We start from the raw sequence: 70,299 nt of genomic DNA on the forward strand, positions 1-70,299 counted from the left end.
ATATTTATCACAGAGATCAAAATTAATAGTATTAAAAAGTTTCATGGTAAATAAACAATTATAGGGGAAGATGAAAGGTTTGATACCATAAAAGAGCATATAAATGAATTGTTAAAATGTACGGTAATAAATAAACAGAGAAGGAAAAAAGTTTAGGTTGATACACACTCTATTGCTTTTGTTTAATGGTATCAAGAAAGTCATTAAACAAAAAAAAACAAAAGGGGATAGTTGAGCAACCGCCTTCTTGCTCTTCCCCTGCTGTGCATTTCCAATCTATGTCATAACATTGTTCCTGGAAAGAAAGATCACATTTTCTTGTAAGTATTCTACATTTATATCCAATCCAAAATGGATTAATAAGTCGCGAAAATGAGCATTTAAAATGATGCCCCATCTATTTTTAAACCCAAAAATTAGCCCATAAATTATTTAAACTGTTACATAAACTCTTTTTTGACTTAAAAAACCGATAACATTTGGTTTGGTTTGGTGTTGAAAACAAAAAAAACCAAAAATTTAAAAATTGTACTAATAATATATATATATATAGGCATATACAATTTAAACTAAACGTTAAACATCCCAAAACATGTATAATATGTGTATATTTAGTAAGAAATATCCCAAAAATTTCGAGGCGATTTTTGTATATAATATGTATCATTTGTGTATAAAAAAATATGAATGGATAATTATGTTACCATCTATCTCTAATGTATAGAAATTCTGTATAAAAGATGAAACACTAAGGTATGTATCATTTTTGTGTGTAATATGTATCATTTGAGTATATTTTGTGTATTATAGATATAAAAAATTGTATCATTTTTTGTATCTAATATGTATCATTTTTATATAGAAAGTGTATATATAAGTCAACATGTGTATGTAAATGTATATATTAGTCTTGTATAGAATATATATCATATGTATATAAATCGGTCTTGTAATGTAGCGTAGAAACCGTATCATTGTGGTATATAATATGTATCACTAGTATATGAACAAAAAAATCATATCATTATTGTATAATATGTGTATAATAAATGTATAATTTTGTAATTTATGTATAATAAATGTATGATTGAAAGATATGTATGTATCATATATTAAAGTGTATAATTAATTCCAAAGATATATATATAAATTGCATCGTTCTTGTATATAAAGTGTATTCTAACTTGCAAAGTATATACAAAAAATTCTCAGATATAAAGTGTATATATATTTCAAAATATATGTATATCGTATCATTCTTGTATATACTAAGCTAAATATACACATTACATATATTACACATATTTTGAGATATTTCTTACTAAATATACACATATTATACATGTTTTGGAATACTTAACATTTTTTTTTTAATTGCCACTAAAAAGCCTAAATGGGTTAGATTTATTTTGTTAAGAAAGTTCTTTTTTTTATTTTTTCGACTCGATCTGTAATTAATTGGCCATTTTTTGGCATTAATAATTTTTGGGGAACCAAGCCAAAAAAGGATCATATATTGATTATTTCCACTATGCGACACACATTCGTTCCTTTTCCCTTCTTTATTTATAGGGCATTTCAGTTTTGAATAGATGGAAACAGTTGTTTAGTTGATATTGAATTTTAGGCATTTACACATTAAATTGGATTGTACATAAAAGAATAAGAGGGGAAAAGGCCAAAAAACAAAAAAAAGGTAGTTAAAAGATGAATATGAATATGAATTTGAACTCTCACCTGAATATATTCGCATTATTATCCGAATTCTCACCTAAACGTTCGAATCCCACATTATAATTCTCTTATCTATATATATTTATTATATGGTGGACGCACACATCACTCCATCAGAAAATTAACGAGGAAGTCCATTGCTTTTACTAATAAATTTAATACAATGTGTATCATTACAATAATTATAAGGGAAGTAATGGCATATCTATTTAAGTGGGTAGTCTTTTATTATATGTGTATTTAACCTTTAATATTTTATTTTATTTAGTAAAATAGAGAATGAAGAGAAAAAGGTCAAAAAAATGGAAAAATAAATAAATTATATATAGACTAAGACATTTAACATGGTTATTAAAACCTCGTTAAATTTATGAAATGACCATATTTTTCTAATACAAATGCAAGCAACAAACAAACAAAAAAAATCAATGATAAAGAAACCTCAAATTTTAGGCCCGTTCCCGTCATCATGAGACCTACCAGTTGTAAAGATAATATCGGCAGTTTCTTTTGTTTTGTTAAAAATTACAAAAATGTTATTTTCCATTTATTTCAATCTTTTATATAATTTTTGAAAACTCCCATGTGATTTTCTAAATATTACATTTTAAATCCTCATACAATTAATGCTTTAAAGTTTTCATACGTGAGTACACTTCTTCACAACAATATTCTCCAATATAATTAAATACATATTTATTTTGTTCCCTAAATAAGTTATAATTTCGTGATTTTATAACTCTCATATTTTAACGTGTCCAAAAATGAAAATGGAGAAACCATAGCGTCTCGTATTTTTTCCTAAACAAACTACATACAGTTTGTTGGGGAAAAAAAAATGCTCTATCAGCCCGTAAGATGTTTTATACTCCATAAAGTAATTTAGCTCAACCTCTTATCCTTGGTTTTGTAAGGGACTCTAGAATCTAAAATTCCCCTAAATCTAAAATTCCTTAAAGATAAAAACTAAGAAAGTTAAATAATATCTTAACGATTTATGTAATGTATTGTTTAGGTTTCGAAACAGAATGTACGTTTGAATTGTTTTTCAAAATCTTCAATTAATTTTATACTTATAAAGGAAAAAATGATTGTAGAAAAAGGAAAGGGAAGGAAGTAACCAAAAAGTAATACTCCTAATTATAAAGTTAAATAATAATAAAAAATTAAAAAAAGCAGTAACACTGCCGCAAGTTCAGACGTCAACGACGGCTTTGAATTGTTTACATTTTTTTCTTTCTTTCTTGTGCAAGTCTTACTTTTTAACGTCCAAGTCTTCAAGGGATCCCAAAAAAATCTGCATCCAATACTATTCTACCTTATTGGTCTCCCAACTGATTTAATTAAAGATTCATTTTCACTGCCCCCAAATTAATTTTCTTCCACTGTCACCTCTTCCTTTAATTTTTCTCCCAGCATCCCTTCATTTAATCTCTTCTAAGGTGCAAAAAGAAACCATCAAGTAGAATGATGAAAGAAAAAGAAAACCTTAAAAGCATGTGTCTCTAGCATGGTTGGAGTACTGACTCCCAAATTTTGAAGGTGATAGATCCTTCCCCATAGAATACAATTTCTGAATTGGTAATTTATCGAGAGTAATACCAGTTTTTAAATTTGTAGGGTCTCCAGTTGGTTGAGGTCTTCAATAGTGCTATCTGCATTGCATTGTAACGTCACCTTCAGGACTAGCAGTTGAGTGTCTTGTTGTGTGTGTGTTTTTTCCTAGCGAGACTCATACCTGGAATGGGTTCATTGACAACCGCCAATATATTGGAAGGAGAGCGAATGTTTTCAGTGAGGGAAACGAACTGATTTCATATACAGGAAGTGATGTATTTCTTCCTTTTATTTTCAATAATTCACAAATTATTGTGACTCTTCGGTTTGTAGTCCGCCAACCTTTGCGACTCTTCGGCTTGTAACTAGTGGGAATGCTGTTATTTCAGGAGTTTTAAAATCTAAAGTTTTAAAATCTAAGGAAAAAAAATGAGAGAATCCCAAAAATTGGAGAAAATTGATAAATCTATTTCCTGATCAATGAGAGATGCCACGTGGCAGGTCTAGTGCCTTGCTTTATATTATTATATAGATTTGATGATATAGGTTATACTGACAGAAAATAATAAATTTCTCTTGGTTTACTAAATGGACAAGTAAAATAGGAAACTTATTTTTAATATAAGAGATTGGTAAAGAGGAATTGAGGGAATAATTAATTCAACGTCTCAACTCTCACTCATCTCATGCTCCCGAGAAAATGTGATATTCAACTACGTACCTCGAAGCCGTGAGATTCCCCAATCTAGTATTGTCCAATTCTCCAACCTAACGGCCTTTAATGGACTCAATGTATGTAAATTATCGAATAGTGCGCTCGACAAATTAGGCTAGATGATCCATTTTCACGATTTTAGGAAAAGCAGAAGTCAACTTTAAAAGTCAACACTTGGTCTACCCAGTCAAGTTCTGAAGCAAATTATAAATTTGAATTACCCATAAGCTCACGATTCCAAATTTATAATGAGATTCTCATTTGAAGTTCATTTAATTGTTCAAAAACATCGATTTACTACATTGAGTCCTCAGGGCTCAAGTTCATGATTTTTCATACAAATATAGTATCTTAGGATGTAATAATCCAAGTAAATCATGTAAATAAAAACTCAATGATGATTAGGGACCTTCCCTCAATCAACAATGATGATTTTCGTCCAAAGATACCACTCTCGTAGCTCCCAAGTCCCAAAGTGTGAAAAATAGCTGGGAAATAAAGTTTTGAGTTTCCAACTTGTCTAAAACAATTCCGAGCCCTTGAATATCAATCCGTACAAGCCTCAAATGACTATATCAAACATTTGTAATATAATTCACAACATATGAAGTTGAACACCGATGGTCAAAGTTAAGGGCCGAGATGGTACCATACTGCACCAACTAAGATTCAAATTTGTAAGGCATACCTACCACACATCCAGCGTGATATATTCTACTTTTGCCGTTGAGAGTCTCTAAGAACCCGAGTCTCCTGAACATTATAACAATTTCCTTTAAATTATACAAAGACAAGCTAAAATAAACATAAAATTCATCATAACATATCCTCCCTTCGTTCACTTTACTTATAGTCAGTTTAAAAAAAAAAAAAGTGGCTTATAAGTTAGGCCACCCCTTTTTTTTTTTGAACTTATTCTAAGACCTTTTTTAGCTTTATGCCGCTTTGCCAAACACCTAAAATCAAAAAACAAATTATTGATTTACCGCTTTATAAGCTGATTTGACCACTTATAAGCCAATCCAAACGGGCTCTTATTCATTTTTTTATTTTGCACGCTTCTTAAGAATTAATAAATGAAGTATGAATAATATCCATATTAATTGGTGCATAGTTTCAATAATATACTTGAAAGACGGTTTGGAAATGAGTAATTAAATTAAGGGTAAAACAAGATTTTTTTTTTTCTTTCTCTTGATATGCTAAAGCAGACAAGTAAAAATAAATATGTATTATTATAAGTAAAAATGAACGGAGGGAACACGTACGTATATAAATATCATGAATAAAAATGTATTATTATAAGTAAAAATGAACGGAGGGAGTACGTACGTATATAAATATCATGATCCCGAGCAACTGCCACGCCCCGAACCATGGCTCGGGCGTAACACGACACTCGGTGCACCGACCGCGTGTGACCGAGCGAATCACATTTGGCCGAATCATCATGAGGCATACATGAGCGGAAACATAGCATGAACGTGATGAGCCTTTATAAAACATGCGATGTCATAATAATTTAATGAAGTACTTGTTTAAATCATAAATGCGGAAATATCATGAGTTGAGCCAAAGATGGCTAAACACCTTGCATGTCTAACATAACTAAACTGACTAGTCTATGAAACCTCTAATCGTGAATCTGACCGGAAAACATACTCATCGGGACAAGGCCCCCAAAGATACCTTTAGTTGCAAAACTAATTAAATAATGACAATGTCTAAACCCCGAATGATGGGGCTCACCAATATGTCGGTACGTGCGCATCCTGCGAAGCGCAGGCGTCGTCCTGTCAGAACTGCACCGCATCGTGAAACGCTCTCCCGGTAATAAAAGTGGACGTCGCACATTTGAATGTACTTGGTATGTAAAGCAACCGAAAGAATTAACATGGGACATGGAATAACATGATAAGAACCGAAACCGAAAACACGGACATGAGTACGAGTACGAGTACATGTATATATAACATAAGTAAAACATGATAAGTGGGGAGAGCATTTCATAAACCGACATGTAATATCACCACGGGTACGTGGAGTTGGTCCCGCCGTGACCACAGAGCCCCTCATACCTTGAGTATAAGATGGTATCGTGCGATGGATCCATTCGGTGTAAAATTAAGGTATCGTCTAACCGGGCGGAGCGATCCTTGTCCTACGGTGGCTACGTAGTTTCGGGCTATCCGAGCCTTCTCGGTAATTCGTGCAACTCCCAAAACATGAACATAATATAGTTGGCTAAGCCCATGATTTTCATGAATCAACTTGTACTTGTCTTGTAATCATGATTTCACGAAATAACTTGTAAACATGATTTCATGAAATAACTTGTAAACATGGTTTCATAAAATAACTTGTATTTAGCATGTATGTATCTTGAGTCATGGTATGAACATAGTTATAAAATACAATTGCATGAAAACTTGTAGACATATAGGATATTCATGAAATAAACATTTTTATTCAAAAACATGCATGCAAGAACCCATGGAACACAAGATATGGGTTTTTCATAGATTACGGACAGATTCTCAATAATCATAATGAGTATCAAGAACACAAATATAGAATAATAGCAATTCAAACATAATATAGTCATAGACATGGACCTAGGGTTATCATGAGCATAGTATAGAATAGAAACTCTAGTTTTGTAAAGTTTCATACTTTATGGATTAGGAGGCGTGGGGAAGAATAATGATATTCCCACACGTAGATAGTAACTCTACATACCTTAGTCGCTCCAAAACTTGAATTAAAGACTTGAGCTTTGAAGAAGATTTCCAAAACCTTGAATTCTTGAACCTTTTAAGAATGATGAGTTCTTGCTTAATGATCAGGAACGTATGTTGGAATTGACTTGGATTGCATGGAATAGGCTTACCTTAAAGTTTCTTGAAGGTTGGGAGAGAAGAGCTTCGTCCTTAGGGCTTGAGAGACTTCTTTGGGTTCTTTACCTCGAAAAATTGGTTTAAAACGAAGTGGGAATGAATATAACGAAATTTGGCTCTTAAAACGTCGTGGTCGGTGCGCGATCGCGCATAAGCTGGAGATTACGCGCGGGTGATCGCGCAGCGAAGGCACTCGCCTCCGGGTGCGCGATCGCGCACCTGAAGTGTACTTCGCGCAGAGTAAAACGGGTATAACTTCTAGCACAGAGCTCGGTTGAGCTCCATAATATATGGTTGGAAAGGTATTTCAAAGGCCTACAACTTTCATGTTTTGAGTTTTCTTAAATTCCTAACGTCACTACCGAAAACTGCCATAAGTACATGTTGTTTCGAGACTTAGACGAATTTAGAAGGCCTTAAGAACTTCACTTTTTGGTTTGACTTCAAAACGATTGTTTATTGCCCGAATGGATTCATATAGCTAAAATATGATCTTTATACTAGTTTCATACGTTCACATCTAACTCGGATTTACGGGATGTTACCGATATGGTTTAGTATGAAAGTACGAGGTGTTACAAAAGCATCCGTAAGGGGGGACGTGTTTTAAGAAAGTAGTAAGAATAAAACATCAAGAATGTACACTTCCAACAATGTTTTAAGATTTGAGTCACCAAACTATCTGGAGTTGGAGAAATTATATCAACGAAAAAATTTACACTTATTTCAGGTTGTTGAACCGTTTTTCAACATGCTATTTATTTCATCTTATTGTCTAGACTAATCCAGGAAGAGTCTAGTTATTGAATTGCAAATTAACATGTTCCTTGCACTTCTTTTTTCTTTTTCATCATATAAAATTCTGTATAAAAACACTATGGATTCGGATATCCCCGTGTCATACCATTTATTAGTGTACCTCGGTGAGATATCAGTTACCCACTAATAGACTCAAAGTGCATAAAATGCCCACAAATTCCTATGAGGTCATATTGCACAATAAAAAGTCGGCAAAAATAATTCCCAAAATAATTTTTATTTTTGAAATTCGAGACTGAAGTCGGCAATTCTTTTCAACCATACCTTAAAGTTAAAGTAGTGGTTTTTTATACTGCTCAATTCACAACAAAACATTTATTGAATAGGAATAGCTCCGTAAATTATATTTTGTATTTATTATTTTAATGAGCGTGAAAAGAGAGCGACAGGAAAAATAGGACGGAGGAGTACTTAATTATTTCTTACTTCCTCTGACTCAATTTATGTGGCACCTTTCGCATTTTGAGAGTCAAACATGTTTTTTTTATAGCAATTTTTTCATAGGTATTTTAAGTATCTTAAGTTGTTAATTATTGTGTCTTATAACTTTTAACGTAATTTTCAAATATTAACTTTTGTCTTGATAAAACTTAAAAATTCTATATTGGAACTTCCAGACCAATAGTACTAGACCAAGCATAGCTCCCCTTATATCTAACCATCAATCGCCGCAGAAAAACACCAAACCATACAGATGCAACATTTCACATTTCTCGATAAGACACGAATTAGTTCTTGCTCACCGCAGTCAAATCTCATACACAAACATTACTCCCTTTACACTACTATTTTGCATATTTTGTCAGATTCATGTTATGGGATCATTTGTTTAGACTTAAGTTTTGTTGTGAATAGTGATGAACGAATCCTATAATGTAAGGATTATTTTTAGACTTTTAGTCGAATGATCTTTTGTTCAACTGATGAATGATTAGTTTGATAGCATCCCAATTTATGTGATATAGTTTGACTAGACACGGAATTTAAGAATCAAAGGAAGACTTATGAAACTTGTGTTCTAAAACAAGTAATAGATATTTGTGTGATTGTAAGTCATTTCACCAAGGGTAAAAGGGTAATTTATATAAATTATTTATATATATATAAATTATCATTCTTTTGAGATACTAAAAAAATGTGTATACATAAATTGAGTACAAATTAAAAAGAAAGTCAGCATATAAATTGAGACATGAAAGATATTATACACGACGTAGTATTCAAAGTTCCTGGAAGTAACCCAAGTTAAGTAAGCGGGCTATTTGCAGTTGTAGTCCTTGACAATTTTCGGTACTATGACCGTAGGTCAAAAATATCCTTCTACTATGGGAAAAGGATCATATATGCCCTCGGTTATAGTTTTGGTTCATATTTGCCCTCAACGTGACAATAATGTTGCAGAAATACCCCTTCTCTGTTAAGGTGCTCCAACATGGCAAACATCAATCCACATGGCCTGATATTTCACTGATGTGGACGCCACCTCACTGTCCCAACCCCATTTTACCCCTCCCACACGTCTTCTTCCACACAATTCCACCTCCCCCTTCATCCAACCAGCACCACCACTATCACCACCTCCTCATTCAAAACTTGATTCTCACATTTGGTCCCTGTTTTGGGGTACCCTCAGGCCTCACTGTCAATAATTTTTATTTATGTGTCGTTCAAAATACTCAGCTAAATTTGGAATGATAACACACTTTTTCTCTTTCTTCCTTTCTTACACGTACAATAGTCATGTTGTTTATCTTATTGCAGGGAAAAGTTGGATCAAGTCCATGATTCTGAGAGCACTACTGTATACTTTAATTTCCGTTTTTGTGCTATGGAATTGATTTCATTCTGAACACAATTGCCATATTTTATGGGTCTCTAGCAGTTATTCCCTTTGGCAAAATGGTAGCTGTCTTCGTCATCTGGGTATTCATTAATTTCCTTCTCCTTTGTCTTCGTCGTCTTCGTCATTTGGGCATTTATTTCCTTCCCCTGCCGTTCTCTTCTGGGTATAGTTGTTGGAAGAAATTGGAGAGGTGCTCCAAACAGTCCGTGCTATGTCACGACCGTTCCTCCCCCTATACCTGTGAATGGGGAAGTGGCGGTGTGGAAGAAGTGTGGGAGGGGTAAAATGGGGTTGGGACAGTGAGGTGGCGTCCACATCAGTGAAATATCAGGCCATGTGGATTGATGTTTGCCATGTTGGAGCACCTTAACGGAGAAGGGGTATTTCTGCACCATTATTGTAACGTTGAGGGCAAATATGAACCAAAACTATAACCGAGGGCATATATGATCCTTTTCCCATAGTAGAAGGGTATTTTTGACCCTTCTCCGTTGTGATAATTGCATTAATATTGCTGATTTCACTTCCAAGAGAACTCCCATCTCATTCCCTTCGGCAACTGGTCCTTGTCGCCCAAAGTCTTAAGCTCCACGACACGACTAGCTCAAATGAAGAATTCACGAAGCATTGCTCTGCCATCCTTACCGGCCCTGCCCCTCCCAGGTTGTCAGGTAGGTCCAGTATTTCCTCTCGGTCCAGGAAATTTGCTCCATTCCTTCTCTAGGGCTATGTGCGCCCGATTGGAGGTCCGGGACATTTTTCATATTGGCTAGTCTCCCTTTCTAATATAATGACCGTTGAGGAGAGGTCCTCTTCGATCGATTCGAAGCTTTGTGTTACACCGGTTGTACACGTTGTTCAAGTGTTAAATATAATGTTAGTTAAGTTGGTGTGAATAAGAAATGGGAAAAAGATTAATGGAAGGAAAATTAAATTTAGTATAGAAAGTTTTGAATCACGGGTATATGAAAAAATGGAGAGTTATGTGATTATATTGGAAAAGACTTCTTCTATCTATTAAAGAGTTTGAAGAGGGATAATTCACATTTTATTTGGTCAAATGATTTGATTGATAATCTTTTTAGACCAAATTTATTTAAATTCAATTTTCCATTTCTGATATTATTTTTCAATTTTCATTTCTGCCGAAAATATTAATTTATAATTAAATTTCGCGGAATAAAATAAACTCTCAACGTTCTTATTTTTCATAAAAGGCAAGGCCTTTCCTTGCATTTTCGAACAATCACCATACCTGTTCTGAACAGGTATTTCCGCAGAACAGTGGCTATATAAACAGGGGCAATGCCTCATTTTCTGTACTGAAAATTTTTTTTTCGATATACAGCGTTAGTACACTCTGCATAATCTTACAACACAAACAAAATTGAATCAAGTGTGATTTTTTACCGTTCTTGAGTTCGACAAAGTCGTAAAAGTTTGAGGTACCGCTACATCTACGACAGGTATATCTGTTTTATCCTGAGAGGAAGTAATCCATAAACTCGGGTACAGTGAGGGGATTAAATTTCTTAAGGACACACAGTGAATTCTGTGGTCTCAGATATTTACAGTCCTTGTATTTTTTTTTAATTTCGTAATTTTTTTCTGGTTTTCTGGTTTTTTGATTTACTGAACACAGTATACTAACACAAAGTAGTGGGAGGGAACTCCCTTAAACTTTCTTTGAGCTTTTGTGTTGCTTCTGAACTCTCAGTATTACGGTTATCATGGAAGGCCGTTGCTTCCAAGCTATCTGGAACTCTAGGTAGCAACATCTTATCCCGTTGAAATCTGTCCACAAACTCGTGGATCAATTTCTTCGGTGCCAGTTTGATAACAAAAATGTCTTTCATTGGTTTCTCCACTTGTTGTGCCCCGATGTATGCCTTCATGAAGGCATCGACCAATGCCGCGAATGAACCCATGGAATTGCATGGTAGGAGTCTATACGAGGATAGTGTCTCTCCAAACCTTTTGACCAGCACAAACTCTATTTCCTCTCGGGGAAGCTCATTTCCCTTTAACCCTGTGATGTATGTCATGATGTGATCTCAGGAATCTGTAGTACCATCGTATTTGGACAATTCGAGCATCTTAAATTTCGTTTGGATCAGTGAGGGCGCCGCACTTGGTTTATAGGGTTGCTGTGAATACATCTGCATGTCAATAGCTTTAATGACCAGAGGGGCTCGGGGAATATGATAGATCCGGTTATCATGTTCGTCCAAATGTTTCATTATCCACTCTATCGTGACAAGAGGTGAAGTAGTAGCGGTTGTTTTGTATACTATACCCGGGATTACCGCTCCAACACCCGAGTTTCCTACCTGAGTTCCTAAGACCGTCCGCTACACTAGAACTTCTTTGTGCAGGGTTTTGTACGCCTACGACCGGTCCTTGGTTGCGAGAACGATCTCATATATATAGCCATAAAGGATATCATGCTATCCCCTATATGTAGCCATAAAAGACGTCATGCTATCTAGTTTTGTGTTCATAACCTATTTTCAGGCTGAGAACTCTGTCATTAATCATTGGCAATGCATTTCCTTTACCATTTTTTGCGCGACTTAGTCGAGGTGTATCAGTAGGATATCAGTGTTCAATTGGAACAAGATTAGTTAAATGTCAAATGGAATATCCTTGATAAGTTTAAAGTACTACGTGTTAAGCTTTATTGTTTATGCAACATAATGATAATAAATAAATAAATAAATTAAATAGATAATAAATAAGAGAAACCTATTTTTTTTTTAAATATAAGTAGAATTCCATTAATTAAAGGTGTAGTCCTGATAATACTTTTTTCTTCATTTAATCCACCTTTTGGCAGCAAGGCTGAGGGATAGAGGCTGATCTAAGATTTATAGTCAATGGGTTCCTACGAAGGCCTTAAATTAATAGAAAATAATAACTGATTTCATAGTCAAACTTTTATACATATTTAGTAGATTTCTCATTTTATGTAAGCCACCTTCTGATTGGGAGAGGCCGAGATAGATCCAAAATTAAAAATTTATGAATTCCTACAATGACATCATATTAATATACAATAACTATTTGGTTAATATTCAAATTTTTATAGATAGTTAATAGGCTTAATGCATATGTGGCCCCCTAAACTTGTCCCCCCTTTTTTTAGCACCTCAACTAATTGTTATTTCTATTAAACCCCTGAACTCGTCCTCAAGTGTGTCTATCAAGCCCCATAAATCTAATTTTTATTAGAAGCAGAAATTAAATTGGGAAATAAAGGTGGAATAGTAATTTAGACATGTGGTAAGTTATTCTTTATGTCATGCATGTGTCGGTTCTAATTGGTTCTGCTCTTCTGCTGCCAACTTAATTAGGAGCTACTCTTTGTTGCCTTCTTAATTGCTGCTAATCTTAGCTAAAAGATGAAATAATTAAATTATAATATATATTAGCATGTTGTTATATTGAGATGGAATACTAATCGACTTCTCGTTAATTAGATTAAAATGTATTTTTTTTGCTACTATATATTATTTCTTGTACTTCGAGTATCTTATTTATCTGTGGTAGGTGCTGCTTCTTTTTCTCAGATTACTTTATCATGACTTTTTTGCTTTTGTTAGTTTCATTTTTATATTGCTTTGAACTGTTTGTGCTTATCTGACCTTTTTTCGTCATGTCTTCTCTTGAGCCGAGAGTCTTTTGGAAACAACCTCTTTATCTTCCGAGTTAGGGGTAAGGTCTGTGTACACTTTACTTTCCCTAAACTAAGGTCTGCGTACACTTTACTCTCCCTAGACCTCACATTGTGGAATTTCACTGGGTATGTTGTTGTTGTAATATAAATTTTAAATACGGCTTTACAATCAAACTTGCTTTTACAAATTCTACTTGCACCACTTAGCACCACTCATAACCAATGTATATATGCTTTAAATACTTAGATGCTATTAATATAAGAGTTAGACTCGATTATTGAGAGGTAATTAGAATTTTTTAACGTTGTAGCTAATATTTAATCGTTAGAAGTTTTGCTTATAATCTAATTCATACACATGGGTCTCAATAAGTTGTAAAACCTCAATCATGTTCCAACTAATATTAATGTGTAGGAGATATTATATTTTAAGTGATTAATTTATTCACGTAATAGATGTTTAACACGCATAAACGTTAAATTTGAGCCGAAACTGTACAATATGAACACTTTATCATGTTCAGGTACTTAATTAAAACATACCATAATCCGAATACCTAAATAAAACATATTTGACAAGTTTAAAAGGCTATCAATATATTCCGCCTATTTACAAAAAGTCATTAGAAGTTTTCCCAAAAGTAAAAAGAAAAAGATATTTAAAAAGAAAAGAAATTGGGCTTGTACCCGACCCGATACACCACACGGAAAACGTGCCTTGGTGTATTCCAGTTTTACTGAACAACATCATACACACACCCCTACTGCTGTGGTATAATATATAGAACACACTTTGGTGCAAACAATCAAACATGGCGTCCTTTGGCGACAACGAGGAGTTGCAATCGGCAAACATATTCATACCGAAGGAGTGGTCTGATGCAGCCGACACAGTAGCTTATGATTCTACCACTTCTCCGGCCCCTGTTGCCCTTGTTTGCGGTCCTAAAAATAGCGGCAAGACCACTTTCTCTCGTCTCCTCGTCAATGTTCTTCTTCACAGGTAGTCTCTCTTTTTCATTTTCTCAAACACATGGTAGTCATAATAGTAAAGTTAACATTTGAGCTAACAACCTTTTATTTTTTATATATAGTATGTTTATGTTTACTGAATTGATGGAATCTTGCTATGTATTATATTTTGACTGAATGGATGAATTTTTTTCCTTATTCTTGCAAGTTTCAAATTTGAGAATGTACTTCTTGGAATTGGTCCTCTCAATTTTCTGCTTTCTTATTTCCTTAGCTTTTTCATAAATGAAAAAAAGACCCTGCTTTGTTGTTTCATTGTTATTGTAAAAGGTTGTTTATGGTTTAAAAAGAAAGTTCAGATCAATTTGAAAACAAAAGAGAGTTCAAAGTTCTTCTTCAGAGGTTTCTCTTATTCATTTTCTCAAACATATGGCGGTCAACTAGTAAAGTTAGCACTTGAGCTAACAGCCTGTTATTTTTATTACTGTGTATGTTTACTGAATTGATGGAATCGTGCTATGTATTGTATCTTGCCCGAATGATGATTTTTTTTTTCTTTTTTTGCAAGTTTGAAATTTGTGAATGTACTTGCTGGAATTGTTGCCTCATTTGAATAACAGTCCCAATTTTCTGCTTTCTTGGTTCGTTAGTTTTTCATAAATAAAAAAAGAATCTGCTTTTTTATTTCATGGTTACCTTAAAAAGGCTGTTTACTTGTTTATGGTTTAAAAAGAATGTCCTATTACTTGTAAAAAGATGGCGATCAGAAGAAATAACTCTCGTGGTCTAGAATAAAGAAGAGAATCCTTGGGGGCATCAAATTCAAGGATTGCACGTCCTGTTCTAGATTTAGCATGTTTAATTTAGGAATAATTGATAGGCTAACAGAAACAAGACAACTAGGGATTCATAGGAAATTTCAAATCTATTTGGAAGCTACTTATAGGATGAAGCAAATGAGTTCGGCATCATGAATTTTGTACCCCACATTGATTATCCTTGAGAGGCTCTGTGTCCTTTTTGTCTGAATTGAATAATGAGCAACAACCCATCTTCTCTGTATTATTGATACTTGTGGACGATCACATTTTTCTGTTATTACCGTTGGCTGTTCATGAGAGGCTCTGTGTCCTTTTTGTTTGAATTTGATAAGTATAACATGTTGATCATAGTAGGTTTTGAGAACTTTGAGTACAGAAGCACAAGTTCAGATAATAAACTGTCTTTGGCTTTTCAGATACAAGAAAGTCGCTTATTTGGATACAGATGTTGGGCAGACAGAGTTTACTCCACCTGGTTTGTTATCCCTTACTACAATTGACAAAATAACTTCAGGTACACCAATTATTCCTGAACTGTTAGATGTTTGTGTTTGGCTTCTCCAGTGATGCTTTTATTCACTTTCATCTCTTGTCTTGTCTTGTCTTTCTGCATCAGATCTGTCAATTCCATGCCTAAAAACTCCTGAGAGGTATAATTGTTGTCTTGGAAAAGCAAAGTTTTGTGCCATTTATTCACTTCTGTTGTTACTTCTTTAACTAGCAAAAGGCATGCTTAAAATTTGTGTACTCCTTACGCTCTCTGTTCTTGGAAGAGTTTAGAACCCTTCTTCCCCTCTCCAGTATCGCCATCTTTGTCCTGCTGCAGGAAAAAATAGGAAGAGTGATATGATATACTCATTTATTATTTTTAACCATGATCAATACACAACAACAACAACATACCCGGTTGAATCCCACAATATGGGGTCTGGGAGGGTAAAGTGTACGCAGACCTTACCCCCACCTTGGAAGGTAGGGAGGCTGTTTCCGAAAGACCCTCGGCTCAAAAGAAAACAAGGAAAAACAAGGGAAAAGAGTCAGATACGGACAAGCAAATCAAAGCAATGCGAAAATGAGAAATAGCAAGAAAGCAACGAAGTCATGATAAAACAAAGAAAGATAGACAAGACCCAACACATAGAAGCAGGATAAAAATACTCCTAATACGAGAAAGGAAACCTCGCGGAGCCCCACTAGCCCTCTACCCTGATACTCGTCCTCCACCCCCTCCTATCACTGGTCATGTCCTCGGTAAGCTGAAGTAGCGCCATGTTCTACCGAATCACCTCTCCCCAGGCCTTCTTTGGCCTACCCCTCCCTCTCTTCAGGCCTACCACTGCCATCCTCTCACACCTCCTCACTGGCGCATCTCCGCTGCACATGACCGAACCACCTCAACCTCCCTTCCCGCATCTTATCCACCACAGGGGCCACACCCACCTTATCCGAATCACTTCATTCCGAATCCTATCTCTCCTGATATGCCCACACATCCATCTCAGCATCCGCATCTCAGCTACCTTCATCTTCTGGACATGAGCTTTCTTAAGTGGCCAGCATTCCGTCCCATACAACATAGCCGGTCTAACCACCGCTTTGTAGAACTTTTCCTTTAGAATAGGCGGCACCTTCTTATCGCACAACACCCCCGATGCGAGCTTCCATTTCATCCATCCCGCTCCAATACGATGTGTGACATCGTCGTCAATCTCGCCAGTCCCTTGGATGATCAACCCCAGGTACTTGAAACTTTCTTTCTTCGGGATGACCTGAGTATCCAGCTGCACGTCCTCATCCTCTACTTGACTCCCATCATTGAACTTGCATTCTAAGAACTAACATATTTAATTTTCGTTTCGTGTAAAGAGGACAAATTTGAATGGAGAATGGCCGTCTGGACTCCAATAGCAAACATACCTAGCATTTGAGATCGTGTGCCATAGGTTTAGTGTTATCCAGGTCTTGCTTGAAGAGAGAGATGCCTTATTAGTTTGTTGCATGAGACTGGAAAAGTTACTTCCTTCTGTCTTTGGGAGGTCTGTAAGCTAAGTTGTGCATAAGCTGTGTAATTGAAATATATGACACCTGAATGAAAGAAATTTCATCCTCTTTTGTTAATAAGACCAAAATTTGCTTTATTTTGATTTTGATTTTGACTCCAAATATTCTTTCTCAGATGCTTCTTTTTTGGTGACATATCCTCAAAGAGAGATCCCAAAACATATTTGGCTTATATTTTTGCCTTGTATGATCACTACCGGAGAACGTACTTGTTGAGCAATGGCTCAAGTCCCGGAAATGCTGGGGTACCCCTTGTCATTAACACAACAGGCTGGGTGAAAGGCAAGCTATTTTTTTTTAACTTGCTTTCGATTTAATTTAGGCTAGTGTGATCCGTTTTTTCATCGATCTGGTCACAATTTTCATGATCAACCGTGATTCTGCTTTTCTTGTCTTATAGGTATTGGCTATGACATTCTTGTGGATATTATCAAATACATCTCTCCTACCCATGTTGTTAAGATTTGCATATCAGCTGTGAACAAAAATCTTCCAGCTGGTGCATTTTGGTTGGATGATGGTAATGGTGCTGTTGCAACTTTAATTGAGGTCAACTCTGCTCGTCAGGACTCTTTTAACAGATCGTATGAGTTTATCTTTTCTCTCTTTTTAGTTCTTACATCAGACAATTGAAGTTATGTTTCTTGTACATTGAAAATAATTCTCTTGACAGAGAGAGAGAGGGAGAGAAAAGAAAAACACACCACATCTCAGTTCATATTCCTTTGACAAATTTCAGAATTTTTTCTTAATTGGTGGAGTTGTTTCTGCTCCTTCAACAATTTATATCCCCCTTGTTTCTTAGTCCTCTCATGTGTTTTTCCAGGGTTCTTGTACAGAAGGATGCACGTCTTTTGCGTGATCTACGTGTTATGGCCTATTTCCGACAATGCTTTCCAAGTGATATGAAAATCTCAACAATCAAAGAACTCTCACGAGCACTAGCTGCCCACCCTCCATACGAGATTCCTATATCAAGTATCAAAATTAAACACCTTCATTGTGAGGTAGGTTTAGCAATGGTGAATGACCTGCTCTAGATGCAATGCTTTGTTACTTTGATGGCGGCCAAGAGCATTGTCATCCATATCTACTTCCTCCTCCTATATATTCATAATTCATTTAGTTAAGTATTATTCCAGTCTTATTCAAACAAGGACGTCTAGATATTTCTGTCATGTTCTAATTGGTTCTATATCTGTATGCCAGGTTCCGAAGAGTGAGGTTTTCTACAGTTTGAATGCAACTATTGTTGGCTTGGCAGTTGATTCTGAAAATTTTCCTGACTGCATGGGCTTGGGTAAGTTATGGCAAAAAGATTCCCACACTCGTGTTGTAATGTTGCCTTTTTTTTTTAATCTAGAAGTCTTCAGTGTTTAGTTCCGCTTCTTTTGAATGGACAATTAGTTGTTTTTTTTCGTCTAGGAAGTCTTCATTGTTTCGAATGGTCACATTGTTTATATATTTGAAATCTTAAATGTTTAGCTAGAAATAGGGTAGTTGAAGAACCATGAGAGCTAGAAGCATGAATATGGTGCGAATGACCTAGTTTTAAAATGAATGAAGTTAGTAAATAGTACTGTGTACTATTGCATCACTTAACAGTGATCTTGCTTGTTGGATCCGTTTCTGCAAGATTAAATATGGTCACTTGTATGTGATGATGCAGAAGTTTGTGTTATTGTTACTGATTGTCCGCATTGAACTTTATTTCACACTACTAACTCTGCCGCCTTTATTAGCTAGAGGAATCTTGCGATGCCCAACCATAGAACTAGATCTAGACATGTCTGTTTACTGTTAATGGCAATGTCTTATGTTTCTAATAAGCGTAAACATGATGTTGTTATTGGATTTCACTTTCCTCTCATTGTTTCCTTTCTCTCCCTGCGTTAAAATGATTCAGGAATAGTGCGTGCCATTGACACTTTCAAGCATGTACTCTATGTAATTACCCCTGTTCCAAAAAGCAGTCTGCAGAAGGTGGATCTTCTATTGCAGGGCTTTATCGAAATTCCTACTTGTTTGTTGCAGGTAATTGTCATTCCCCGTCGTTCCTTGTTTTATTCTTTTTCTGTTCTTTGCTACATTACTTGTTTATTTGTATGCTTATGTTGTTTAAGAAGAATTAGAGCACAAGAAATATGGTGTAAAGGACACATTTTAAATCAAAAGGTGTTACAGAAATAATTGGATGGTTGTGTATAGTTTGCAAGGTAAATACATCTACTGATGAACCTCTACATACATGATTTGCTTGGGGCTAATGATGTTGAAGAAAGCATTTTAAAAATGAAGAGGACAACTTCTGGGGGATTGTGTTACTCAAAATAACTTCTTTTTTCATTTTTACTTCTCAAATTTTTGTTGACTTGCATTCCTGGTGTAACTCTTTCAACTCGTGCATGACTAGAGAAAGAATGAGAGTTGCGATTGTCTCATAAATTTGAACAGCTTTTCTAATGCAAATTACTGGTTCTCCTTAGGTACAAGGCTGCATCTCACCTTACATGTCCGCTGATGTATTGCCTTCAGCTTAGGCAGGCCTATCTGGATAACTTCACTTTATCTTGTACAGCTTAGTAGAAGTCATTCGTGAAGGTTGATTATGCTAAGTTATATCTACTTCTTCGACAATCACCTTAGTTAGAAGGTAGATTCAAGAAACTTATGAACTGTCGGCCTTATAATTTGCTACTTGCTTTGTAAAAGGTTGTTGACTTTAGGGTGACCATTGTATCTCTGTTGGGCAGCAAACTTTCTATATATGCATAATTTAGTCTGTTGGAGTCATCTTGTTATTTTGGAATTTCTGGTCACTCTTAGCATTGGTTGCTCTACCATTTATGATGTGTTGTCGCACGATCACTGTGCTTGACTGGCATTCTCCTGATGAAAGCTCTGGGGAGTTGGAGAAGCTTGTCGAAAGTCTGATTTTGGCTCAGAAGCCAAGATTGGAACTAGAGCAATAGGGCTCCTATCAAGGCGTTAACATGAATCTAATGTTTTGAAGGAGTATTTCATCCCCTCATATAAAAGAGAGGAAATGAAAACGAAAAAAAAGATTCTAGTAACTTTACCAGTTTCAAAAAAAAAGAAAAAAAAAAAGAAAAAAAGAAAAAAAAGGATTCTAGTAATTGAGGCTTTAGGAACCAAATATATGTCTGAGTGGAAAACCAAGTAATGCATGAGAGGATTAGGAACCATTTTATGCTAACTTCGCATCTTCTGCTGTGCTCGTTCAATTACGTCTAAGTTATATTATCTGCTAAACAAGTATGTGTGTACAACTGCTGTCAGTGAAATTCCTGTTGTAGCATCTTCTGAAACAAGTCTGAAATAGATGGTTTAAGGGGGTGGATATCTTACAAATATATAACCTCGTATATACATTTACATTTAACAAAACTATTTCTTCGTTTCTCATTGGAATCCTCCTGTGAGTGGATAATGCCTTTTGCTGGATTATTTCAAAGTTGTCTGATTCCAAGCCAATTTCATCTGCAAGTAGCAGTATTAATCACTACCTGTCTATCAAGTGTTCTCATATTGAGCCATATACCTTTTCAACCACAGCTTAGATATTATATTTTTAGGAGAAAAATGCTTTAAAATAGGAGGATCATAGGTCAATAAGAACCCAAGCTAAGTTAATGGTACTTGTTTATAAGGAGATGATCCTTTAAAAAATACTTTAAACTCAGCACTTACATTTAATTCTCATCAGGATAGTAGAAGTTTACACTTTACAGCAATCAATTTCTTTGGAATCATTATTCGGTCCATTGCAGAATGATATAACACATTCCAATACGTCTTCACTTGAAATTGATTTTTTTTCTTCCAAATTTTGGGAAGACGTTGGCGTATACTGCCAGTGTATTCACTTCTTTGACAATCTAAACTCCAAAATAACTTCTAGTGCTAGTTTTCTTTTCAACTGATACCAAATTTTGGGTTAAATATCCAAAGTGGATCAGTGAATATAATACTAGCATGGAGTATAATATTACCTGAAGGACCTCAAGGCTCTAGGCAATGGGAAGTAAAGCTCCGAGGAAATGCCAAAGCAGCCTTCAGGGCTCCTTCCAAGACTGTACATCCTAATGTGGAAGAACACGAGAGACGGAAAAGAAAAAAGAGAACTGCAAAAAACACTTGTTACATAACTGATTTTGTAGCTTTCGAACACTCATCTATAGAAAATTCACACACACATATACTATGTAACTTCCTAATTCTTCTCATTTCGCCGCTTTAAAGAAGTTCTACCTGTGGATATCAACTAAGAAGAGAAATCACTTGGGAAGAATCACCTTTTTGGACAAAAGTCATGCATTTGCTGCCCCTGTTGCTGTATCAGAGTGTCTAAGCTCCCGCAGATGTTGAGCTATCTCAGTCAAGAGTTTGGTTCCTTCTCCACCCCTCTGTAATGTCATGGCTGCGTGTTTTAAGAAGCCACTTTCTGCTTCGACAGCTCTCAGTCTCTCTCTAATTAGAGACACTTCTCTTGTAAGAGTAACCTTATTGTCATTTCCTAAAAACATTAACAATATTTAGTATCCGTAGTCTGACTTTCAACAAGAATCAAAAGAAAAAGAAAGGCTGATAATATGTACCTCTGTCTTGAATCACATTTGATTCTAATGCATGAGATTCAACATCAGGAGGTATTTTAATCTTCTTCTCAAGGTTTGTTAACAGACCCTGTAGATAAGATCTCTCGTTCTCAAAATCAAGGTTTGATTCATCTACATTTCCCTCATTGTATTCCTCATGACGTTCAATATGGAACTCGTTTACTCCATTCTGATCTACTTCACGAGGGCTGCCACAGTCGGATATATCATTGAAGGATGATGCAGACTGAGATCTCAACTCTTGATAATCATCATCTGCATCAACTTCACATACCTCGCTACCGACTTTCTTGATGACTCCATATCTCTCCCTGTAGGTATCAAGTTCAGCCTCCAAAACTTTTATCTCTTCCTCTCTCTTCAAAACCAAGTCTTTCATGACTTGCAAGGCCTCTTGGTCATATTCTGCCTGCTCTTCCATCATTCTCTGATACTGCAAGGCTTCCATTTGGACAGCCGCCTTCTCTGCTTGCAAACGCGTGATCATGGCCATGGCGTTGTTTGCTGCAACAGCAGAAGCACTTCTTTCTTCATCTAATTCCATGTACAGTGCCATGAGAGACTTGCGGTCCAAACGGACCTGCCTCTTCAAGCTATGCACGATCTCATCATCTGCTTCGTTCGCTGCACTCGTGTCATTAGCATCTGAAGTGAATTCACTCTTATCACCACCCAATTTTCTGGGCCTATAAGGCCATTTAGGACTGGCTTGAGCTGAGTCTGACAATGGGATCCCAAAGAACTTGTTTCTTGCAGAACTTGGGGTTTTGCAAGATTCATCATGTATGTCCTCGGGATCTGGTAGCAGCGGGACAGTAGCAGCTTTAATATCCTCTCTACCTGCTACACATTGGAAATATTAGCTGATTCTAACGCCTTAGTTTCAACTTCTCGTCAGAAGAATGACAAAATGCACCAGCTAATAGAAAAGCATGCCTTATACTCTAATAGGGGACGTAGAGTTTTTAAGTGAGGGCAAGCACAACTATATATATATATATATATATATATATATATATATATATATATATATTATCTTAGCTGTCAGCAAAGTAGGTCTGCCGTAAAGCCTACCGGTCAGTAAGTCCTTAAGAATGAGAGAGCCGACTAAAAGGGGTATTCCATAACCAAATCTTGTAACATCAAAGACAGATAATGGGCAAAAATTGTAACTACTCCCCCCGCTCTCACCCCCCAAATAATATTATAACTATCCGTTCAACAATAAGAGTCTCATATGTGCTACCAATGAATGGGGTTTTGAGTCGTAATGATAATTGCAAGGATTTAAGTTATATACACTGATAGTTGATAGAAGTTAAAACTCTAATTATAAAAGTTGTAGAATTTAGATAAAAGAGCTTTTCTCTTTCTTTTTTTTTTTGGATTTTTTTTTCTTTTCACCACAACACTGATAGTAAAGAAAACATGAAGCCAAAGAAATAGTCAAGACAAATAGGTACCTGCATTCTGGTGGCCTTCATCATCTGGAAGATCTGAGTCATTATCAGAGATAAACTTGAGCTTAGTGTACTGAATATGAGGCAATTCCATATTGCCCGATTCCTCGTTTTTCCACGTTAAGGGAGATCGAGGAGATGGTGCAGGCGCTTGAGAACAAAGATTTCCATTCATAGAAGAGTTCCGCGAATATTTAGTCTTCATTTTCAGAGGCTCCCCACAACAAGAGCACCTCAGGATGACGACACTTCCAGTTTTGATGACCTCTTCTTCATTCTTCACTGATTTTACGGACATTCTCTGATCATCATCCACAAAGCAATCAATATCCTTGTGTAAAATCCCAACTAATGACTTGTACTTATCACAATCAGCATCTTTCTCCGTTGCAAAAGAGAGAAGGCAGCCCTCACACATGTTCCTAATATCAGAAAGCTTCTTGTGGACATGACAATACGCGAGGGAAGAGATGTCCTTCTTGTGGCCTTCACAAATGGAATCGTTGTAATAGAAACTGGAGTTCCGTTTAATGAAAATGTGATCGATCCTCGTGCAGAGCAAGCAGGGGACTTTCAATTCGAAGAACTTGGCGAATTCGTTGGTGAAAAGTGCAAGAAAGCCATCAATGAAAAGAATAAGGATCATCACCCATTCAAGAACAGCGTATATGAAGAAAAACCCAACTCTCCCCATCTTTTGCTCAACCAAGCCCTTGAAAGATCGCGAAGCCATTCTTTTTACCTTAAACTTTTGTCTAATAAAAAAAACACAGCAAAAATCAAGACAAAGAATGTGCTTTTTAAATATTTTAGAATTTTTTGATCAAAAGGCAAGGAATCAAATTAGAAAGATCATGATCTTGGTGGGTAAAGTATACCCCAGATCATGACTTTCTTCTTGATTTCTCTCTAGTGTCTGTGAAAAGGAAGACTGTTTCCCTAATGCAAATGTTACCAAAATTTGAGTGGTGCTGTGGGTTTCAGCTATATGTACCAAATGGTCACTCTTTCTTGTTTAACTAATTAATAGGAAAGTGCTTGGCAGATCAATTAACTAAATTAACGGTCGTCAATCGTGCTACCTTCAAAGCATCCGCGACAGACAAAAAATAATATGAGTTGGTGCACAATTTTTTTTTTTTGTCCAACTTTGGGTGGCAGACTACGGATGCTTGTATTGTGGGATAATTTTTCTTCTTTTTTGTTTTTGTTTTTCATTTTTATTATATACATGGAAGTATATTTGAGTACAACTAAGAATGCTGTTGTAAAGGAAATTATAGGTTAATCCGAATTAAACATATTTCCGCTGCTTATATGAACTATTTAATGTTGATTTTTGCAATTATTATGATGAGATGAAATTTGACATTAGATCATTCTACGAGTAATTATCTTTTAGTATTAAATATTAGTTACTTCATTGTACTTTTATCCTACCTTAACAAGAACTCATATTTATGATGTAAAATCATAAATAAGCCGTAGAATTAATTAAGATGCGCGCAAATTGATCCCAACATAACAATTATAAAAAAATGTATGGCACGTAACATGTGGCCAATTAATCCTAAGCGATCCATATAAAAAAATCATTGCATTAGTTCTTTACCTTCCAATATCGGACAATCAACATAGCCATATATCAAAATACTTCTGTAACGACTAATCTTTCGTTCCTGAAAATAATAATCAAGACAAGAAAAATAGCGACAAAGAATAATATTTGATTTCAAGAATTTGTGCGGGGTTACAATCTTTATGAAATCTTAAATAAAAAGATGTAATCCTCTGATTCTTCTCCTCACAATACGACCGTCAATCAAGGGCTTTGCTTGTTCTTGAATGGACGGATTACTTGTTGTTGAGATTTCACTACGAATGCGGAGCCGAGCTTTAATCACAAACATAGAGGTATGGAAACTTGCGGCTCACCACTTTGTCACACCCTAACCTTGGGGGTGTGGCCGGCACCCGGCACCGGAAGGGCCGAGCGAACCAACTGTGATATCTGAACTCTGTAACATGAATCATAGGCCGACAAGGCCGCGGAATAACAATTGTAAGAAGTATATCATTACAACCTGCAAGTAGAAAAGGCCCAACAACACATATATGCATAACTAGGGCCGACAAGGCCACAACCAAGAAAAACAACTAGTCAGAAGGCCGGCAAGGCCAAACTAAATACATGTACACTAGCGATAGTCGTGAAGCCTCTAAGAGCACTAATATGCATCAACCGGCTTTCGGGACGGTGGCCCCGATGTACCCATAGCCATACTCTCTCTCTCTATATATATATATATATATGCATGCATCCTATAATGACTCTGACCAGCAACTCCGGAAAATGGAGTGCGAACATCCCTGCTGAACTTTGGTATCCTACAGAGAAAGGTACAACAATCCGTGTACCGTACCTGTGGGCATGATCACAGCGCACAAAATGCGTCAGTATGAAAGATGTACCGAGTATGTAAGGCAATAAGTATAAACATAGCATAAGCATAAGAGATACAGATAACTTGGGAAAAGATGTAGAGACAACCTGAAACTCTGAACGAGGCCACTGAGGGTGACCATAATCATGACATAAATGTAAATGCGTGCCCGTAAAATCATTCCTCACTATGGAGGCATATATCATATCATATAACAATAATAAATCCTTCTGTGGGGTGAGCTCATCATCGTAACATCATCTGCCCAATCGATCGGTCGCAATGCTGCGTTTACGTGCCCCGGCGCCTACAACACGGCTCAGTAAAGAAATAAATACATCTAGGTGCATAGCTATGTGCCTACCCGGCCGCCTACAACACGGCTCGGTAAAGCAAGAAACATGTTTAGGTGCACATATAAGTGCCTACCCGGCCGACTATAGCGCGACTCAGTAATGAAAATAAATACACATATATAAGTGCAATGAAAGACTGACTTCAGAAGAAATATCATGGAAAGAGTCGGAGTGACCTATTGTCGTTATCCTCCGACTATCATTATTGTCGCTACACTTATCATTATTTAATCATTAGGCCAAAGAAGTAAAAGTACAAGGAAACATCTTGTTATGAATTATTCACGAAGCCAAAGTTAGCCAAACTCTTATGAAATATGATCGACACAACTTTTATCGGAAAGAGTGCCAACGACGAGAGGTTCGTCACCTTGGAGCAATAGACAAGAAGATAAGGATTAACTCAATTAAAGGAAGTACAATCAACTCAACTTTGATGCGAAGAGTACCATAACTAATATCATTCTTCATTCGATAAACAAGAGGGATACAAAATGTGAAAGGTACTTCAATACAAGCTATCCATGAGAAAAGGGTAAGCTTAACCATTTTGGGAAATAATCGACACAAGTTGAACGGAAAGTCTTTTAATCAATAGCCAAAAGGAGATGTGGATCATAATTTGGTACAAGTCATAGATAAGTATGTGTCAGCTCAATTATCATGGAACGCGATCGATCCAAGTTAGCGGAATAACTTTTCAATGAAAGGTCATTTGAAATCTAATCATGCCACAATGAGAATAGAAAGCCCTACATACCTCGTCGATGGAGTTATATACATTTTCCCGAGTCCTCGAACGTCTTACGAATGATTTCCTACATAATACAGACTATTCAAGATCAAAACCAAGGTCATAACTTATAGAAATCTTCATTTAGACATTTAATCGAGCAACTCATGGGCGTGAATTTATAGGCCTTTTTGTGGCGTAATTTCCTCGTAAAACGCTACCAAATTCTACTTTTCTACTCCTCCTCGTCAATACGATCCAATCCATATCAACACAGCTCCAAACAACACGTTACAACCACATAAAACAGCCAACTATCAAGCCAAGTCCATAAGAGTTCACAAGAATTGTCAAAGCTTATTCTACGGGGTTTTCACCAAATTTCTAGGTTTAATTACTTGTAGAAGTTCAAAGAGATCAAAAGGAAGTTAAAATATACCTTAGATGATCAAAATCACTCCAAACTCCAAGTTCCTTCAAGGTGAAGTTCTTATCCGAGAAGCAATTTAGCGAACAAATCACAATTCCGTAATTGCCATGTTGTTCTCCATGTTGAAGTTGTTTGATTTGCTTTGAGGAGTGTTTATGATTGATGGGAGAAGGTTTGAGAATATTACTTAGGGTTTTCTGGTCCGTTTATGGTGAAGAAATAAGGAAATTTCATCCAAGGCTATGTACATATAGAGGCAAAATAAAGCCACCGACTATGTTCATTCGTTCACCTTGCTGGCAGTTTGCACCCTTGGACAAAAATGCGAATATCTCTCTACTCCAATGTCGTATTGACGAACGGTAAAATGCGCTGGAAATTAGACTCGTAGACCTTCGATTTGGTAGGTGGATCACCCCATAACTCCAAGTATATTGAGAGAAAAGCTCCGAGACATCTGACCCAATTTCAGTGAAATTTACAAACTTAACTTGCGGCGCCCGTTGTCGACTTTCGTATTACAACTCGTTTGACTTCCAAACTTAACAAGAGACCATTATACAATTCAAATACTTCATATCATTACTTGCTTAGCATGTGTAGCACTCCTAATCTCACCCAAAAGTACAAGTTATCGTATTCCCAACTTGCCGACTTTTGACGAAACTCATGCTTCTTTGATTCACTCACCCTCCAAATATTCCGCCACTTACTAATATTATTTATAGACTCTTGTAACCATTTTTATTAATAAAATCAATCCCTTTTATCCTCAACAAAATTTCATTTTGAACTTACGTCGACTAACTCATGATGCGACTTTAATGTGCAAAAATCCGAGGTGTAACATACTTGGAGCGAAGACTTCTTAGTATGCGGAAGACTTGCGGCTGAGAGCTTCTCTATGTATTTTTCTTCCTCCCTTTTGGCTTTGTGAAGACTCCTATTTATAGTTGCAGGGGAGAGCTAGGGTTTGTATATGATTGGTTGAACCATGTCATTTGAACACTTGGCGACATTTGATTGGTTCTTCTATTGACTTGACATGTTTTGTCACTTATGCACGTGACACGATTTTATTGGTCCTTGATTTGACTTGGCGTGCCACGTCACTTGATACGTGGCCTGGACCTTGGGCTAATAGAGTAGGCTCATCATGTGAAGTCCGACAAGATCGACTAGCCCAATTGAATTAATCTTTCAAGTAAATCCATAACAATTGGACTTAATAAATTAATCTGATTATATTAGGCCATAATATTTGTTTGGACCAATATATCTCGAATTTAGAATATGATCCAAATTAATTTGTGGATTTAAGTCCAACTAAATTTCAGTGCCTACAACTTCCTTCGGTCCAAATTACCCACACCCTACGAAATATGTTTAATGATCTTAATTATGATTATATAAGAGTATTTGTCTACACTAGCCGTCGCATCTTTTTTTTTTAAAAAAATATCTCACTTAATTAGCACTCCACTAGTTAAAAAAAAAAAAAAAGATACTTTGAAAAAACACAAATCAATAACTTCTCTTTATTTTAAAAATATTATTAAATCTTTTAAATGCAGTAACTAATTAGTAATTTAGTATGGCTATTTCCCTAATTTAAGGTTTTTTTTTAATGTTTTTTTTATTACATAGGGGTAGGGGAAGGGGAAATGGAGGACGGGCTATAATGTGGGATTCGAACCGTCACCAATAAGTTGAAAATTAAGGTAGCGAACCAACTGAGCTACTAAATTGCTACTCGTTATCTAAGTGTTATTCGTGTCGTATAGAAACCTGCGGGTATTTTGAAACGTGAGACTGAGCACACATAAATCATATGTGTGTGCACGGATGACCAGACGATTAAATGACAATTCCTTGGGCAGTAGCCACGTCAGCTACTTCAGTGGCTGATGCAGAGTGAGTTTGCGAAAAGTGGCTAAGGAGAATAAAAGTTTATGGGAGTTGTACTCATAGCTTGCGTAGTGGTACTAAGTCGTGAGGGTCAGTTAACTGCTCATTTATTGAGAGTTACACTTTAGCCCTTTATGTTTTTAAATTCCAAGTTGTTTTATTTACGCATTTAGTCCGGTTATTTACTTAGAAATCCTTTTCTCGTCTATGTCAGATTCTCTTGAAGAATGGTACGAGCTTTATCCTTTAGCAAAGCAATAGTACAAGTCATCTAGGCTTTATCCTTTAGCAAAGCAATAGTACAAGTCAACTGAGCTACTAAATTGCTACTCGTTATCCAAGTGTTATTCATGTTGTATAGAAAGCTGCGGGTATTTCGAAACGTGAGACTGAGCACACATAAATCATATATGTGTGCACGGACGACCAGACGATTCAATGACAATTCCTTGGGCAGTAGCTACATCAGCTACTTCAGTGGCTAATGCAGAATGAGTTTGCGAAAAGTGGCTAAGGAGAATAAAAGCTTATGGGAGTTGTACTCATAGCTTGCGTAGTGGTACTAAGTCGTGAAGGTCAGTTAACTGCTCATTTATTGAGAGTTACACTTTAGTCCTTTATGTTTTTAAATTCCAAGTTGTTTTATTTACGCATTTAGTCCGGTTATTTACTTAGAAGTCCTTTTCTCGTCTATGTCAGATTCTCTTGAAGAATGGTACGAGCTTTATCCTTTAGCAAAGCAATAGTACAAGTCATCTAGGTTTTGGAATAGTATATTTTGTAATGTTCTAGCATTCAACTATTTTCTATGAATCAAAATATACCCTAGCCGTATTTAGCTTAGTTTTAGCCTCTTCTTCATTTTTTCTCTGTTTTCGAATTATTGTCTCATTCAATCTGCAACATTTGGTATTAGAGCATTTTCCTTGAGCTCTGTGGGTGATAACAATGCCTGCTGATATGAATGAGCTTAAATCTATGTTTGAAAGAATGGCAATGGAGATAGCCAACTTCACAGTCAGGCAAACTCAGTTGGAAAACCAACATGAAAAGGCTTTTGCAGAATTAAAAGAGTCCATTGATGAAGTTAGAAGGTATGACAGGGGAAAAAGTGTTGAAGCTCATGATAGAGAAGGTGAGATTTACACCCCTTCTAGAAATCCTATGGCTTGGGCTCAAAATGTTTCAGGGAGGTTACCTCAGTTCTCACCAGCTGGTTATACTATGGGGTTTGGTGCAACTCTATCATTTCCAGTTCAAGGAGATACTAACCACAACAACATTCCAGTCATGAATGCAACCACAACTAGCCAAACACCAGCAGGAGCACACGGAGGGGGTAACACTACTAGAATACAACAACCAACTAACAACTCAATCTACTAACACAAGTCATGGAGGTCCAACCATGTCTAGGATGACGAAAATGGAATTCCCCAGGTTCAATGGCACTAACTTGAGGGCATGACTATGCAAGTTAGAACAATTCTTTTCCTTGGATGAAGTAGCTTATAGTCAAAGGGTGTAAGTAGCTTTCATACACTTTGATGATGTAGCTATTGAGTGGCATTTAGCTTATATAAAGAGCAGATCTTATTTACTCTACCCATCCTAGGAAGAATATATGTATGCTCTTACGGAAAGGTTTGGATCTGAATATTCACATCTAATGGCTGAGCTTAAAATGGTAAAACAAACTGGACAAGTTGAGGATTATCAGAAGGAGTTTGACAGGATAATGACTAGATTGGTCCTTCTTTCTGAGTATGCTATTAATGCCTTCATCACTAGGTTAAAACCAGAGATAGAGTTCACAGTCAAAAATCACAGACCTTATTCCTTGCCTCAAGCTTATCAACTAGCAAGAAATACTGAATCTCAGGTCAATGCTCAGTTTAAAATGACTAAAACATCTCTATATAGTGGGGGTCAAGCTCAAACCAAAGAAGGGTCTTATGGAGGAAGTTCAAAAGGGTCATTTAGTAGAAGAGATAGTAATCCACCAAGGAGAGATCATTCTGTTAATTTAAACAGGAGTAACACCAAGAGGTTCACTCTAACAAAAATGAGTGATAAGAGGCTTAAGGGACAGTGTTTCTTTTGTGATGAGAAATTTTTTCCAGGTCATAAGTGTCAAACTACTAAACAGTTATACTTGCTAGAAGTTTGTGAGGAGGAAGAACCTGGAGTGGAAGATAATCGTAAAGGCAGGAGAAGATAGTAGTTGAAGAGGAGGTTCAAGGAGAGAAGTGAGATTTCTATACATGCTTTAAATGGTGTTTCGAGTTTTCACACATTAAGAGTGGTTGGTTACTGTGAGCACAGGCCCTTGAACATATTGATAGACCCTGGGAGCACTCATAAATTTATAGATGAAGAGTTAGCTAAGTAACTTGGATTGGATATTCAATCAGTGAGGCCTCAATCTATTAATGTAACAGATGGAGGGGACATACAAACTGCTGAAGTATGTAAGGATCTCACTTGGATGATGCAAGGGGTCACTTTTGTGGACAGTTTCTTATTGTTACCATTAAGATCATGTGAGGTGATCCTAGGGGTGCAATGGTTACCACCCTAAGGGGACATTCAGATGAATTTCCAAAAACTTACTTTGGGATTCATGTACAAGGGTCAAAAAGTGGAGATTAAGGGTATCAAGGAGGATACGAGGTTGGTGAGTGCTAAATGATTGGGAAAGATTACACAGAATGGTGGACAACTGTTTATGATCAGAGTACTACCAGCTGATGAACATCCTAGTAATGAAATGGAAGCAATACATCCACAAATACATTCTCTTGCTGATGAATTCCAACTGCTCTTTGGGGATCCAAAGCAATTACCACCATCCACAACCACTTTTGATCATAGAATTCCCCTGCAGCAAGATAGTAATCCAGTAAGTGCAAGACCATACACATATTCTTCTAGACAGAAGGATATTATTGAACACTTGGTACAAGAGATACTTGACCAAAGAAATCATTCAACCTAGTTGTAATCCTTATGCATCACCAGTAGTATTAGTAGGGAAGAATGATGGTTCTTGGAGACTATGTGTTTATTATAGGGCTCTTAACATGATGACAATTAAAGACAAGTTTCCCATTCCAATCATTGAGGAATTATTGGATGAAGTAGGAGATTCACATATCTTTACCAAATTGGATTTGAGATCAGGATATCATCAAATCAGGATGGCAAAGGATGACATCCAAAAGACTGCTTTGAAAACCTACTCAGACCACTATGAGTATTTGGTGATGCCATTTGGCCTCACTAATGCCCCATCCAGCTTTCAAGGTCTTTTGAACCATGTGTTCAAGGATCACCTTAGGAAATTCATCTTGGTGTTTTTTGATGACATATTGGTAGATAGCAAAAATTTAGAGGAATATTTACAACATTTGAGGATTACCTTTAACTTACTGATTCAACAGAAGTTAATGGTGAGGAAAGCAAAATGTTCTTTTGGTGCTACAAAGGTGGAATATTTGAGACATATTATCTCTGCAAAAGGTGTGGCAACTGATCCAAAAAAGATTATAGCTATACAAGATTGGCTAGTTCCGACCTCTGTGAAGGAACTAAGGGGATTCTTGGGACTGACAGGCTACTACAGAAGATTTATTGGAGGTTATGGAATGATCAATAAACCTCTAATTGATTTGTTAAAGAAATAGGGACTTATATGGAGTGAGAAGGCAACTACAACCTTCAATCAGTTGAAAAATGCATTGACCACTGCTCCAGTTTTAAGCTTGCCAAATAACTCTCAATAATTTATAGTTGAAACTGATGCTTGTGATCTGGGGGTTGGAGCAGTGTGGGGACTGACAGGCTACTACAGAAGATTTATTAGAGGTTATGGAATGATCAACAGAGGATGAAATCTTTGGCTAACAAGGGCAGAAGTGACATGCAACTTCAAGTAGGGGACTGGGTATATCTCAAAATTCAACCTTATAGGTAGCTTACTCTCTCCAGTCAGACCTTTAACAAGCTATCAGCCAAGTTTTATGGACCATATCAGATTATTCAGAGGGTAGGACCATTGGCACACAAGTTGCTCCTTCCTTCTCATGTTGCCGTTCACCCCACGATCCATGTATCTCAGCTGAAGTTATGTCATGAAGTACCGGACGTTATCACTCATCCTCCAGTGGTGCATTTGGCTAGTTCCTATTGTGCTGAACCTCAGGCTATACTGGAAAGAAGAATGATTAAAAAAAAGAAAACAAGGGCATGGGCAAATTCTTGTCCAGCGGAAAGACATGCCTAAAGAGCAATCTTCCTAGGAAGACTATCATGTTATGAAGATCAGATTTCTAGCATTTTTCCTCAAGGACAACGCAGTTTTTAAGGAAGGAGAAATGATGCAGAATGAGTTTGGAAAAAGTGGCTAAGGAGAATAAAAGCTTATGGGAATTGTACTCACAACTTGCATAGTGGTACTAAGTCGTTAGGGTCAGTTATCTGCTCATTTATTGAGAGTTACACTTTAGTCCTTTATGTTTTTTAATTTCAAGTTGCTTTATTTACACATTTAGTCCAGTTATTTACTAAGAAATCCTTTTGTCGTCCATGTCAGATTCTATTGAACAATATTACAAGTCATCTAGGGTTTTGGAGTAATCAAACGATACCCTAGCCGTATTTAGCTTCCTCCCCATTTTTTCTCTGTTTTCGAATTACTGTTTCATTCAATCTGCAACAGTGGCACTGTCCACCACCACCCGCTTCTTCTTCACACGCGCCGCCGTCCTCCGCCGTCCGTGTTCCGCCATGAGCACCGCCGGAGAGAAAAGCTTGAGTTCCGACACTGCCCATTTGGACACAATTTTCAAACAGAAAAAAGTCCTCCGTTCTGTTATTAAAAGAGATCTCAAATCCATGGATCCCATCCTTAGATCCCAACAAGGTAGTATTATTTCAAAAGTATACAGCTTTTGAAATATTTACGCCACTAGCCCAATATACAATCTTGTTACAACATTATACCTCATTATACATAAAGGTTCAGCTTTGTATAATTGTGTATAAAAGGCGTTTATACACAATCAGGTGTTTATATACAAAGTATGGGCTATGTGGCGTAAATATTTTCAAAAGTAGACATAAAGCGTAATTTTCCCGTCCTGAATTTCTAATTCAGCATCCCAATGTAGGAGAAAGTTGTTTAAAATAGGATCATGGTACGTAGTTGCAGAAATATATTATGTATGTTGATTCTTTGATTTCTGTGAGAATGATTAGATGAAGCAATACAAAAGATTGTATTGGAGGCTCCATGGTTTAAGGCTTGCAAGGGATTGTGCGCTTACATAAGCTGTAGTGCTTTGCGAGAAGTAGATACAACCCGAATACTATCGCATATTCTCACAACCCATTCACAGGTGTGTGTTTCTACTAATCCATCAAAAATGTTTAGCAATATGTTTCATTCTTTAGTGTTGGATTGACTGTGTAAGCATCCAATTAGTAATTTTAAATTTGCGATATTTTTTGTGTGGAAGGGGGTAGGATTTTTTTCATTTCAATCTTTTGTTTATAACAATTCTGAGGCTCATGGACCTCTGGAATTTCTATGTCACACCAGTTGGTTTGGGATGGAGTTGTGGTTGATTGATTATTTGATATATGCTCTATGATATATCAATGAGGAACTAACTATTTAAAGACTCGGAGATTTTCAAACCTATGAAGGTGATTAAAAGACAGTTGCTTTGTGCTAATTCTACCACTATTTGGAATGGCTATTTTTCTTTATTAAGCACTAGTTGGCAACATTATTACAAGTCTCAGTTTTTTTCTCTTCATTGTTAAGTGTTTCACTTGCTATAGACCTTTAGTTCTTGTTCTCATTTCATTTCAAATAAGATTAGGATGTTCAGATGCGAAAGAAGCTTTTTGTTCCAAGAGTGGAGGATAGGAACAGAAATATGCGAATGCTTAACATCTCAAGCACTGAGGATTTGATTGCAAGCTCATTGGACATTCTGGAACCAGCTCCCTTAGATTCTGATGGAAATGAACGTGAAGATGGTACATTTACATTTCCTTTTTAAGAGTAAATAGTGCTTTTTCTTCTCACTGCTGTGCTTTTTTACTGCAGCAACAATAGGTCGACATAGGTAATCGACTAGTTTTGTTTTAACTTCACTAAATTAAAATTGAGGAACAGTTTCGTTCAATGTCTAAAAGTTGTATTTTAATGTGGAAAGTTGTGTCATTTCAGAAAACTCTCTTATGATAGTTACTATGTTAGGATAATTCTTGCTTTATGTTTTAATAACTTCTTAAAGTGCATATCTTGAATAAATTTTCTGGAGTGCCTCATGTTAGTTTTAGTTGTCTGTTTCTTGTTTAAAATGAAACTTATTTCTTTTTTTTTTCCGATTAGTAAAGGGTATTTTGTATTGATAAGCAGCAAAACTGCTGGCAAGAATTTACAGAGAAAGCCTCATTACAAGTTGTGTAATGAACTCAAAAAGTCAACCATGGCTTCTGCATCATTAGCTACTGCACAAAAATACAGTAAAGAAAGGCATCTGTGCTTCAAACTAATTACAGATTCCTTTTTGCTATCAAAAGTTCTTGAGTTTCTTTCCTTCCGTATATACCAAACTTATTCAGTTTGTTCTCATTTCTGTTGTTACAATTACATAGTAGTTACTAGAGGCTCCCTCAGGAAACTATGCCCTTCCTTTTAAGTATTAAATTCCGGCAAAACTAGTTAGTTTCTAGAGCTAATAAATGCTCTACCAACACGCTTTCCGCTCTCCAAAAACTCATGGTTATCTGACAAATTTTTATAGACGTATTCAATGTAATAGTGTTGATATACACTTTGGGTGTACCTCAGTGCGAGTAGAGCACTTATCTACCACAGGCAACACATGAACAAGATAATAAAGGTGAAAGCGTTAAAGAATTTTGGCTGCTTTGATTGCGGAGATGTCAAAGGTTATACTATGCCGGATACAAATGGAAAAGAGCCTAGGAGGTTTTTATATTCATTTGTACAAGATGAAAAAGAGCGCAATATATTTTTAGGTTCATGTTTACAAGAAGAACTTTTGGCATCTCCGAAACTGATACCTTTTCCTGGTGTGCCCTTGTATTGTACTATGTTGTTGAAAGAAGTGTCAATTTTCTGTTTATCCGAACAAGGAGGGAAAAGGAAAAAAAAAGTTGTCTGCTGTTATTCGACACCTACTTCATTTCGGTATTAACGAAGTGATGGATACATTTTCTGGATTATGTTTGGATTTACAGCTCATATCTTGGACATGTTTGTTGTTACATACATATATATTTTTTTTCCTTCCAAAGGTGAAAACTGAGCAGGATTATGGACTTAATGCTATTGAAAGACCTTTTGTTTGTTGCAGTGTTGTTCGCAAATGAGCCTGTTGATTTGTTTATTTTACCTGGTAAGTATGTTAATGTTTGTCATTAACTTGTGAAATTCTAGATGATTCAAAGCTTGAAATAATTGGTAATTATTGCTTTTGAAAATTATATATTTACTCTCTCTCATGAAGGTCTTGCATTTGACAAAGCTGGAAGACGGTTGGGCCGTGGTGGAGGGTAGGTTTTATCCATTTGTCTCTTTATTCTTCTTCTGAAGAAGTAAAAGCTTTGATTGAGATAAAATAGAGAAAAAGTACAAGAAAGGGAGGAGAAGAGTGACCTGTTAAAGAAAGAAAGAAAAACAAAAAAAGAAGAGTGTTTCATGGTTTTCCCTATTCATTCTTAAACACACTTTACATTAATATTCTCTTGTTGATGATCCTTTGTTTTTCATGGTTGGCGAAACAGTTACTATGACACCTTTTTGTCAAGATATGAAGAGCTTGCAAAGAAGAAGAATTGGAAGCAACCTCTCAAAAGTATGCCTTTATGTCTGCATCATTTCCAGGATTACATGTCAATTCACCCTTATACTTGGTTCACAATAAACGCATTTAGCTTTTCTTTAGTAACTCTTCATTTTGTATCGCAGTTGCACTTTCTTACCCAGTGCAGATAGTGGATGAGGGGACTATACCACTAACTCCAAATGACATTCTTGTGGATGCACTTGTATCACCTTCTGGTGTGATTCCTATTAGTCCAGCTGCGCTGGAGATATGCCATTGAAAAAATGCTTACCTATCACAGCAGCATCAGAGAGAGGTTGGCATGGAATCAGTCCTTATTGAATTGTGATCTGAGCGTCTAATACTATTGCATCTAGGGTCATGAGCAAAGATAAAGACTTGTTCTGTTCTCTTGAGAAATAGCATCTGGAGGAAGATGTTACTTTGATGAAAGAATGTCTTTGTGAGTTTGGTTAGCATGTGTGTCAACTGAAACATTTATGAATTACCATTATACCCTATCTCCCGGAATTGGATCTTAGATGAAAAAAAAACTTAGCCGCACCTGACATTTACAACAAACCATCAATTTAAAGTGAGAATACTTCTCGCTTAACATGGTTTTCTGATAAACGTTTGTATCATTTATTGATCTGTGTGTACAGCGGGTGAGAGTGTTTTTTCCGTCCTGGATCAGAGTCCTTGAATTTGTTGTATTCTGCTTACAGTTTAGTGGACAAAGTTGTAAGAAAAACATATCAGTTGCTTCCAAGAATCCAATATTATTCTTCCCTTTTAAATGGGGAGCATTTGAAACACATGTCATATTAGAGATTGTGTTGATAGTTGGACATGGTTAATAATATCACTCAATCATACTCAATACTATGCGATACCAGGGAAACAGTAGTATTGTTCAAATTGTTTTCTTTAATACAACGTGAAAAAACATGAATAGAATTGAATGCTATTTAACACTAGAGTTGAAAAAAAAGTAAGTTTAACTGGTTCCAGAAAGAACATAGTACTATATTTAAACATCCATACTTCTCATATTTGAATTTGAGCAACAAAACACTTGCCTAAATCCATGGTATCATGTCATTCCACTTGTTAGTGTATTGTTTAATGTCATGCGTGATTATCTACAAAATGGGATTGTTACTCTTCAAAATTTTAGTAGTATATCATTGCGGTATAGTCAATGAAATTAAACAATTCTTCCAAGGTGATGTTGACTATCGATTTACATGCAGCATGGGTTAGTCTAATCACGTAATGAGAAAGTCATTCCAACGAACATGGACGTAATCTGTAATCATCCCAATAAAATTGATTAGGATGACAATCAATGTTAAGCTAATAAACGACTTTTTCCAGTCTGAATTGGCAAAATACATCGAATCACCCTTAAACTATACTCAAAATGTCGATATCACACCTAAACTATACGGGCGACCTATTACACACCTGAACATCTAAAAACTGAAATTATTCGCACCCTGCAAGGCATTATACCACTTTTGCAGTGTGTGGTGTTCCACACGCGCATCCACGTCAGCGCCACGTGGAAATAAAATAAATTTTATTACTTCCAGTACTGTTTCTTTTTTCTTTTTTCTATTTTTTTAATTTACACTATTTTCTTTTTCCTTAATTTCTATACTCATCACAAAAACTCCATTGTCACTGTTGGCATATCACCATCCCCAAACCCAATCATCAATTCCATCATCACCATCAAATTTACTAGCTATAAACAAAGATGCCATCACCACCAATTTAGGGCCCACCATTAAAAAAAAAAAAAAAAAAAAACAGAAACTGATTTGCCACAAAAATCCGGCCAAGATGCCGGAAAATTCTCTCTAAGTTTTGCAAAAAATTCAATCTTTGCTATTTCTTGGACCGTTCCTCTCTCTCTCTCTCTGTGTAAAATTCTCTCTTGATTTTGCACCAAATTATTCTTTGGCAGTGGTTTTGGTGGAAGGTGATGAAATTGATGATGGTGGTCGACAATTTCGGTGGTGCTGCTATGGTATTTGGTGATGGGTGTTGAAATAGGTGATGGTGGTGTTGTGACTTTTGGTAGTGGAAGGTTTGGTAGTGGTGAAATTGGTATGATTTTGGAAGGGTGGGGTTCATAGGGGTAGTGAAATCCATGGTGGGTGTGTACGGATTTGATTGTGGATAGTGAAAAAGATTAAGTTGGTGAAGTTGTTGTAACATGGTGAATTTCTTCTCTATGGATTGATGAAGAATTGTGAAGATCATTATGAATTGATGAAGTTGTTGTAGAGAATTGTGATTAAAAAAAAAATGAAGTAGAAAGAATGGAGGGTGGGGCGTGAAGAAGAAGAGGGGGATGTGGTGGTGGTGGTGATGAAATGGAGGAGAGGCGGGTTTGGGTGGTGGGGGTGGTAGTGGTGAAAATGGAGAAGAAGAGTTGAAAAAAATCAGTTTTTATTAAATTAAAAATTATTTTTACTACTTCACTCGCCTATTTATTAATTTTTTTTTTTTGCCACATCAGCTTATAAGGTGCAAATAAATTCAGTTTTTAGAGGTTCAGGTGTGTAATAGATCGCCCGTATAGTTTAGATGTGATATCGACATTTTGAATATAGTTTAAGGGTGATTTGATATATTTTGCCGTCTGAATTTTAGGTTACCATGTCAAGCCTATCTAACAAAAATATCCGTCACGGGTCGGTTTAACTACTCCAGTTTCCTCCAATTTAATCTTTTTTTTTTTTCGTTCTACTAATAGTCAAGTTAAAAGAAAAGAAAAGGGTTGGCTTAGTTGAGAAGATCTTTTCTTAATTTGATTTTGAGTATTTGCATGGTTTTCCTCTTTACATTATGGAAAAAGTCCTTGGGTGTTAACTTTCTGCAGATGTATATAATGACCCAATCAATGATGTTCCGTTGGGCATGAAGGTCTGTTGTTATAGATCCAAGAAGTCAACTTTCCTTTCTATTCCATCAATTAGAGGATCAAAGTTTGCCCTTTAAAGTAATCAAGTAAACAAGAAATGGAATAAATATATCTAGAAACTAACATCACTATTAGGTAGCTCAATTGAAAAAAAAATACTTTTTTTAACAAATCACATATGAAGAAAGTGACTGATAGCATGCTGGACTTATCCAGCTCACAGCAGAACATGTGGTTTTGATTCCAGAGGACTTGGGTATTGTCAGCGAAATGTTGGAGATGGAATGCTGGACTTATCCAGCTCACACCAGAACATGTGATTTTGATTCCAGAGGACTTGGACATTGTCAGCGCAATGTTGGAGATGGAAGGGCAATTGATGTTCTTCAATAGTATATATTTTGAGTGGTGGTGTCCGGGCCAGCTTGCGCACCTCGAATAATTCCACAGGGTACCTGCTGCTCCATTCACGACTCTTGTACGAGTCCTTCTGACAATAACAGTCTTCACAGAAGTCTCTATTGACGTGTTGTACCATAGGAAGGGCTAGGATGAAGAACCAGCTGATTAGAAATGAGTTGAACGATTCATAGCTTTGACAAATGATCCAATAATTCATAGAGGTCGTAATCCCCCGAGTTAAATTTACTAACAATTTGATTGACTATTTCAGAAGCCGAGAGATTGCATTTGTCTATTGTCAAAGAGCCAACTAACCTCAACTAAATTTCCTTTCTTTATGTATATATAATGATTTGATGTTAGCATGTTGCTTTCCGGCTTGACAAATAAATAGCCCTTGAACTCCTGTGCCATTAGTACATTGCCATACTATTCTTTGAATCTCAAATTTCATTATACAACACTAACCAATGGCTACCATGTACTCTCAGTCGGGGTTTCTTACTCGTTTGACATTCGTGTTGGTTATTTTGGTAGTCTTACCGTATCCTTCTCAGTGTGCTGATCCTGATCCACTGCAGGATTTCTGTGTTGGAATTCTGAAAAACGCGTCAACATCTCTTAATGGCTTCCCTTGCAAGCCTGCCTCCCAAGTTACGTCGGATGATTTTTTCTTTGATGGCCTGAGCAAAGAGGGAAACACGGACAATGTATTCGGGTTCAGCGTGACACCAGGAAACGTTCTTTCTTTCCCGGGGTTGAACACGCTAGGTCTCTCTATGAATCGAGTTGACTATGCCCCGGGAGGGATGAATCCGCCTCATTCACACCCTCGTGCAACTGAGTCCGGTGTAGTCATCAAAGGGAAACTATTCGTTGGATTCGTGACAACAGACAACGTGTTTTATTCCAAAGTTTTGACTGCAGGGGAGATGTTTGTTGTCCCCAGAGGGCTGGTGCATTTCCAAATGAATGTTGGGAAGGTGAAGGCAATGACAATCACAGCTTTTAACAGTCATTTGCCAGGTGCAGTGGTCCTTCCAACTACACTATTTGCTTCCAAGCCTCCAATTCCTGTTGATGTGTTGACTAAGACCTTTCAAGTTGAAGAAAGTGTTATTGATGGCATCAAGGCCAAATTTGGTGCCTAAAAGTTAAAATTATAACAGCTGATAAAAAACAGAATGGAAAAGAAAAGGCCTAAAACATAAAACTTTTGCTCTCAGGTTTAGTTGTGTATTTGTTATTTGTTCAATGTTCATCTGGTACATAGATCTCCAGGTATGTATTGTGTTATCATCAATAATGCAGAAGAGCAACAAGAATTCTTTCTTCTTCATAAGAATGTGTAGATTTGGGTACTCAAATAATTCTGTTCTTTGCTACTCATACAAATAAGAGTCATGTTGTGTTTTTCCATATCTTTGACATATACAATGTGTTGTTAGCCATCACTTACCATACTTTAAGAAAATACGGACTGTTTAATCCCAGAGATTAGTGATAGTTTAAAAATATTAGTTTAATATCTAAACATGTGACAGTTTGGCCGAGTGGTCTAAGGCGCCAGATTTAGGCTCTGGTCCGAAAGGGCGTGGGTTCAAATCCCACAGCTGTCATTTTTTTAAATTATTTTACGTCCTAGATCAGGTTCCACAACTAATTTCTCTGTGTTTTAGGTTGCATTTAAGCTAATGAAACCTTCAAAAGGTGGAGGCGAGCTGAGATTCTGTTCTTGATGATTAACAGTCACAAATTCGAGGAAGATTTACACATCAAAATAACTGCTTAACATGCAATTGAGTCTTATGCTTAACACAATTGCAACACTTATGCTGCAAGGCTACACAATTGCAACACAGTTATAGCCTTCCTAATTTCCAATTTCAGGTTAAAAGTAAGTTTTGTGTTCCATTAAATTTGATCAACCTGCTGAGTTGTTCTCTCCATTCTCCAGTGGGTTCTCCTTAATCCAACTGCAATAAAGCAACACCAATAACTACATCTTAATCCCAAACACGTTGGAGTCAACTATATGATTGGTAATTGACTATGTCCATTTAAACTCATCTCATGTCGTAAGCGTTCGGCCACAAAACCAGCAAAAGAAAATATGGCAATTTGACTCAGGCCACAAATTTTGCAATGATTAATCGTGGGGACTGGTTTTATAGCCTATGGTCCATTACTTATGCCTTTCTTGGGAGGGGAAACCCCTTTTTTTTCAATTAGGATTGGGGCCTTAGTCCCTGATCTAGACGATGACATTGAATAAGTGTGCTAGAGTTCGGAGACAATGCAATTATGCAAGAATGCAAATGCCTAAACACTTGCACATTACATAGAAGCTAGAGCAAAGATTAATTTCTTAAAAGAAAAGGACAATAGAAAACATTTTCAGAACTGTGACAGAATAGACTTATACCTGACGCCCATTATTTATTCCTAAACTGACTGAAACCTTCCCAGTGAAGCAAAAAAAGAGTTGTAGACCCACAGAGTTTAGGTCTCTTAACTGGATAGTTAGGCTGCTCCAGGCCCACAGCTAAAAAAGTAGAAGAATCGTGTTCTGCTGCCTGCCAAACTTCTGTTTTTCCTTCTGGATTTTATTGCCCAATCTTTACAAATATAACCACTTACCGGCTTCCAGACTAATGTGGAAATAGAAATGCTGAATTTTGAGGCCATTTTCGTATGCTCTTCACCAATCCTTAATTTAATTTGGCTGTCTTATACTACCTTCATTTCAATTTATGTGAATACATTTCCTTATTAGCCCGACACAGAAAAAATGATCTCTTTTTATATTTGAAAACAATTTTATTTATAGCCATAGAAAATAAAAGTGACTCATTTAACAACACAAATTTATAAGTTTTCTCATCTTTCTTAAACTCCGTGCCCTATCAAATAAGTTCACATAAAATGAAACGGAAGGGCTATATTTTGTTCCGTTCTTTAATTTGAGTAAGAATATATTCTGTGCATAGTGCATTTTCAGAGCTGTTTGGAATTGGAAGGCATCTGTATAGTCAAGTACAGCGAGAAAGTCTGCGTAGTCTATTTCTTATACCAATACAACATAGTACAAGTACACTTGAGTTAGACGTCCTTGATCATACAAAGATAAAACAGATAATTCTACTGGAAATGCTGGTGATTATGATTACACATTTAAGAATGCTTCTATAGTGGAACACAGCTACTGGACAGTTGCAGGATCCAACGACAAGGTTCCCTAAAAGACATGATGAATTGGAAGGCTAATGTTCATGAATAACTTATGTTCCAATTCATTTGGGTATCTGTCATGTTGCTCTGTCAAAGCTGTTGCCAACCTGCATATGGAGCCATTCGGATTGTGCCCCTTGAGCATATTCTCTCGGTGCTTGTGCGCCAAAAATCATTCCAGTGGCATCAAATGCTGACGGTGCTAGCTGAAAGAGAAGTAGAGGACCCCGGAAATAAATAAAGTGGTGAGAAGCTTTCCACCCAAATTATACTTACAGAAACATGAAAAGCATCAAGCACTAGACTGGTGTTGCAATGAACATGAAAAGAATCAGGCCCACACGTGAGGGGGCATGTTCAGAATATAATTAAGTATGCTCTCTCTAACAGCTTAAGCTTTTAGATGAGATGGTCACACACTTCAACAAGTAGCAGTTCAGTTGGTCATAGTGAACTTGGTTTTGTTATGCAGTTCAAGATGGTGAGCATAAGGTCACATGAGTACAGCAGATCGTGGTTGAGAAGCAAAATCACAGTCTATATCCGCACATTTCTAAATAATCAACTAGGTAAAATCATACATAAGAAAACAATACATTGAGAGGAATAGAGAACTTGGGAAAGTGAAAGTTGGAAATGGGGCAAAAGTAGTAGTAAGTACGTCATAGACTTTATTGTTGAGCCAGATAGCATGCACGCTTATTGGAAAAGGTCTACATCTGTCCTAAGTATCACATCATTTACTTTCACATGGTAAAGTGCAGATCTAGCAATGCTGCAAAAGCTTAAACTTCACTTCCAATACTTATCCGTAAACATCATCACAGTGAAGACAGGATTGGGCAACAAAAGAATTGTAAGTGGTGATAAACTTCCAGACCAATTCCGCCCTCGCCCCACAAAAGGAAAAAAAAAAAATAACACATGCAAGAAAGCACAAGATAAGTGGTCACTACAGGCCCTTTTTGTGCTTCTAAAGAATAGTCTATCTGGTAAGTTGTTAATTAAGAAATTCCTCGAAGCATATTGGAGATCGTTCCAGTTTATATTCTAAAGCTAGATACTAACTTAAACTAAATTAACCATATAAATTTATTAAGTGCTGCTTCATACTGGACTTTCAAAATTAATACCTAGAGTAAAACAATAAGGAGAAGGCATCAGGAGTCGAGAAACAAGCGGTGTCCTATCTAGAGTTAATCTCATGTGCACCAGTGGCGCATTTATTGGATACGAAACTAATACGAACAGTTACTACACCTAATCCAGAGAAAAGTCTCAGCTGTTATCACAGGGCTTTTGGTCTAGTGGTATGATTCTTGTTTTAGGGGCGAGAGATCTCGAGTTCGATTCCCAGAATGCCACCCTTTTTTTGAGAATTTAACAGTTGATTCCCATAATGCCCCCTCAAAAATGCCATTTTTAGTTTTACAAGAGAATAAGTCTCAGCTGTTAACCGATCAACAAAGAAGTAGAACTTTGTACCAGGTGAAACCTTAATCTAAAGTAGAAGCTACCTCAATGTAACTGAATAGGGTCGGTTTAATGGAAAATCAGTACGTGAAAAAGGTTCAAAATCAAAAGAGAGCACAAGCTTTACTTGTTTCCACGCATGCTCCTACACGATCCAGAGAGAGAGAGAGAGAGAGAGAGAACATCATATTTCTTTCAACAAACGTGGTTGCATAGAGACCGAACATTCTTCACATGCTTGAGGAAGATATCAAAATCAACTAATTTAATAACTTTAGTTGACTATCACGTAATTTCTCTTTTTTATTTTTTGAGAAAGACTTCATCACATGATTTCTCATATACATGGTGCTTGATACTTCTTAAACTCCTAGGTCCAGAGTCTTTGGGAGAAAGAGACTTTCAACTGCAGCCAATGCCATGAGAAAATATGATATACAAAGTGGGCAGTGAAACATATCTACCATTATCAAAAGTTCTGGCTCTGGAATTTATCATCTCAATCTCCACTAACAAATCTACAATATCTAAATTAAACAAAATATCAGATAAAACAACCTCCAGCAAATTTTATCCTTCAATCAGTAATCGATTCCGAAATTTGGAAGGCTTAACAGATATGAACATACAGTGTTTTAAATCAACATAAACCTGATTCCATCTACCAGGTTTCTTGGGAAAGGAAAAAATATCATAAAGAACACAAAACCACTTACATCTTTTGAAGGAAAGTTTTCTATAGGGTGGTTCATCCTTGAATTGACCGCTTCAAGCTTCATGGACAAGAACTGGAAAGTTCAAACAAGGTAACGCAGATGAGGTTATGACCTGAGTTGATAAAAAGACAACTTTAATACAGGGAAGATGAGGAACTACCTCAACTTGACGCTGTAGTGACTGGACATAATTAATTATTTCGTCAAGAACAAGGGCTTTTCCAATAACCTGTAAGAAAGTTACAAATTAAATCTTGCAAAAAATGCAAATTGTACATGAAAACGCATTCAATCTAACAGAGCACAGAAAATACTGATGTAGGTTCCTCTCTGTAGATATGCTAAGACCCTTCATAAAATATCCAACCACTAGTTCTAATATATAGCCCATAAGCTTAAGGCAGATAATAGGATAACTTCAAAAAGATTACTGACCTTATTACATCCAGGAACCAAATCTTGCAGAATTTTCATCCTCTCACTGATCTTTTCTCGCCTTGCCTGATAAATTAAGATTCTGCTCAGATAATGTCAAGAAATCATTGGACCATTAAAGTTAGAGAAGTTTAGAGAAGGCATTACCCTCTCTGCTAGACTGTGGCTATCAGTAGCTTGACCCCTTCTTGCCCTTACGTGGATGTAATCCTTAGGTGGCTCAGGTTTACTACTTTGTTCAGTACCCTTGTTAGCCGTCTGGGAACTTGATTCTGCTTCTACCTTTGAAGCGCCATTTTCTTCTTTAAAGGATTGGGATGCTTTCAGGCGTTTGGCCACTGAACCATCCTGCTGCAAACATAATTCCAATTAATATGAAAATCAATAAGTAGCTTCATTAAATCTGAAAAGTATATCAAGATAAGAATCTGGTCCAGAGGTATAAATATGGTAAATCCAGGAGCTGACTCTCAATTAGCAAAATATTTGAAAAACTTATGAAACCCAACACGTGAAACAGAAGAGAATTCGTCAGCTGAAAACTTGGAAGTCTAGCTATGAAATCTAACATCATTCAAAATGAAAATGGTTCACCAAGCAAATGGCCAATTAGCACATACATCATCAACGAGTTGATTTTTCATACGGTCACTCAACTAATAGTTATTATCTGAGAAACTCACTTTCTTTATCGAAGGAAATTGAAATCGAGAAGAAAGATGACTTAACTATTAGTTGAGCGACCATCTGAGAAATCAACCGCATAAACTTAAACCTCAAGTATTTGGTTACTATATGTTCGGTTTGACTTAATCACCAATTATGAATAAATGCTTTTAGACATAGCAACCAGAGAATTAAGAGAACAAATTACGAAATTGACATGTAAAAAGCGACTTAATTCATTAGAAATTTTTTATTCTTCCAAAAATTTAAGACCTTAGGCAGCAAAACTGATAATTCAACAACTTCCAATGTCAAATCAACTGTAATCTATCCACATCAAAAACAGTAATTAAAAAAAAAAGTATACTATAATTATAATTACCAAATCATTAGCATCACTAGTAGACACGAGTTTAGATGAGTCATCCTCCAAATTCATATCTCTCTTCCTCACACCACCACCACCACCACTCTGCTCTGTCACAGTAGATTCATTAATTGAATTTGCAGCAGCTTCTAACAAACCCGTAAAGCTGCTCATTCTCAAACCTAACCCTCCACCACCAATTTCACCATTTCCACCACCATTTGCCCCACCGGAAAACGGCCAAATCTCAGCTAAACTGTAAGAAGAAGGGTTAGCCGCTGAGAATGATGACTCATTAATAATAGGTGGATCCATTTCAACTATATACACACATTCGTGATTAAGAATTAGTGTGAATATTTATTAAAACCCTAGAGTGTAAGTGAGTGTGTGTGTTTGAAAATGTTTGGGGTTATAATTATAGTGTGTAAAGACTTTGAGGGAGTGAAAGTGAAAGATAGAGACTGCTGTGATGTGAGGTAGAAAGGGAGAAGATGAAGATTGGGGTGCGTAGTGTACACCCCTAGGCGCAAATTAGTAAGTCTTGTTGATAAATTAAGCGAAGCTTTTAAAAAAAATGGAGTGGGAAGATTGAGAGGTATTATCGGAAGATCTAAAAGGCTTTGTCGGGATGAGAAAATGAACAAGTCGCTTGGTTTGTGTTGTGGTTTTTACTCGCTTTTATAGGCAGCCACGTGCTCTCTCTTAAAATTGCTCTCTCTATTCCATAATAAATGGTTCTTTTAACTCATGCACACGTCTTAAGAAATTGTTCATTCCTAAAAAATTTCTAATGTTTTTATTAACTTACCCCAACCAAATTTATGCTTACATAAATCTTGAAGTATCTTTTTTTTTTTTTTTTAAATTGAGAAGCCTAAAAAATTTTTTTTTATGAAACGGAGGGAGTATTTTTGTGTTTTTTTAAGTTGGGGATTGAGGAGAGGAGAGTGGTTAATAATGGGCGCGTGATCAACTCTTTTTTAATCTGATTATTTTTGGGATCACACGCCTTACAAATCGCAGCTTAAAGCAGTAGTGTAAGAATGGCGTCGTGATTTACAGATGTACATGCTCCGTATATAATCATTTTTAAATTATTAAAAAAATTCAACTTTGTTCCCTCAGAGTGTTTGACTGAGGCAATTGTTTATGAATAGATGGAGTGGTAAATGTTTTTTTATCACTTCCGAGAAGTTTTGGGTTTGAGTTCCGCTTGGTGAGTCGTTTTTTTAGAAAATGTTTTATCTTCAATGCGGATTTTTCTAATGTGAATTCGAATTTAATCGGGTCTTAATATGAATATCAGATGTCTAGTGAAGTAAATTCAAATTTAACCAGATCCTAATATGAATACTTGAATATCGGGTGGAAAAAAAAAAACTAGAGAGACTATTTCCCTCATTTGTACACATTTTTTATACACTTAAACCACACTAATTATAAAACGAATCCCACTGGGTACAGCTTAAATATGGACTTCTTGCAGTTTAACTTCTGAATTTTTAAATATTTTTCTTATGCAATTTAATTGCTTCAAGGATAGAGACACCAATAATTTGTTAGTACAAAGGAGAAATTTAATACACAATCTTAAAACTAATTAAGTCAGGGTGTCCTCTCAACGAAGTTGCTGGTTTGATTTGAAAGTCCAAATGTGGAAAAGCAAAAAAGTAACACAAAACGTACACAAATTCTAATTCCATCAAATTTAAAGCTTGAATTTCCTCACCTAATTTTATGCCTACATATATCTAATTTATTCCTAGTCTTTGTTTATCGACTACCGGATTTCAAAAACTCACCAAACAGATCTTTGTCTTTATCATGAGATTCCTCAATTGCATTCTCCTTTTCGTCGACAAATTAACGTCGTTTGCCATTCAACACCTTATTCCGAATAATTTACTCACATTCAATAATTATATTATCAAATCGTATTAATTGAGTATAGTTAATAATATAACTTAGGTAAAATGTGAGTTAATCAACAAGAATAGGGTGATAAAAATTTATGTTAAAAACATATAATTATTAGATTAATATAAACATCGAACAGGGTAAAAATAATTCAAGCTAATTTCTTTCCCTCATCCTAATAAAGTGCTTACAATCGCAGCTCCTGTCTATTAATGATTGAGGACAACACCTTCCGTACTACAGTTTCTTGTTTACAAATTTCTTCATTTCCTTTGTGTTTAGCAAAAATTAACCCCACTAGTACTTACAGATACCTCGTTTGATTTTGTAAAGTGCCTTTCTAATTGTCTAGAAAACTTGAAGAACGTAAAATGAGTAAGAAAACGTGAAGATTTATGTTTCATTTGTTAAAGACTTAAAGCATATGGTTTGTACGATTCCACGAGAACAATTTCTTGACAGATGACACGTATTACCTTTACTCAGCAGTTACCAAAAAGAAATTAAACTATAAATAAAAGAAAAAAAGAATTAAACTCCATTCTTCTCAAATTATATGCCCACTAAAAATAGTTATCGCAAGTTAATTTGTCATTTAAAAGTTCAAGGCATAATTAGTTATTTTTTTCTCATTTTATTTTTAGTAGAATTTTGTCATTTATGAAAATGACACATGAATACAGTAAATATTCATAGAGAGATTAAAACTTAAACATAAATAAGGATAAAGTGAGTCAAATACCCCTTCTAATTAATACTCCCTTCATCCATTTTTACTTATCCTGTATACTAAAAAGATATGTCTATTTTACTTGTCCAGTTTAAAAAACCAAGAGATAATTTACTATTACATATCTATTTTACCCTTACTGTTATTTGTTGGGTTGAAAACTTCAATTAATTGTTAGTTGATGCACAATGTTTAAAGTATATTTGATTAATTTCAATCACTAGATGAATTAGTAATAACTAGAATGATATAGTAAAATTGTCATTTTATTTATGGCTCTTTAACGGGTGTGCTAAGTTAATCAGAACAAATATAACGGACGAAGAAAATATTTTTTAAGAGACGTGTAAAACAAAAAAGCGACATATAATGTGAGAGAGAAGAATTAGTCTATTACTTTTACATTAATGGACTTGAAAAATCGGCTTCATTTGCTGAATCTGATCCAAGTTATTTCCGTAGCTGTATTTTATTGGTCTACGCTTGATGCAGCATCTCCTTTCAACAATCAAGATTGGTAAGTCCATCGATCAATACAGCATGTACCAGTAGAAGGTTTGATAGCACGAGAATAAAACGACAACGAAAAATTAAAAAACTTGTTTCGTTGTTATATACTCCGTATATATAAAGTTGATGATAAAAAAAACTGCACGTTTAGCGATGATTATACTACTTTAAGAAAATAGAACCACCGAATTTCATAACGGGGGGAAAATATCAGCTTCTTTTTTGAGTTAGGTTCTTAATTAAATTAGAAATCAGATTATCTGAATATTTCCCTTCTGACCTTGCCTATTAAGCAAGTTAGCTAATTATAGATTGAAATCAAACCTAAAAGAGAATAAACTGCTGATTAGCCTTAGTTAAGAGAGTTGTATATTTAGTTCTCCTTTAGAGAAGTTATACGTACTTTCAGTTGTACTAGTGGATTAAATAATTATATTTTTTTAGTGCTACCGAAGTGCACATGTTAGTTAACAAAAACACAAGTCTTAATAGGTTGGTAAACTAATGATAAATATGCGTGAAAAAGCAAGCATAGTTTGGTATTAGACAGATGGATTTGGGGCCACTGATGATTAATACAAAACCCTAATTTGTCATAGCAATTACAGTTGAATGAAGCTTTCATGACTCGACACATAGGCCTAACCTCCCTTTTAAGTATGTTAGTAGAATTCTGTTTCTCTCTTGTGCCAAATTTTTCTTGCTGACATACACAGTTCCAAGTGAAGCAAAAAACAAGTCACTCGAAAGTTTACTTCGAACCATACCTAAGATATTATACTTGCATGTGCCTCTGATAGTTCCTTCTCTGCACAATATATGACCATTGGTAATTTTCAAAGTTGAAAGATGTAACACGCTTGATGGCAACACTTCATGAAAGTGATTTCTCTATTATAATAATATGGCTTTCGATATGCATATTGGTCCGATTAATTTAAATTCACATTGGTCCCTATCAAGAGCTTTTCAGCTCAAACTCAAGGATCATTTTTAATTCACTTTCTCATAAGTCCATACAACAACATACTAAGTGAAATCTCACAGGTGGGGCCTGAGGAGGATAGAGTGTATACAAACCTTATTCCAATGCATATATACTTGTCATTAAAGGGAAAAACGTTCCCTACCAAAAGCTCTTTTAGCTCGAACTTGAGGATCATTTTTCAGTTTCTCATCAGTTCATACCTTGTCATTAAAGGGGAAAACGCTCCCTACCAAGAGCTTTTTAGGCCCGAACTCGAGGATCATTTTACTTTTTCGTCAATCCATACCTTGTCATTAAAGGGGAAAATGTTCCCTACCAAGAGCTTTTTTAGCTTGAACTCGAGAATCATTTGTCACTTTCTCATCAGTCCATACCTTGTGTTTAGTTCTATCAGTTATGATATCTTTCTTTAGTTTTTAATTTCCATCTCTAGTACAGATCAAATCACATGATTTGTATATGTATGCGTTGAGGAGCTATCTTAACTCTGATTAAAAGTGAAGAGATCTCATTCATTCCAATTACGATATATACATCGTTTGGGCCATGCATGAGAGTGACTAAATCCTTCCCAAATGCGTCTGTACTACTTTCTCCCTTTGGGTATTTGACATGTGATCTAAACCCTAGGATTTGGTATAGTGTCTTTTTACGGTTTATTTATGACTTTCTCCCTTTGGGTATTTGACATGTGATCTAAACCCTAGGATTTGGTATAGTGTCTTTTTACGGTTTATTTATGACTTTATTCATCTCTTCGTGTCATCACCTAATGGTCCACAACCCCCTTTGTCCAATTGGAATGTGACAAGCATGCCAACACATATATTTTCAATTTATCATCTTTTTAATTGGTTTATAATATAATGTTCTTTTTCGTTCGTTATTTCTATAACCACTGTTACATCAAAATGGAATATGGAACATTATTAAATCGTGGAAGACAACGTGGAACAATACTTTGACTGATGGGAACTGAATTTCTTATCTTTCCAATTGTCTTTGGCTTTTGAATTTTGAGAGTGTCGAAGTTTAATTGGTGGTATATTTGGATGGCCTAATTCGTTTGTCCATCTTATCACTGTTTACACTTTCCATGTATGATAAATTAACAGTGAGACTGAACCAAATGACTCGCTTTTTTCTTTTTGTTTGTAAATTAAAGAATCAAAGTAATGTGGTTAAAAAGGAAGGAACATAATACCTATAACACAGGAAATTCATGTGCTATATATAACTGGATTAACATCTCACGTTAATCAAATATTCAATAGAAATTAAACTTTACACAAATGGAGTGACGAGTAAATTATTATTATTTCTTAAATTTGCTCAATATTCACTAAATTTTTTAAATTTCAAAATCTAACAACTCTTGCTGATTATGAGGTACAACTATTAGTGCATGATAAAGTAACATTTTTTTCCACGTCACTAAACTATTCAAGTTTCTCAAGCCGAATTGGACACGCATTTCAATTACGTCATATTTTCTAAATTAAGCAAGACATAAGTCACAAAGCGATCATCAACGAAAAGTTTAAAGCCTTAATCTTTTTCTTATCTAGATGATGACCTTCCCTCGGTGCAAAGCAAGGTCCAAGGTAAACATGGATTAACGGTGAAGAAGTGATCAAATTAGTAGCAAATGCACTAAAAATACTTTCTCACTATGATTGTGGTTTACCGAGAAAATTAGCCAGACTAGAAATTGAGCTGTTTTGGTTGGATATTCTCGAGTTTATACTCATTTCAGTACTCCTTTTTTTTGTTTTCTATCCGGTGTTTGTATCCGTATTGAGTTTCGCAATTAATTTGGATTCGCACCGCATTAGACCCATCAAAAAAAGAAAGTGCTCCTTACCACAAAAAAAAAAAAAAATCATATCCCAAAGCTCGAAATCGAGACCTCTAATTAAGGATGGAGGGATCTAATTCATCCCACAATATATGTTCCTTGTGCTTCGTTTCAGCACTCATTCTCGGAATTTTTTATTTTTAAGTTCTTAAGTAAAAAAAAAAATCAAAAATTCAATCTATGAAATCCTTTTTATGCACGTTGCTATTTATTTTATATTACCATATTATAATTTCTTAGTAAGATAAAAAAAATTTACTTTGCCTATCATTTACCAAGCTTTTTAAAACAGGTTAAAAATGATTTATGGTACTTTTTATGTTGTTCCTTATTTATTTCAAAAAGTTATGAATTCAGTGTTCGTGGTTAATTAAAATTAACAATCGAAGAATACAACAAGAGCAGTAAACATCTATTCAGTCAATAATCGAGACTCGGGACAAAATAATTGGCTCTGATACCATTGAAAGAAAAGAATAACGGGGCAAGAACAATGGATTGTGTACCTTTCGATTGCAGCGGAAATCATTGAACTCACCACTAAAACAATTGCCCAAGATCGACTTTGTCTCTCTAGGAAACTAAGTTCTTGTCACGAACTAAATGCCTTTTTCTCTCTTTACTGTGTGTTTTTCTTTCTCATAGAGATTTTATATCTTATATGTTGATTTCTCTTCTGATGGAGCAGTTGCAGAGAAAACTACTGTGGAACCTCTGCCATATTTGCACGTTCCCTGTATTCTAGACACGTGGGGTACTTTTTAGGAGTTGAAAATTCCCTAGGTAACCTCTGCCAATTTTATCTCTTCTAAACGGGTCGGGTCGGTTCCACATGGGCGACCCACAACCCAACTCAATATATCTAATAGAATGTTAATCTGACTTTTTTTTTTCCCATCAAAAGGCTGACCTTTTCATTCATTTGATAACAAAGCAAAAGAGCCACAAGTTTTATGTACAAGCCATGTAGGAAAATGGTCATCCCAAGAAACTGCATCGACTAAAGTCTTTGAAAAACTTTCTAAGCGGTGACTACATTTGATGGTTGTATTAAGAACGCTATCATTCTTTTTTTGGATGGAGGGAGTAATTTATTAAAAAGACTCTTCAACCAGCACATGTGCTTAAATTTATACTCTCCATTTCAAAATAAGTGAATTTTTTAGACTCTTTCTTTGGTCCAAAATAAGTGAATTGTTCAACGCCCAATAGAGTAATTAGTAAGTTTTTTCTAAGTTATCATTCTTTTCAATAGCTTTTTCATATCCCGATACTCACTATTTCAATTTTTAAGAAATGTTTGGGCAAAAACATTGGGTAATTTAGTCAAATAACCATTTCATTAATGTTATTAATTAGATTTTTTAAGGGGCTTGCCCCATCCCAAAAATTCAATTATATTGAAATGGAGGGAGTAATTCTTTAACAAGATAATTTCTATTAGCAATGAAATTTAATCTCTACGACTCGTAAGGTCAAATATTGTATTAATGCCACAATTACCATTACTTGAAGCAAAAAGAGGCCCAAGTTGAAATTTAATAGAACCAAACAAAACCAATTTCATTTTAGTGATCGATTGGTTAGTCTTGCAAATAAAAAAATTAAATCAAATTAATCCAAACATGATTAATCGACCGAATGCACAACCCTACAGTTATCTTCAGATAACGGTGGCATTTACATGTTAAAAATGTAATTAACGAAGAGTCTATCGTATTAGCGATAGCAGGCGGAGCAAAACTAGCTAGCAAGATTTAAGTATATGGCCATTAATTTGATGTAAACATACTCAAAGTTTTTCCAAGCTAATATATATTGGCAATGTGAAAACAAATTGAGCATATAAGTTTTGTAATTCAATTTATACATTTGCTGGTTTAAGATCAGCACAATTCACCGCACTGCTTAACATACACTGCATTAGTAATCCAAAAATTTTGATTTTGCTCAAACTATGCCCAACCCTACATAAATTATTATACGTCAATAAAAAAGCCGGAGAATCATCAATAAATTAAACATGGAAAATTATTAGAGAAAATGAGAAATTAACCCAAGTTAGGAACACAAACTATTAAAAAGAAAAGCATTATATTTTTTTGGTAATTAAGAACTGCATTAGGTTATGTCAGTCCTAGATGTAAGAACTGCATATTCTAATTTACTATTAGCACAAAGAACTATAAACATCTTTAGATGAGAGTGCAGGGCCACAAAATATTGAAATTGAAGGCCATGTCCTTTTCTTTAAGTTTGTCAAGTCCCTTTTTCATTTCAAATTTAGCTCTTTTTTGTCGTTAATTGTGTGCCGGAAAGTATTTTTATGAGTAAGTTAAAGGCCATGTCTCTTTCAAGCAGAATAGGACAAACAAAAAGCATGTTTAACGTCGCCTGAGAGATTCGAACTCTCGCGGGGAAACCCCATGTACTTAGCAGGCACACGCCTTAACCACTCGGCCAAAGCGACGCTATGACACTACAACTAATTCATAGTTTAATTAATCTGGTTTCTCCAAGTACGTCTTTAAAAAAGATCAAAGGTTTTAGTATTTATGTCTTTTATTCTGCTTGATGTATTCTTGATAAGAAAAGAAAAATGGAGCCTCTTGTCCCACTTGGTTGCACGACTTGCATCTTACGAAATTGAATTTCTTTGCAAAAAGTTGGTATTAGTTTGCTTAACTATCAATTTCAATCAAGTCCATGTTTGTGATCATCTAGAGGTAACTCATCAATAATCATCTTCTCAAATTTTGAACTAAAAGATTATATGTGCATCGTGTAAAATCATCCGTTTTTTATTATTCTAAGTTCTAACAAAAATTAAGGAAAACTCCTATTTATCTCCTGATTTACCATTCTACAATCAGATCGGTTTTCTACTTCTCCAAAATCTCATAAAAGTTTAAGTTTGTGTCTACTAGTGTTTCTAGTGTAAATGTTTCTATTGCTTGACCGAAAAAAGAAAAAAAGAAAAAGAAAAAAGACAAGTCTTTCATTTGTTACTGTTGCGCATGAGAATAAAGTATTCGACTGGGAAGAGGAGGACAAAAAACAAAGGTAACAGAAAATTTTATAACGTGAGATTTTTTTCGCCTATTAGCTCCATTACGTTTGTTCTTGAAAATGCCACAAATACTTAGGCAAGCAGAGAATATTTGACCGTGAAAATGTCTATTGCAATTGCAATGCGAATTTTAGATTTGGGCCGCGCATTGGACGTTCAATTTCCCATTTCACTCTTGAAGTAAACATCTTTTACCGCATTTAGCCCATTTTGGATTTAGGAAATGACATAAAACAAAGAGATTTTTCCACTTTCAATCTACGTTACTTAAACTCTTCAAAAATGGACACGGGTGCATGTCGAATCCTCCAAAAATAGTGCATTTTTGAAGGATCCGACACGGGTGCGGCATCATTTTTAGAGAGTACGAGCAACATAGCTTTCAATCACCCAACCCAACTTTATTATTAGGTAGGTCAGTGTTACAAATGCAAGCTTGTATGGAGGTTTATGAAATTATCCCTTATTTTAAATAAAATATGCCATATTTTTCAGCTGTCACCTGGGTTAGCCCATTGTTCTAATTTGAAAGCTAGAGCACCAACCTTTTCTTCTTCAACCCATCCGTTTTTTTTGTTGTTAATTTATAAACTTGATGTTGTGTGTGGAGCTCAAATTGTGATCAGATGATTTTGTAAGATAACCTACCATTGTTGAACAAGTTTCACGAAGTAGCTTTACATTTCAAATCTGATTTTGTGAAAATTTTGGAGTGAATATTGTTTAAACTCATTGGAAATAGTCTAAGGAGATTGTCTATATAATTTAAACTGATTTGATGGACATTTAGACTGATCTTGAACAAAAATTACAACCGAAAATGGCCAAAGAGTTCCTTATGACTGACGTGTCATACACTTTTATACAAGATAGAAACATTTTTACACATTGTTTTACACTTTTATATAAGGTAGATACATTATTTATATAGTATAAATAATAAGTGTATATATACTATTGCGAAAAAAGATAGCTAAGTGTAACTTGAAAAATGTTGTGGACGAAAAGTAGTGAGTTGGGCTATATCTTTTTGAAAATTACCCTGACAGAAATACGATGATAGGCCAACATAATCTTACAAAGCTGATGCAAAGATCAGACAGCATGCAGAATTGCTTGAGCTAAAGGAAATTTGAATTTCATAGTGAAGGAAAATGTAAAAGCTATCAGAACCCCTTGTATATTTCCAATTTTATCATACAAGTAACAGGGAACACAGTGGCAAATCCCCACTACCCTGATAATTAAGAACAGCAAAATCATTTCTTTTTCTTTGGTTTGATGAATTTATGAACTCAAGTACTGCAAGAATCAATTGGGGGTTTGAGCACGCAAAGGTTACCAACACACACTCACTGGTAAGTGGAAACTTGTCAGTAACTTTTCGAGCATTAACAAGATAGTAGTACCATATATGTAAATTAAAGTTAGTAAAGTCAGTAGATTTAGTCAGACAACTACACAATTCATCAGTATCTTTCAAATCATAAAATAGCTACACCCCAGTTCTTTCTACAGTAGTATACTTGATATAACTAGAGAGGAAATAGTCAAAAATCCATTGAACAGCTCTCTTGTCCTCTTTAATTCCACAAGTACAAAGAGCTATATGGCATGTGAACCCTTGATGGTCCATTTACTAGTAGGCATCAATCACTCAATGGACACCACCATTAAATACTTTATCTACTCTCTCTAGCAACAGTGTACAATTTGTTTCTCAGTATTCCAATAATCAGTACTCCCTTCTTTGGAGGGTTAAATTTTTTAGGGGACAGTTAAAGGGATAGGGTGCTGATTTTGAGGGGCCGTGGTGGTCTATAGAAACTACCTTGCTTTTTTAACAAAGCTAAAGCTAATGTACAGAACTACAAAGATAGATAGCAAATTTCTTTTTCCAAAAATTTCCCCTATGCTAAAACAAAATTCACCTCAAGATTTCAACCTGATTCTGCTTTTTGCACGGTAGTCTTGAATAGGAGTACATATAGCTTGTGATCCATGGAGAAATAGATGAAACCACCTACTGAATGTGTGACAAAAGAACCAAAACTGGTCCCTACTATACAATGCCATGCTGGTCCATAGACCCCATCAAACTCCTGAAAAATCAAGAAAACATATTTTAACAAAATCAATTCAATCAAAAGCTCAAATCTCATAATCACCAAGAATGCACAACAATCATTAAAGTGTTTACCTTTTTGAGGGAAAATCCAAGGGATTTGGATGAGAACTTTTCCAAGCTATCATGAGCTTTTCTTGCAAAATCTACAGCATGAATCTGCATAAATGGTGGCATATCCACAGACACAACTTTAACACCATTGCAAGAGAAGAAATCAGCTAACTCAGCCTGTGTGCAGCTGAATGATTTCCTCCTAGAAAAATATGTCCTTTTGATCTTATTATCACTAACCCCTTGTTGAAACCCCTTCAACTGTTCACTATCTTGACTCTTGGATAACAGTGCTAATGCCCTTTTAACATCCACCTCTTTCTTCAACTCCTTCTCCTTGTTAGGTACTTTCTTGATTTCACCTTTTTCGTGCAAGACAATAGCTTTATCAATATCTTTTTGCCCATCTACCACATATCTCCTCCCCATATGTTGGCTCTTTGACTTGGTCAAAGCAGAGCAAGAGGAATCAAAAACAGTGTTAGCAGCAGCAAGAGTTTTGGCCTGTAAATGAGTGTCAACAGGAGGATGTCTACTATGACCAGATTTGAGTATTTTGTGGTTTGCATAGAGCTTAGAGAAGTGAGTAGAGATGTTTTGGACAGTGGGTGAGAGAGTGGGATCCGGTGGGTGGTGGGGTTTAGTGTTGGTGGTGGAGATGGTGGCTGAGAAAGGGGTAGGTTTAGGTTGCTTTTTGAGGGTGGGATCCATTGAAAAACTCTAGTCTTTGGAGGGTCTGTGCAGCCAAGGCCCTATTTTGGGGATAACTAGAAATGAAAGGGAAAAGAGAAATGAGAAATAGTGTAATTTAACGGGGGTGAAGGGTGATTATGTTGGGGAATGTGTAGAAATGAAGGGGTGGGGTTCAAGTAGTGTACAACTAGTTCCCTAGAGTGGGACCTGTGAGAGTTGAGCCTTAGATCTGGTTTTCCACCTAAAGTGCGCCGCTTGCGGAGAAATATAAGGCTAACATTGACCTCGCTGTTGGTTCATCTACTTGGACTCTTTCTTGTAGCAAAATTAAATTAATATTATGACAAACAAAAAGTGATGAAATATCTTATATTTTCTTCATTGCCCATATGATAAGTATCCTCCGTCTGCATTCCGAAAGTTGCAGTTTGAGTCACCTAGAGAGCAAAAAAAAGAGTTTCTGAAGGAGGGGTATATATATATATATTTTGATAGTAGTATATATTTCTAATTTAAGATTATAAGATTCATAAGTCTTATGTATTTATTTTCTCAAAATTCGTGTCAAGTCAAATTAAAATAAAATTATTTTCTTTTTATCCATTCAAAATAGAATGACACAAACAACAACATACCCAGTGAAATTCTACAATGTGGGCCTAAAAAGGATAAAGTGTACGCAGATCTTACCCCTATCTCGAAAGATAGGGAGATTGTTTCCGAAAGACCCTCGGCTTAATAGAAAACCAAAATAAAATGACACATTGTTATATTTCTAAATGAGAATATTTATAGCTATAGCTATATAATGTCATAAGATGCTTAAAATTATAAGTTTAAAAAAATCTTATAACCACTCAAATATTATACTGTATTAACATATTCAAGACTACAAATTTGAAAGTCTTTTTTTTTTTTTTTTATATTAAACTTCGTAAGTCAAATTATGAAGAAAATAAATAGTGTCTTTAACTTTCTTTCGTTCAGCTTTTGCCCCATCATATGGTAGAAATAAAATTTCAGTCTTTTATTATATAGATACATACTTTTTTTTATATAGTTGGTGCTTTAACTAGTTATAACATATTATTATGTATCTTTAGGTTATCATATCACATTTGTTATAATAAAATTAAAAAAAAAAAAACACTATTTAGTATATGTCTAATTTGGTCTTGATGGTGCGAAAAATTAAAACACATTCGCACACAAAATTTAAACTCATTTAATGATTCGCAATTTCGCACCATTGTGGTAAAGTTGTCACAAATGTTGGGTGAAATCTTCGGGCTTATCTTATTGCAGCCGCATCTCAAATTCACAAAACTGGGATATGAGAGAGAGGGGGTCATGAAGTAAGGAGCTTCATTTATAGTCAAAGCTTAATGATGGGTGTGTCATATTTAATGATCCATCAAAATCATGTATTTGTTGTTTCATTCTTTGAAAGCAACAAAATGTGTGTGTGTTTTGGTCAACAGTCAACACAGCCTAACACATACACACTGGCTGACTGGCCAACATACTTTAGTTGGTAAAGTTTGAATCTCGCAGCGTTGTTTTTCTTTGCTTGTTAACGCCAGATTGTAGATGTGACGTACATACAATCAATGGAGAAAAAATTTCGATCAATTTTGAATCTTGTCGTTCTCGACTTTTTCTTCAATTTATAGCTATTAAATTCCTCACCCATTTCTAAAGATGGTAAGCTTAGATTAACAACTCCTAAACCGTTAGATTTCCAGAAATCACAAAATGAACTTGGAAAGGAAAATCATTAGTTTTCATGTTACATTTCTTTTTCCTCCTACAGTAAAGTACTATGTTTTTAAGCAGAATGTGCAAAACAAAAATACTCCTCCGTGCAAAATTATACGTATGCGTAGTTCTTAAAAATAATTATGCCAAATTATTTATCGTTTTAAAAGTTCAAGACACAATTAATTATTGTTTCCTCATTTTACACTTAGTAGAATTTTATCACCAATGAACATAAAACATAAATAGAGTAAACATTTAATAGAGAGAAATTATAACTTAAACATAAATAAGGGTAAAGTAGTCAAATCCCTTTCTTAATTAATACTTCTTTAAGGGTCATGTAAACCAAAAAAAAAGGACTTACAGAAGGAGTACAAAGTAGGCATGGAATGAAAGGGATAGGAGCTGCAGCAAATCTTCTTAAAAAAGGGACGGCAGCATGGATCGCCATACAATGCACCAGAGTATACTGTCTGTTGGGAAAAATTTCTATTATATAAAAATTTTACTTACTAGTTTTGTCCCACAAAGTATAGTAAGATTAGAACCCATGAAGCCAACATGCGCTTAAATTGAAGACAATATTTTATTAAACAAACTCAGTCAAACACTACTGGATAGATAGTCTAAGCATAAGAGACAACCAGGAACTACAATTCCCATGCCTTAAGAACATGTGGTATCAGGTCCACCTCGTTGCAGTTATCCATTAAATCCAATATATTTTTGTAAAGGGGGCACGTTATACAGGAAAATTCAATCCAAAAGACTAGAGTTGTTTTTTTGAAGAAAAAATCAAAGCAACAAGTTTGAGCAAGGACCACAAACCAGTGACATCACGAGCTGAGGATTCTTTCATGCATTCAAATGCATATGCTTGTTGCAGACTTTGAGATTAGTTGTTATGGTCTGAATTACAGATGAATTTGCTTTAACAAGAAATTACATATCAATGAATGAAAAAGATCACTTGAGGATTAGTAGCCAAAGGATGACTTTGATAAGAAATCACACCTAAATGGTTAAACTCAAGCAATAGTAACTAAGAATTAATAACTCAAAACAATTAGAATAAAGCTGGATTATTCATTTCTTTGTACCTTGTGAGAACTTCTGAATGCTCCTCCAGGTACATACTATACAAACCTTAATTAAATCAAATTCAGAAGAACCCTAACGGACACACTAGCAGAGCCGTCTGAAATTAAAATTTAAAAAATATTACATCCCAGCTGCTCCAGGAGTTGGAGAGATGCTAAAACATTGCCCCTTCACCATTACCTTGCCATTGAAGAGCAATTAGGATGTAATTACGTACAATTTCAAGGGTAAAAATGATGCATATCATGATGTTGAGAAAACTTGGATGCAGAAGAGCAAAATAACTTTGGCATCGGCACCTTGACATGTAAACACAAGCAGCATTGATTGAAATTCCACGAACTTGACAGCTGAACAATAGGCAGGAAGTGTAAACTAATGGTACAATTGAACAACGTCGAGTAAAGTCATTATTGAATCAATACTCTTCTGTTATGAAATTACCTAGGCACATTAATTAGATTAAGCAAAAACATGCAATCAACATTATAGACTTATTGTATCCTCTACCTAGATAAAATGCAATTCTACCATGCAATTTAATGATTCTACTAGTAGAACTTTCCTTGTTTCTTTAATTTTTAACTGTTCTTTTTCGTTTTGTCGCCGCCTTTCCCTACCATTTACTCTACTTACATAAAATTTATCTTAAACCAATAACATTAGGAGACTATTGTAGCTTTTCAGTAACTACATTGACTATAAACTAAGATACAGCTACTAACACAGGTTTTGTGATCATTCACAAGATTATCATTGCAAAGGAGCATTAATATCTCATGTTATATATCTGGTCCTTTCATTAAAAAGTCCATCCTAACAAATATGTGCAAATCACTAATGCAACACCCAACCTAGTAGCTAAATAACAATGAACCCCTAATAACATCTCTCTGTTTTTCCAGGAGGGGGTGATACCACCTTTTCTTTTCTTAATATAACTGATTTAAATAAGAAAAGAAATTTAAAAACCTCTTCCTCCTGGTTTTAGCGCATCAAAAGGAAGCCCAATATAGCCCCTTGGGAATCTAAAGACAGCAATGCACCTTAACCTCCAGTTTGTTTGTTTTTTCCGTTTATCTGTTGGCATGTCTACCCCCTTGGGAATCTAAAGACAGCAATGCACCTTAACCTCCAGTTTGTTTGTTTTTTCCGTTTATCTGTTGGCATGTCCTCTTGTTCGTCTAGCAGCGTAAGTGATAAAAAAGTCAAAAACATAACACAGCGGAAAAGCTGATGTGTTTTTATTGACGATGGTCTTAGTGCCAGCTTGGTTGCACCACGACTATTAACGAGTAGCTGCTACTTCCCACCAGTACCAGATCACTCTGCCGGCCAGGTTGCTTGGCTTAGGCAGATGGGACAAACATTGATGTTAATGAATCCTCCTTCAACATTCTGAAACCCAAGTTTATCATGACTGAAATTTAAGCATATGATGATAATGGTGTATTTGCCATACTCAACTCTTTTTCCAGCCCTTACTGTTAACACTATAGGAGCAGTTCAGAGTTCAGACACAAAATTGGGTATCATTTTCACTAGATCCAAATAATTGAAGCATCATAATTTTATACTATTGACAAGATGACCAGCTAGTATCATTGTAACGATGGAGAAAGATGGTGTCTGCAGCTACCCTCGGAATAGTACAAAACTGAACTAACTATGAAAAGAAAAATTTGAGTACATGTAGACTAAAAAAAGAAGCAACAACAGACAACATATTCAGTGAAATTCCACAAGTGGGGTTTGGGGAGAGTGGAGTGTACGCAGATCTTACCCTACCTTGGGGGCGGAGAGGTCATTTCCAATAGACCTTCAGCACAAGGACAAGCAATACAATGCAATACCAAAAAAAAAAAATGACAACAACATACCCAGTGAAATCCACAAGGCAGGTAAAGCGTACGCAGCCCTTACCCCCTACCTTGGATACTGTAAGACTCTCGGCTCAAGAGAAAACATAACAAAAAAGTCAAATAAGAACAAGCAATTCAAAACAGTATGAAAATAAAACTAAAGAAAGCGAAAAAGCCATGATAATCTGAAGAAAAAAAAAAGGAGCAGTAAGTGGAACAAAAAAGAAAGGAGGAGCAAAATGATACAAAATGATAATCCAAGTACAAGAATCAAAAGATAGTAACAGAAATCAAAGGATAGGAAACTAGGAGAGTAATTCTAGGACCAAAAAAGGAAGCTCTAAGCAAAATGATCTTCTCTTATCCTTTCTGTAGGTAAGCAAGATCAACACTACCATTGACCAGCGAAATAAATAATAGCAGAGACATTTCAATACCTAGAAGCTCGCAAACGGCGTTACAAAGCTCGCGAATGGTTCAGAAGTACTTGAGGGAGGATTAATGGAATATTTTTCCACCAAATTAGTGGTGGAATTAGACTAGATTCCTCATTTACAATTTCGAGAAAATCCAGAGAAATTTAGTAAAATTGTAGAAAGCAACTAAAAAGATGATACAATTTTGAGTTAGTTGGAAAATTTGATGCCCAGCACTACTGCAGAAGCCATTCATCTGGTGAGGAGACTGGTGGAGCAATATAGGGAAAGAAAGAGAGACTTACACATGATTTTCATCGACCTAGAAAAGGCTTACGATAAGGTACTAAGAGAGGTTTATGGAGATGCTTGGAGGTTAGAGGTGTACCGTACATTAGGGCGATCAAGGACATGTATGAGGGAGCCAAGACCACGGTAAGGGCAATGGGAGGAGACTCGGAACACTTCCCAGTGGAGATGGGGTTGCATCAGGGATCAGCTCTTAGCCCATTTTTATTTGCCTTAGTGATTGATGGTTTGACGCGACAAATTCAAGGTGAGGTGTCATGGTGCATGTTATTCGCGGATGACATAGTACTGATTGACGAGACACCGACGAGTGAATCTTAAGATAGATGTTTGGCGACAAACTCTGGAGTGTAAAGGATTCAAGTTGAGTAGGACCAAGACAGAATACATGGAGTGCAAGTTTAGTGACGTGACACATGAAGTTGGCGTGGAAGTGAGGCTTGGAACCTAGACTATCCAAAAGAAAGGGAGTTTCAAATATCTTGGGTCTATTGTGCAAGGAGATGGGGATATTGACAATGATGTCACACATCGTATTGGCGCAAAGTGGATGAAATGGAGGCTCGCTTCAGGAGTCTTTGTGTGATAAGAAGGTGCCACCAAAACTTAAAGGCAAGTTCTACAAAGTGGTAGTGAGGCCGACTTTGTTGTACGGGGTGAAGTGTTGGGCAGTCATGAACTTGCACATTCAAAAGATGAAAGTGCAGAAATGAGAATATTGCGATGGATGTGTGGGCACACAAGGCGAGATAGGATTAGGAATGAAGATATTCGAGACAAGGTGGGAGTGGCATCGGTGGAGGACAAGATGCGGGAAGCGCTGTTGAGATGGTTCGGGCATGTGAAGAGGGGAGACACAGATGCCCCAGTGCGGAGGTGTGAGAGGTTAGCTATGGATAGTTTTAGAAGAGGTAGAGGTAGGCCGAAGAAGTATTGGGGAGAGATGCTTAGACGGGACATGACGCGGTTCTTCAGGGGACGCGACTTTAGACGGGAGGCTATGGAGGACTCAGATTTGGGTAGAAGGCTAGTAGGTAGTCCCACGTATCTCGTCGTACTAGTAGTCGCAGTTTTGATCTTCATTTTCTTGTTCTTTGATTCTTGCAAATATTAGTCATTTCTTGTACCACAATTATCGTATTTATACGTACTTGGCCCACTCGCTTCTTTTTCTTGCTTTATCATGGCTTTTGTCGCTTTCGTTAGTTTCATTTTCGTTTTGCTTTGTCTTGTTTGTGCTTGTCTAACTTTTTCTCGTCATGTTTTCTCTTGGTAGAAGTGCTTTCGGAAGCTTGACCTCTCTATCTTACGAGATGGGGGTAAGGTACGCGTACACTTTACCCTCCCCAGACCCACACCGTTGGATTTCACTGGGTATGTTGTTGTTGTTGTTGTTGATGCCCAGCCTATATATATTGAGAAAATACATAAATACCCCTAGAGTTGACACCTTTTTTCAATAAGACACCTAAACTTTGCGAGGCTCCTACGACCCTCTTGAACAACTTCAGAGTAGTATATAGACCTCTTTTTTTGATCAATCCCAGTTACAAGAAAATGCGTGCAAATCACGCACCAATTGTCTCTTGCCACGTGTCAAATTAATTTTTAAATACTTTTTATTTTTGTTTTTTTCTATTTGAATCCTTTTCTTTCTTTTTCTATTTCTTTTCTCCTCTTTTTCTTCATCTCGGCTACGTAAAAGCTCCTCCGATAAAGCCCTTACCATCGCGCCGCCACTACAACGACCACCGATTCCACTATATCACCACCAAATAATTTCCGAACCATCGTCAATCGGTATTTGAAAATCAAACTCACCAAATAATCAAAATTTGAAAACTAAAATCACCACCAAACAAAAATCTAAAATTATCCACCCGCTTCTCCCTTCCCCTAGCCGTAAACTTGAAACAATGGAGGTGTGTTTAGCTTCAGAAATGGAAACAAAGAATCACTCCACCATTTTATGCTATTATCATTGCATTTGGTCTATCCCTCTCTTCCTGAAATTATACAAACAATTATGGCTTAATAATCAATTTGAAAAACTCTCTTCCACCTGTGGTAGAAGCCACCATGGTTGACCGGAAAAAGGCTCTCGCCAGCGACCACTTTTTCATCATCTTTCTCTTCCGTCTTCCTCTTCGAATTCCCCTAAAATACAATTAAAAGCTCATTGATGCCCAGAACCATTCCATACCACCATTAAAATAAACAAGCTAAGAGAAGAAAATCACCACCAATGGCCTGGAAAAAAATGAAGAAGAAGGGTGAAATAAAAGAATAAAAAAGAAAAGGAAATGAAATGAAATTAGGAAAAAAGTAAAATAAAAAGAGAAATAAGTAGAAAAAATCTTTTTAATATCTATCAAAAAAATTTATCAATCATTTTTTTAGGTAGGGAGAGTGATATACACTCTCTATGCTAGGTGGCCGAAAAAGGATGTATTAATTCCAATTTAAAATTATTCGGGGGGGTCATAGGACCCCCGCAAAGTTTAGATGTCTTATTGAAAAAAGGTGTCATCTCTAGGGGGGTATTTATGTATTGTCTCCTGTATATTAATAAAGTATATATTATACTTAAGCTCTTGCAATTTGAACAGAAAAAATGAATTTTTCAAATCTGTTATGTATTTTTATTAGAGTAAAAAAAATTAAATATCTATTGTAAAAGGGTCATAAAACTAAAAAAAAATTGTAAAGGGCCAAATAACCATATATTCCTATATATTGTTATGAAGTAAATAAATCTATGTACTGTATTTGATATTGATGGATAATTACTTAAATTAAATGTTTTCATTGGAATTTTATTATGTATGGTAAATGTCATTTATCCACTATGTAGTAGCAGTAACACATAATGATGTTGTTTATGTCATTTTTTAAATTGATTTTGAAGAATAGGACGTGGAAATGAGATTTCTTGCCCTCTTACAATTTGAATAGAAGAAAATAGACTTTTCAGATCTCTTACGTTTTTTTTTTATCTTATGTGTAAAAAATGAAAATCTCTTGTAAAAGGGTCATAAAACTAAAAAAAAAAAAAAAAATGTAAAGGGTCAAAAAACTATCTTTTTTTTTTGTTGCTTGGATTGCCCTTCATTTGGGGTGGTCTTTAATTTTTGTCCTTCAAATTGGTGGTCTTTAAGTTTTGTTCTTGTACTGTCTAGGGTTGTGGGTTCGACCCACATTTCAAAAAAAAAAAAAAAAAAAATCGCAAGGCTGAAATTTGCAAATTCTGCCTTTAAGTCCCAAATTACGCACTTAAAGCGAAGGCAAAAAGTTAAAGACCGCCATTTTGAGGGATAAAATTTAAAGACCACCCCAGCGAAAGGTAATTCTGCAAATTGAACAAAAACTAATTCTCCCGAATCGGACTTCGCCTAACAGTTCTACCGAATTTAGGCAGGTTAAGAAGAAAGTGTAACTAATTCTGATTGACTCATAATCTTTGACTTACCTGATTCCGGAAAAATATTTTTGGTTGGTGTCATATGCTTGATTTGTGCATACTAAGATTTCATTGCCTTTGACTAAAATAAGACAGTACTAACATATATTGATGGAAATAATGTAAGACCGAGGGCATATCCAGTAGTACTCATTAATTAACACAATGCATATTTGTAAAATTTCAAGAATATTAAAACTGAAAGTTCATAGGCTAGAGTTTTACAAGTCAAAATCGAACATGTATTAGTATGGCACGGTTTTTAAAACCAGTTCGGTTTGAATTGAACAACTTTATGCATTTCTTATTCAATTGTTAGACTGGCATAATTTAACTATGTATCACAGCAAAAGCTTGGACCAGTCCCAACTCCCAAATTGATAGTAAAAAGTAGATATAACACTATTCATATTATTTTTAGATCTTTTTCGTTTTGGAAGATCTATGGGAGAAATTACAGTAACTTGGCTATTAATTAGGACACTAAACAATGTACTGAATTGTAATCTGCAGTACTATGCTTGCTGCTAAAGTCTATTCCTTGTTCATCAATTAGTGCATAGTCACTAGTAAAACGGATCCTCAGAGAGGCCAGGGAAGTTCAAGAACATTTCATTTTCACATTCTAGCATGGCTTCAACAAATGATGACGATGATGATGATGAACCCTTTGTAGGTAACGAGGCATCAAAATCCTTCATCGATGACATGTTGTTTGGCCCATCTTGAGCTCCCGAACACACTAGCTTTTCTTTTGTGGTTAATGTATCTTCTTGATCTTTGAAATTTGATGGAAGAAACGCATCATCAATAAGATAGTCACACCAGCTGACTTGATTTTCGGTTAAAGATTGAGATCCAGATGATGATGACGACGATGATAATGGCGAAGAAGAGCAGTCAATTATGGGGTTGGAATTGGAGAAAATTGCCTTTTGGGAATTATAATTTGAGGACTCTGTTACAAATTTTATGGCTTCAAACTCGGAAAGCAGATCAACAGAAGCCTGATTGTTGTTAAAGAAACGTTCTTCTGAAGTTTCAGTTTTTGGTAGCTTAATCGTTGTCACACAATGGCTGTTGAAGTTTTGAAAATTTTCTAAAGAATGTTGAAGTTGTTCTGGTCTAGACATAAATGCACCCTTTAGCTCTCTGTTAAGAGACACGAAACGAGTTCTGGCTTTCGGAAAGCCACCGATGTTTCCATAGTCAGTGAGAATTTGGGAGAAGGGCTTGTGAGTGACTGGATCGATCCCCATTGCAGAGAGCTTCTTTTTCAGCTTAGTGTTCCATAAGTTCTTCACATCGTTGTCTGTTCTCCCAGCAAGTTGTTGTGCTATTATGGACCACCTGCAACATTTGAAGTGTCAAACTGTAGGTTTGTTTGAACAGATATTTGGTGAGAGCATGGCCAAAGGCAAGCACTTCTATTCAAATTAGTAATTGCTCGTTTATAGAATCAGTTTCAGTACTTAATATTTATCGGCTACTTTTAATCAGCTAACAAACTCGAAGTATCTGGAGCGTACACATGAACTGTGGCTTAACTTGTTTATTGTTACTTGTTAGAGATCAATTAATTTTAGTACAATGAGGAGCAAATACAATAATTTGATCAAATGGGATTGACACACACCTGCTTCCTATAGTGGCATGAAGCTTAATGATGAGTTCCTCTTCTTGGGTTGTAAAGCTGTCCTGCTTAAGATCAGGTTTCAGACGATTGTTCCACCTATGCTTCTGATTCCTCCCACATCTCCCGTTTCCTGTTAAAAATTGCACTCATTTACATATATCTTGAAATATAGTAGCTGGCAAATTGTTAAGGAATGAACCTTAAGCCTAACTCAAAGTTAACTCATGAGTTGGCAATTGCCCCAAAACCAAATGAAAAGACATAATCATATCGCTCAACCAATGTAGGACAATGTAGCATGTTTCGCACATCTAGATCAAGACAACTGAAGCGTGGATAACATAACATTCGACCCAACTTTGGGAAACGCAAGTGCATGTATGGGTTTGACTTTGATAACATGTTAAAAATTGGACTTTGGAGATAATTCAAAAGCTAAATCATGATGTGTGGATTGTCCAAGACTATATAAGGAGACAACAACTCATTCCCTCAACCAATTTGGGATAATCTAACACAGATGAACTTTTTTATGAATTTCATGAATAGAATTGTCCATCGAGTTACGAACTGTGCGCCATTGACTTTCGGGAATTTTTCTACTATAAGAAAAATCAGGAGTAATAGTTATTGTCTGTACCTGA

General features: G+C 35.8%; 7 protein-coding genes, 1 long non-coding RNA gene and 2 other non-coding genes across 15 annotated transcripts in view; 4 read left to right on the forward strand and 6 right to left on the reverse strand.

Annotated features, from left to right (window-relative positions):
• Positions 1–14,010: 14,010 nt before the first annotated feature.
• Positions 14,011–19,888, forward strand: LOC132055877 (polynucleotide 5'-hydroxyl-kinase NOL9). Its single transcript, XM_059447883.1, has 9 exons — positions 14,011–14,244; positions 15,451–15,548; positions 15,651–15,684; positions 17,211–17,377; positions 17,496–17,679; positions 17,922–18,102; positions 18,305–18,395; positions 19,002–19,129; positions 19,582–19,888. The coding sequence occupies exons 1-9, from the start codon at positions 14,054–14,056 to the stop codon at positions 19,633–19,635; spliced, it is 1,128 nt and encodes a 375-aa protein (XP_059303866.1). The 5' UTR covers positions 14,011–14,053; the 3' UTR covers positions 19,636–19,888.
• Positions 19,889–20,329: 441 nt separating this feature from the next.
• Positions 20,330–24,333, reverse strand: LOC132055876 (probable myosin-binding protein 5). 2 transcript variants are annotated; one of them, XM_059447882.1, is made up of 5 exons: positions 23,199–24,333; positions 21,715–22,575; positions 21,412–21,632; positions 21,109–21,240; positions 20,330–20,596 (listed from the first exon to the last, which is right to left on the reverse strand). In XM_059447882.1, exons 1-3 carry the CDS (start codon positions 23,926–23,928, stop codon positions 21,427–21,429), a joined length of 1,797 nt encoding a protein of 598 aa, XP_059303865.1. In that variant the 5' UTR covers positions 23,929–24,333; the 3' UTR covers positions 20,330–20,596; positions 21,109–21,240; positions 21,412–21,426. The 2 variants fall into 2 exon arrangements, with proteins under 2 accessions (XP_059303865.1, XP_059303864.1); XM_059447881.1 differs by having other exon boundaries at positions 21,715–22,578; positions 23,199–24,331.
• A 1,187-nt stretch (positions 24,334–25,520) lies between these two features.
• Positions 25,521–27,360, reverse strand: LOC132058174 (uncharacterized). The gene is made up of 3 exons (XR_009415200.1): positions 27,168–27,360; positions 26,756–26,813; positions 25,521–25,618 (listed from the first exon to the last, which is right to left on the reverse strand). It is a non-coding gene; the product is annotated as an uncharacterized LOC132058174 (long non-coding RNA).
• Positions 27,361–33,640: 6,280 nt separating this feature from the next.
• On the forward strand, positions 33,641–37,752 carry LOC132055878 (5-formyltetrahydrofolate cyclo-ligase, mitochondrial). Of its 4 annotated transcripts, none has more exons than XM_059447885.1 (7): positions 33,641–33,990; positions 34,326–34,465; positions 34,964–35,114; positions 36,446–36,505; positions 36,617–36,662; positions 36,894–36,964; positions 37,078–37,752. In XM_059447885.1, the coding sequence occupies exons 1-7, from the start codon at positions 33,855–33,857 to the stop codon at positions 37,212–37,214; spliced, it is 741 nt and encodes a 246-aa protein (XP_059303868.1). In that variant the 5' UTR covers positions 33,641–33,854; the 3' UTR covers positions 37,215–37,752. The 4 variants fall into 4 exon arrangements, with proteins under 4 accessions (XP_059303868.1, XP_059303867.1, XP_059303871.1 ...); XM_059447884.1 differs by having other exon boundaries at positions 33,644–33,990; positions 34,955–35,114; XM_059447888.1 differs by having other exon boundaries at positions 33,645–33,990; positions 36,464–36,505.
• A 2,903-nt stretch (positions 37,753–40,655) lies between these two features.
• LOC132058175 (germin-like protein subfamily T member 2) lies at positions 40,656–41,737 on the forward strand. The gene has a single exon (XM_059450727.1). It carries the CDS (start codon positions 40,745–40,747, stop codon positions 41,423–41,425), a length of 681 nt encoding a protein of 226 aa, XP_059306710.1. The 5' UTR covers positions 40,656–40,744; the 3' UTR covers positions 41,426–41,737.
• A 76-nt stretch (positions 41,738–41,813) lies between these two features.
• On the forward strand, positions 41,814–41,893 carry TRNAL-UAG (transfer RNA leucine (anticodon UAG)). The gene has a single exon. It is a non-coding gene; the product is annotated as a tRNA-Leu (tRNA).
• Positions 41,894–43,311: 1,418 nt separating this feature from the next.
• On the reverse strand, positions 43,312–47,811 carry LOC132055879 (transcription factor BHLH089). Of its 2 annotated transcripts, none has more exons than XM_059447890.1 (6): positions 47,178–47,811; positions 46,277–46,477; positions 46,130–46,195; positions 45,855–45,923; positions 45,695–45,766; positions 43,312–43,711 (listed from the first exon to the last, which is right to left on the reverse strand). In XM_059447890.1, the coding sequence occupies exons 1-6, from the start codon at positions 47,475–47,477 to the stop codon at positions 43,583–43,585; spliced, it is 837 nt and encodes a 278-aa protein (XP_059303873.1). In that variant the 5' UTR covers positions 47,478–47,811; the 3' UTR covers positions 43,312–43,582. The 2 variants fall into 2 exon arrangements, with proteins under 2 accessions (XP_059303873.1, XP_059303872.1); XM_059447889.1 differs by having other exon boundaries at positions 46,277–46,480; positions 47,178–47,809.
• Positions 47,812–55,556: 7,745 nt separating this feature from the next.
• TRNAS-GCU (transfer RNA serine (anticodon GCU)) lies at positions 55,557–55,638 on the reverse strand. The gene has a single exon. It is a non-coding gene; the product is annotated as a tRNA-Ser (tRNA).
• Positions 55,639–57,696: 2,058 nt separating this feature from the next.
• On the reverse strand, positions 57,697–59,392 carry LOC132055880 (uncharacterized). Its single transcript, XM_059447891.1, has 2 exons — positions 58,439–59,392; positions 57,697–58,340 (listed from the first exon to the last, which is right to left on the reverse strand). The coding sequence occupies exons 1-2, from the start codon at positions 59,126–59,128 to the stop codon at positions 58,179–58,181; spliced, it is 852 nt and encodes a 283-aa protein (XP_059303874.1). The 5' UTR covers positions 59,129–59,392; the 3' UTR covers positions 57,697–58,178.
• An 8,910-nt stretch (positions 59,393–68,302) lies between these two features.
• The window catches only part of LOC132058176 (transcription factor MYB35-like), a 3,134-nt gene continuing 1,137 nt past the window's right edge, over positions 68,303–70,299 (reverse strand). Inside the window, exons 2-4 of the mRNA XM_059450728.1 lie at positions 70,296–70,299; positions 69,656–69,785; positions 68,303–69,369 (exon numbers count right to left, since the gene is read on the reverse strand). The exon at positions 70,296–70,299 is cut by the window's right edge and continues 161 nt beyond it. Of these exons, the coding sequence (XP_059306711.1) occupies positions 68,586–69,369; positions 69,656–69,785; positions 70,296–70,299 (918 nt within the window). The 3' untranslated portion in view covers positions 68,303–68,585. The remainder of the gene's footprint in view (positions 69,370–69,655; positions 69,786–70,295) is intronic.

Source organism: Lycium ferocissimum, chromosome 5 (genome assembly GCF_029784015.1).
Source record: "Lycium ferocissimum isolate CSIRO_LF1 chromosome 5, AGI_CSIRO_Lferr_CH_V1, whole genome shotgun sequence".
Taxonomy (NCBI): domain Eukaryota; kingdom Viridiplantae; phylum Streptophyta; class Magnoliopsida; order Solanales; family Solanaceae; genus Lycium; species Lycium ferocissimum.

Coding starts and splice junctions, on each gene's coding strand:
- LOC132055877 (XM_059447883.1), top strand. CDS start 14,054: ATGGCGTCCTTTGGCGACAACGAGGAGTTGCAATCGGCAAACATATTC. Junction 15,549..15,650: donor AATTGACAAAATAACTTCAG/GTACACCAATTA, acceptor TTTCTGCATCAG/ATCTGTCAATTCCATGCCTA. Junction 18,103..18,304: donor TTAAACACCTTCATTGTGAG/GTAGGTTTAGCA, acceptor TCTGTATGCCAG/GTTCCGAAGAGTGAGGTTTT.
- LOC132058175 (XM_059450727.1), top strand. CDS start 40,745: ATGGCTACCATGTACTCTCAGTCGGGGTTTCTTACTCGTTTGACATTC.
- LOC132055880 (XM_059447891.1), bottom strand. CDS start 59,128: ATGGATCCCACCCTCAAAAAGCAACCTAAACCTACCCCTTTCTCAGCC. Junction 58,341..58,438: donor TTGGATTTTCCCTCAAAAAG/GTAAACACTTTA, acceptor TTGATTTTTCAG/GAGTTTGATGGGGTCTATGG.
- LOC132055879 (XM_059447889.1), bottom strand. CDS start 47,477: ATGGATCCACCTATTATTAATGAGTCATCATTCTCAGCGGCTAACCCT. Junction 46,481..47,177: donor CTAGTGATGCTAATGATTTG/GTAATTATAATT, acceptor TTATGTTTGCAG/CAGGATGGTTCAGTGGCCAA. Junction 45,767..45,854: donor CACTACAGCGTCAAGTTGAG/GTAGTTCCTCAT, acceptor TGAACTTTCCAG/TTCTTGTCCATGAAGCTTGA.
- LOC132055878 (XM_059447884.1), top strand. CDS start 33,855: ATGAGCACCGCCGGAGAGAAAAGCTTGAGTTCCGACACTGCCCATTTG. Junction 36,506..36,616: donor TGATTTGTTTATTTTACCTG/GTAAGTATGTTA, acceptor TCTCTCATGAAG/GTCTTGCATTTGACAAAGCT. Junction 36,663..36,893: donor CGGTTGGGCCGTGGTGGAGG/GTAGGTTTTATC, acceptor TTGGCGAAACAG/TTACTATGACACCTTTTTGT.
- LOC132055876 (XM_059447881.1), bottom strand. CDS start 23,928: ATGGCTTCGCGATCTTTCAAGGGCTTGGTTGAGCAAAAGATGGGGAGA. Junction 22,579..23,198: donor TGAAGGCCACCAGAATGCAG/GTACCTATTTGT, acceptor TCCAATGTGTAG/CAGGTAGAGAGGATATTAAA. Junction 21,633..21,714: donor AAATGTGATTCAAGACAGAG/GTACATATTATC, acceptor TAATGTTTTTAG/GAAATGACAATAAGGTTACT.